We start from the raw sequence: 58,400 nt of genomic DNA on the forward strand, positions 1-58,400 counted from the left end.
GTTGGTTATTTGCCTACTTAAAGTTCATTATTTCAATCAAACAGATCAAAGTGTCATATTCAATCTAATTTTTTTAAGGATTAATAAAATCTATTTAGATTATATAATGTATTTAAGATTTTAATATCTAAATAGATATTTTTATTCGAGTAGAGACAGTTCAATTATGATTATTATCTCTATCCTTTTTTTTTTTTTTTTTTTTTTAGTGGCAAAGATCCAATATTGGAATCTGCCACTTCAAATCTATATAATATATAAAAGTAAGAGAGTCAATAAAAATTTTTACCACATGTTATCTTCGTGTTCATTTTGTTCCCTCCAAAAGCATTTAAAAAAAAACTAAAATTCAAAAGTAAAATTATCTTAAAAATTCTACAATTTTAAAATTATTCTCATATGTTTCCTTAGATTCATTTTATTTCCTTTCAAAGGCTTTATTAATAATTAAAATCCAGAAATAAAATTGTTTAAAAATTTTCACAATCTTAATAAAACTTGAAAGAAATAATTTGATCTTGATTTTTTAGAAATTTTCATAATGTATGGGCATTATCAAGATTTGACTATAAATCTTTGCAATAACATTTACAACAATTTTAGCATAATTTATATAAACAATATTTTCACAAATAATATATATATATATATATATAATATTTCTAAAATAAAAATTATACAATCTTCATAAAACTTGGAATAAAAAATTTGATCTTAATTTTTGAAACTTTCCATAATATATGGGTATGAAGATTTTATTTTTGGTGATGGAATGAAGCATGGCAAGAGGAATTTTTTTTTTTTCCTCTCCTTATTTGGTTTCTTTTTGAATTTTTTAAAGATAAGGTAAAAAAGCATAAATGTGTATATATATATATATATATATACGGAAATTCTATGGTGAGGATGGTCCGCATGAGGACCGCAGTATTAGTGACGGTTTTTCATAGTATTAATGACGGTTTCTTAGAAAATCATTACCAATACTATGAAAAACCATCACCAATACTGTGGTCAGCATGAGGACCGTCTGCACCATAGACGGACTGTATATATATATATATATATATATAACAAAAGATATTTTTATTATTAAATATATTTAACAAAAAACTCTATACAATAATACATATTTATATATAGATATGCAATAAATGAAATTTTATTGTAAAATATTAATATTAATGTATGGTAATTACTAATGAAATTAATCTCTTTGTCAAAAATTTAAAATGGATAATGCATTTTTTTTTTCAATATTTTCCAAAAATGCTCAAAATGTACTTATATATATGTATACATATGACAAAATTTAATCAATATGTAGCAACATAAAATCAATTTTATATAAAAGGTGAATTTCATATTTAAAAGTGTAATTGAATACTTTTGAATTTTGAGTTTAGGGTTTAGGATAATGTAAATTTTTTTTGGTAATTATACAATATAATGAAAATTATACAAAACTAATAACCATTAATTTGATTTGTGATTATGACTGAGTTATTTGTGTGATCTTATTCAATCTCAAATCTTAATTGTTATCCAGTGCTGATTTTATTTTATTAACCAAAATTATAATATTATTAAATAATTATTCTACTATTTAATTATTTTTATAATTATATTATTATATTCTTAAATATAAAAAATGGATAAACTCGAATTGGAATAAGAATTATGAAATATTAAATATTAAATATTAGAATATTTAATATTTAATATAAAACAAAATTGAAATTTTTTCAGGAATATGTTAAAGTATGATTTTTGTTAATCAATATACATATTCATACAAGGTTCGACTAAAATCTACAAGATAAAATATTTTATATAGGTTTAAATAATTGTAAATAGAAACAATGAGTTATAAAATTTAATGAAAATAATTATTTTGTTAGAACATTTTAGAATATATATAAAAAGAAAGATTCCTAAAATTAATATATATATATATATATTTTAGATAATTGAAAAGATTTAGGGGAATACTATTATTTCATTTAAATTAAATTTTTTATCTAATCAAATTAAATATTCTATATAAAGAAATAATGTATATTTGAAATTTATATTTTAATGGAGAGATAAATATATATTTTAAATTTATATTTCGAAATATAAACTTTAAGAATTAAAATTTAAAATAAAAAATTGAATTTAAAAAACAAAATTATCAAAAAAATATAAAATATATATCTATATAATATATAAAAAACGAAAAGTGAATGCTTTGTGTTAACATATTATCATTATAATTTTTCTCGCAAATAATTATTTATTTATTTATTTATATTGATGATACTACCTTTTATAGTTGCATTCAAATATATATATATATATATATAATTAATTTTTGTTTTGAAAAAAATTTAAAAAAATATATATTTTTATTAAATATTGATAACCATATATTTAATATAATAAAAAAATGATACATTACTATACTCATAGAATTGCAGACCCATTCTTTTATTATAAATATTATTATTATAATATTATAATATTTCTATAGTAGTATACACGTTTTCTTATTTTTATATATAATAGATTTGGGTTAGCAATGAAGGAAGCAAAATATGTATTTTTATTATTATAATATTTTTATGAATAAAATGTACTGGTATATATATTGTGTGCCTAATTAAACATATTTTAACTATTTTTACATATATAAATATGCCTATATGGAAATTAATAAAAATATTTTTTATTTGGACATCAAAAACATAATATTATAAATAATAATTGTTAAGCATAGCAAAATAAAATTTATTTTTATATATAATAAATTTGTTTTTAGGAATAAAAGAACAAAAATATATATTTGTTATTATAATATTATATATCATAAATATATGATGTATATAGCTTCCTTAATTAAACATATTTTAAATATTTTTTCATATACAAATATGGGTATATAGAAATTAATAAAGATATCGTTTTATTTGAACATAAAAAGTTAATATCATAAAAAATAATGGTTAAACATGGCAGAATAAGATTTATATTAAAAAAAAAATTTATTTGATCTTATCTTATTTACCAATTAATATATATTTTTATTATTATAGTATAATATTATATAAATGATGGAAAAAGTAAGAAATTTTTTACCTTTTATAGTTGTACTTAAAAATAGATAAAATCAGTTTTTGTTTTAAAAAATTAAAATAAACATACTTTTTTTTTATCAATATTAACAATAATCTATATATATATATATATATATATAAATTCTGACACGTGTCATCTTATGAATGCTTAAGTTTCCCTTCAAAAATAGAAAAAAAAAATTTATTAATTATTATTAGGTTGTCAAACAACCATAATGAGATTTTATTATATAAAAAATGCATATATTTGAGTTTATTTATTTTGATAAAATTGACTGTAAAATTAATAGAATAAATATTTGATTATGAATATTTTATATAGAAAATCAATGTATATTATATATATTTGATTTTATTTAGTTTTGGTAAAATTGGTTGTGAAAATTATAAAATGAATATTTGATTGCGGATATTTCATATAGAAAATCAATTAATATTGTATATTACAATAATGTAAATGTATATATATATAATACTAGTATTCATCCCGTGTGATACATAGCATGTATAACTATAATAGATGATGTAACTATAATAGATGATATTAAATATAATTTAAAATAATTAATTATATTTAAAATTTATTTAATAGTTTTATTGCTAATAAGTATATTTGGATTTTCTTTTTAATCTATACTATAAAAGTTTGTTAAAAATTATAAATTTGACTTCTATATATGATACTATTTAATTATGAAATTTAAATTCAAAAATTACCTATATAATTTTTTCCATCAATAGAATTTTTCTATTTAATTTTTCTATCTATGGAATTTAATTTAAATTCAAATGCATTTATATAATTTAATTTAAATTTAAATATATTTAATAATATTTTCCATCTATAGAATTTTAATTCTAATTCAAATGTATTTTTAATTATTTATCATTATTATTATTATTATTATTATTATTATCCTATAAATACATTTTTACCTTATAAGAAAAATTATTTATGTGATTCAACTAAAAAATATTTACCTATTTAATTTTTTCCATCTATAAAATTCAAATTCAAATTCAAATTATATGATTTAATTCAAATTCAAATGTATTTATATAATATTTTCCATCTATGGGATTAAAACTAAAATTCAAATATATTTCTTGATTGTTAATAATAATTAATTTTTTATGTTAAATCCTATATTTAATTTGATTAGATAAAATATTCAATTTAAATGAAATAATATCATCTTCTATATCTCTTTTATTATATAATATACATATATATATATATATATATATATATTTTTTTTTTTTAATTTAAGGATCTTTGCTTTTATATATATTTTAAAATATTTTTGATAAAATAATTTTTTTTATCAAATTTTATAACTCATTGATTCTATTTACAAGTATTTATATCCTGTATAAAATATTTTATCTTGTAAATATTTGTCAAACCTTGTACAAATATGTATATTTATAATTAATAAAAATCATACCTTAACACATTCATGAAAAATCTTCAATTTTCTTTCATATTAAATACTGGATATTAGATAATTTAGTATTGAATATTAAATATTAAAATTTAGATAATTTAGTATTGAATATTAAATATTAAAATTATAAATAATTATTAATTTTTCCATTTAAATTTAAATTTAATAATTATCATTCCAAATCGAATTTATCTATTTTTTATATTTAAGAATATATAATATAATTATAAAAGATAATTAAATAGTAGAATAATTATTTAATAATAATAATTTTAATAATATTATTATTCTTGTTAATAAAATAAAATCAGCATGAGATAACAATTAAGATTCATCACAAAATCAACCCAGTCATAATCACAAATCAAATTAATGATCATTAGTCTTGTACAATTTTATTATATTGTACGTATTTAGTTATACTTTTAAATATGAAATTCATATTTTATATAAAATTGAATTTATATTGATCCATATTAATTAAATCTTTTCATATGTGTACATATCTATATATATATATATATTTTTTTTTTGAGTATTTTTTGAAAAATATTGAAAAAAATGCATTATCCATTTTAAATTTCTGATAAAGAAATAAATTTTGTTAGTAATTACCATATATTAATCTTATTATTTTATAATAAAATTTCATTTATTGTATATCCATATTTAATTATATATATATATATATATATGAATGTATAGAGTTTTTGTGTGACATATCTTTAATAGTAAAAATATCTTTTATTAGTTATATTTTTTTTTACGTAATCTTTAAAAAATTCAAAAAGTAACCAAATAAGGAGAGAAAAAAATTTCTCTTGCAAGTTTTATTCCATCACCAAAAATAAATTCTTCAAACCCACATATTATGGAAATTTTCTAAAATTAAAATCAAATATTTTATTCCAAGTTTTACGAAGATTGTATAATTTTTATTTTCAAAAATAGTATTTATATTAATTATTTATAAAAATATTATTTATATAAATTATGCTAAAACCGTTGTACATGTTATTACAAAGGTTTATAGCCAAATCTTGCTAATGCCCATATATTATACAAATTTCCAAAAAAATCAATATCAAATTATTCATTTCTAGTTTATTAAGATTGTGGAATTTTTTAAGCAGTTTTATTTCTAGATTTTAATTATTTATAATGCCTTTGAATGGAAATAAAATAAATATAAAGACATATATGGCAATTATTTTAAGATTGTAGAATTTTTAAGCTAATTTTATTTTTGAATTTTAATTTTTTTAATATTTTTAAAGGGAACAGAATGAACATGAGGATGACACGTGGCGGAAATTTTTGTTGACTCTTTTACTTTTATATATTATATATATGTATATATTTAGGCCATAATTCCGTTATAATATATATTAGGCCATCTGATATTAGGTCTTATACATGTATAATTCTGTTATAATATATGTATATATATTAGGCCATATATATGTATAATTGCATTATAATATATATGTATACTAATTAGGCCATAAATATATAATTGATAAATAAGATAAAATCAAATATTTTATTTATTTTTAATTTATTTTAAAATTATTATCATATGTAATTTTATCAATTATTTGATAATGATGGATATTTATATCAAAAATTAGTTATATATATATATATATATATATTTGATTATAACCATAAAAAGGTAAGATAATGAATAATAAATAATAAGTAATAGTAAATAAAATAAAAAAGTATACTTTTGGAGGGAATTTAAAAAAAGAGTATGCTAATGTGTGGCACATACGCTTATTCTTTTATACATTATATAGATTTTATATAACAATCACTATGATAAGATTATTTGTAGTTGTTTGGATAAGCATTATATGGAAAATAATAAAGATATACATAATTTTGCCATTAAAAAATTACATAAATAATGTTTTATTTTTAGTGATAGAAAAATTTTGAAATATTCTTTTTAGAATATAATTATTAAAAAAAAGTCATCTCTTTTTTTATTATTTATGATTTCATCAAAATATTAATCAGTACCAAATAAAACAGCTGTTTAAAAAAATAATTTGTTTTTACCTTTATTAGTTATATTCAAAAATATATATTTTTATTATTATAATATTATATAATTGATTGAAAAAGTATAATTTTTTTTACCTTTTATAACTGTATCCAAATATATATAAATCATTTTTTATTTTGAAATAAATTTTAAATAAAAAATAAATATATATTTATAATATTATATATATAAAATTTTACCATAATGAATATTGCCATGGACATTAAACATAAGCCATCCATAATCAAATTATATGTAATATTAAAATAAAATACATACAACATACTATAAGTTATTTATAATTTAATATTGATCTATATCATAATGTACAAGTCGACAAATATAGTAATGAAACAGTATATATGGTATGTATAGATATATCTCTTTTTAAATCCAAAATATCTCTTTTTAAATCCAAATTATTCTTAATTAAGTTATAATAATAATAATAATAATAACAACAACAACAACAACAACAACAACAATAATAATAATAATAATAAATATAATTAAATTATATTATAAAGATTTAACATAGGAAAAACTAATTATTTGTAAAAAATCAAAAAATACATTTGAATTTAAATTTAAATTCCATAGACAAAAATATTATATAGATAAATTTGAATTTAAATTAAATTATATAAATATATTTAAATTTGAATTTTACAGGTGGAAAACTTTCGGTAGGTGAATATTTTTTAATTTAAATTCCATAATAATTTACCTTATAAGGTAAAAATGCAATTAAAGATAAATAATAATATAAATAAATTATTAAGTTACATTATGAGTATTTAATATATAGAAATTAATTATTTGCAATGAATCAAAATATATATTTGAATTTGAATTTGAATTCTATAGATAAAAAATATTATTTGAATACATTTGAATTTGAATTAAATTATATAAATGCATTTGGATTTGAATTTAAATTTCATAGCTGAAAAAAATTAGATAGAAAAATTTTATAGATGAAAAAAATTATATAAGTAAATATTTTTAAATTTGAATTTCATAATTAAATAATATTATATATAGAGATCAAATTTATAATTTTTAACAATTTTTATAATATAAATGAAAAAAATTCAAATATATTTATTAACAATAAAATTTTTAAATTTAATTAACTATTATAAATTAGTTTTAAAATTATCTATTATGATTTTGTATATCATGCAAAAACTATAAATATTAATATTAACCCAAAAAAAAAAAAATTTGACACTTGCACATTTCATATTTTATTGGGATTCACATCTTGCATATTCTGAAATAGATTTTCCAACACTTTGCACTTCAAACTTCCACATCCCTTGTACGGTTGGTTTATCTGTCAAGCAATAAAAATGAATATGTCCTGTGTGTCATGCAATGCATAGTTAGGGGTATAGATGTCATTTTGCATTGTCTTTCTTAATTAAAATTAAGGATTGATTTAAAAAAAAAGAAAAAAAATTGCAATGGGGGGCTTTGGCAACATTGGTCCATCTCTCTCTCTATTTTATCATATATATATATATATATATATTTTTTTTTTTTTTTTAATTAACAAAGGAAAATTCCGTTAAACAACAGCTCTGAGAATAGTAAAATTCACAAAAAATTGTTTATTTGATTTGGAAAATCTCTCTGATAACATCAGCATTTTCCCATGGGAAAAAGAAAGAAAAGGCTATCAGATGCTGATGGTTAATTTCAATTTTTTTGTTTTCACATTCCTTTGTCCCATTTCATACAAATTTTGAAAATTTAAAGCGACCCACCAAAGCGAGAACTGTGTTTTTTTTTTTTTTTCTTTGATTATGCGTAGTGGTTGCGAGCAGTATTAACGAACACATCCATCAAGAACTCAAAGCCCAAGAGATCAGGCAACTATTTTCTTGGGGGAAAAAAAAAAGAAAAAAAAAGAAACAAAAACTGGTTTTTTGAAGTGGAGAATTCAGTGAGCTAGTAGTCGGGAGAGCAATCTTAGTGATTGAAGAGAGCACTGAGCTTAGATGACTGGAGCAACTGTTGCAAATGGTGATGAAGATTCCAGCAAGAAGCTAATATGGATATCCTTATTTACTTTTAATCAATTTTATTCTAAGGCAATGTTTGTATGTCCTTAAAATCAGTCTTGAGATTTTTGTTGATGGGTATTTATTTATTTCCATTTTCACTGGCATTAGCTAGTATCCAAGATCAAAGCCAGAGCACCAAGAAAAAGAAGAAGGGTCAACCAGTCAAGGGCGCAAAAAAACCTTTAATACCCTTACTTTAAAATCATGTGCAACTCACATGATAAATATGTTAAAATTTTGACAGTAAATTGAAAAGGACTAATGATGCAATATTTAACTCGTTTAAGGTGTAAAGCGTTAGAAAAAAAAATGTAAAATGTAAATTATGGCATAATTCAGAGTGTTAAAATTTTGGTAGAAAATTAAAAAGGACTAATAATGCAATGTTTCAGCTAGTTTAAAGTGCAAAGCGTTAAAAGAAAAAAAAAAAAAAGAATGCAAAATGTAAATTATGGTATAATTTTAGAGTGCAACTGTGTCAAAATTTTTAGAAAAAACAAAATTAAAAAAAAATTATTTTTTGTTGTCAGATTAAACGATATCATGAACATATAATTGATTAGATGAATGTAAATCATTTATAAATAATGAAAGAAAAACCAATATATTTCAACCAACAACAATTAGGTAACCGCCATAGAATTTTGTGGGAGGAAAGTAATAATTGTTTAAGATATATGTCACTCTATTGGGCCAGAGAATTATTTGAATATCCAATCTGTTTCCAATTAATTTCCACTTGTTCCAAACACCCATTTTTCCAAAATTTCACAACAAAACTAGAGGGTGAAAAGCTTGTAATATCTTTAATTTTTAGTTAATTTCAAAAATTCATCCGTAGAAAATTAATTTTTAAAATTAGCAAGTCCCCATGTGTATATATATATAGTTTTTCTATAATTAGATTGGACATAACTAATATAGTACGATTAAAAAAAAAAGAAAAATAGCCAATCATTGAATTTTAACTTATCACTCGAACGATTCAAATTATTACTTATCACACGTGAGATAAAATTTTGCTTGACGAAAACAATTTTTTAACCTTCCCGTTATTCATTATATGTATAGATAATCTAGTCAGTTTCTCCAATAAAATTACAAGTATGTAATACTCCTTGGCATGGAAAAGTAAAAGGACTTAAAAGTCAAAGTGTGGTACACAAATTGAATATGCTGGAGTATGAAATATCACTAGAATTCTTTCTACAAAAGAACCAACTGGTCAATTTTGTAAACAAAAGAAAATTTTCACACGCAATTGTAGAAGTTGGAAATCTTTATTAAGCATCTAGATAGGTAGTAAGTTCAATGTGTGTGTGTGAGAGAGAGAGAGAGAGAGAGAGATATGGTGGAATTGGCTCTGAAACTGAAGGGAATTCCATACGAGTATTGGTAGAAGATTTGGTGAACAAAAGCCCTTTGCTCTTGAAGTACAATCCTGTTCACAAGAAAGTACCTATGCATAATGGAAAGCCAATTGCTGAATCGCTTGTAATCCTTGAATACATCGACGAAACTTGGACTCACAATGGTCCTAAATTCCTTCCTTAAGATCCATACAAGAGAGCTCAAGTTTGTTTTTGGGCTAACTTTATCTACAAACAGGTGAGCATAGAAATAAAGGGGAATTTGGCCCAATGCCCCCATAGGGATGAGCTTCACGATTTTTACTCTTTCATTTGCGATCTTTTTTTTTTCTACCCTTCAATATCTATTTTAACCTTAAAATAATAAAAAATGACTTAGATATCCTTTTATATTTTAAACAAAAACAAAAATCTACTTTTTAGAAAAAGAAAACAAACTTGTTTTTACACGAATACACAAAAATACAAAACACTCTTCATCTCAGCACCCAAAAAAAATACAAAGAAAAAACAAAAAAACAAAACTTTGATCTTGACCTCAGCACTCTCAGAGGTAATCGTTTTAATATTTTTGTTTATTTGTTGTCGTGGACCGGTGTGGGTTTGTTCTTGTGTGGATTTTTAGCCTTACCGTGACCAGTGTGGGTTTGTTTTTGTGTGGATTTACTTATGTGTTTATTTGTTGCCTTGTCGTGGACCCGTGTGTGTTTTTTTTTTTTTTTTTTGTGTGTGTTTATTTGTTGCCTTACCGTTAAATACTTACAAATTTAGTACAATGTGAGAAATTGAAACTTGTGATTTGTGTTTAGAATCGATTAAAAATGTGGAATTTTTGAAGATTTAGGTTTTTGTATGGAAGTGATTATAACCTAGGTTTTAGGATAGATTGATATTGAGTATTAGTAGGAAATAAAGAGAGGAAAAAAATGGGACTGGTTTGGCCTTGAACGGTGGCCGGAGGTGGGAGAAACAACCGGGTCAAGAATCGGATCGGGACTGGTTCAGGCGGGTTTGGGTCAACCCGGACAAAGGTAGAAGATGGATCGAACGACATGTCGTCTGGGATGAACGACACCAGGACGACACGTCGTTTTTAATTTGTTTGGGTTCCATTGACATCCCTGAGCATGGAAAATAAACAAAGGATGAAGGCAGGGAAATCAATGAATTTGATGAAGAATAATGTTAGTTTGTAATAAAAAAACATAATATATGTAGATATATATTTGTTACAACTTAGGGATATAAGGATTTTTACCCTGATCGAAGTTTAAATCCTAAAGCTAAAGGTGTTATCTCACTAGTGCATGATACTCAAACTCTGTCTAGAAAACTGCTTTTGTGGGGTGAAATAAGAATTTTTTTAAAAACGTACTTGACCCTTAGGAAACTAATTATATTTCTTTTTTGGATTTGTATACAGATAAATCCTTGACCCTAAACTAATTATACAGATAAAATAAATATAAAGTGACTGATTTGTATAGCATATATAGGTGTCAGTAGGTCTGAGCTTTTATAACCAAATCAGGTTAAACACATGCAGTATGGGGAAGAGGTGTAGCTACATTAGTTGACATACTCATATAGAAGTGGTGGACATGTTGTAGTCCAGCTTAACCTATATGTTCAGATTATAGTCTACGACTTTCTGTGCACATTTTTTAGACATATATTGTATGGTAAGAAATAATTAAATATAACATGAATATGATATGTATATATACAGTCTAAGGGCTGCTTTTGATTGGCTTATAACAATCTGTCTGTTGCGTAGCTTCTATGTAGTCTTCCACCTCTATGCTTCACTTTATTGTTTTTCTATTTTGGGTGAATTGGCTACTTTCTCTCCAGTCATTTCAAAATTTCATTTTATCTGCTTCTGCATGTAGCATCATAATTGGCCACAATTGTGGGTTGCTCTATTAAAACCCCACTTTAGACTATAGTTGCATTAGAAATCTTAGTTGCTTTTGAGACCTTCTTTTTTCTTTTAAGTTTTTTCTTCTTCCTTTTTGCTAGGGTAATTTATTACTAAAAATCAGTACTTGGAGATAAGAGAAAAATACTTTATGATTAATTAGAGTTGAAGTTGAGAATTCCAGAGTTAGTACTTTCTAAAGGTATAGATATATATATATATATATATATATATATATGTATATATATATATATATATATATGTATATATATATATAGAGAGAGAGAGAAGATTGGGTGCATAAAATTTTAGATACAATTTAGCTAGAAGCAAACACGCAAACACTTTATCCCCAAAATAGAAAAAAAACATTAAAGAAGAAGAAGAAGATAGAAAGATTTAGAAGTAAACACACCGCTATACAGTAAATGTTCAGTAAATGTTTTGTAGATGGCATACACAATATCCTTAGGAAGAGAGCGTATGAAATTGAGGATTGCGGATATTTATATATCTATACATAGTTGACAATGTGGTTAAAGGTAGATAAAAGTTTATTAATGTTGTCAATGTACATTTGTACGTTGTACTTTATAATGGCACCAAAGAGGAACTTGCGACGTCAACCGAAGAAGGGAGTTAAGAAGGTGGAAAGTAAGAGACGCAGAGGTAGCACCCGACTCTAAGCGTCTACGAACTACTAGGTAGAAATCCAAAGCTGAGACAGAAAGCGCCAAACTTCAAGGGCACGTTCCACTTTCCTCTCCCCCATCTGATATGGTAAGTTTTATATTCATTTATGTTGTTTTGTGCGGTAAATGATAAGACATCTGTCAGTATTTATTCATGAATGTGAAAACTCAAGAAAAACTTCACCCGATGGCCATCGATAATTGCCGATAGGCCATCGGGATTTTTTTTAGTTCATTGTAGGTTGATTACCGATGGTTACATCAGTAATTACAACTTGTGCAAAAATGTGAACCCATATGTCTTAAGATTTAGTTGGAAATTATTATTATCAAGTTGGGGTGGAAAAATAGGGTATGATTTAATTGTTAATGTAAGTTCCATTTATGTAATTCATTTTGCAGCCCATTGATGCTCCAAAGGAACAGATCTTTCAGGATGTCGATATATTTAAAGTTAGGGCACATTTATTCGGGAATCCAATAGAAGCGAACAAAGTAATTACAAGTGTCCTCACAAGTGAGCAGCTGGAAAAGTATAGACAAACATGTTTTGGACACTTACTTGACATGAAGAACCTCCGGTTCTCTGGTCAAGTAGTGCATCACCTGCTTTGCAGACGAGTTGTGTCCAACAATCCAGAAGTACTGGAGTTTAACTTCGGCGGATCAGGAGTGCGGTTTACGAAGTGGGAATTCGCACTCATTAGTGGCTTAAAGTTTTGTAGGTACCCTTCCATGTATGATATGCAAATTTCCAAAGGAAAGGAGCTACTCACGAGGTTGCTAGATGACAGGACTGACTTGAAACCACCCGAACTGGAATGAATATGCAAGGGTACACTTTTTGTGGATGATTGGGATGCTGTAAGAATTGCGTTACTATATTTCTTAGTTCATGGTGTACTCGGAATGGATCCAAGGGTTCAAATAAATAGAAAATTCATTGATTTGGTTGCTGATATCGAGATATTTAATTCCTACCCTTGGGGCATTCTAAGCTACAAGAAGACGATCAACTCATTCCACAACGCATTCCAGCATAGAGGACGTGCAGTAAAGAATAAATCACAGTATTATGACCTAAAAGGTTTTCCATTGGCATTTCAGGTACGGTAATATATTTAATACATGTAGCGTTTACTTAAAAATTATATTTAATAACCTATAATTTATATTTTCTAGTTATGGGGGTCTAAAGCAATCCCTGATTTTGGTAACCAATTTGCCGACTGGTGGGAAACCCGTTGTCCGAGGATCCTTGGATGGCATGCTACAAGTCAACCGAACCATTTTGCTGTCTATAATTGGTTCACCTCAAATAGCAATGTAAGACAAATTTTTTTTAGACTACATGGAACGACTACATTCAAGTTACATTACCATAGTCAGTTTCCAAATTTACTTTTTTTTCCTTTCTTCATTTCATGTAGTATGTTGTGCACTTGAGGTTAGATGCTACCGATGAGGAGAAGACTATGGATTACTGGCGAACAATAGCAGTTAACATACATGAAGTTCGCTACACGTCACCTCCACTTGTAGCACCAATAGCCATTGTTGGCGCTAAAGATGCGTACAAAGCTGAGAAGCATTCTAGTGGCCCTCCAGATGCTAATTTTAAGGTATGAAATTGTTACTTGCACGCAAATTTGTATTTCATATGTTGTATTAATATATGTTGACTTATGTTTTGGATATTGATATTGATTAGCTTGCTTGCTTGGAGTCAAAATTTGGTGAATTAAATAAAGAGATGGCGTCATTAAGGAAGATGCTTAGTTCTGTTATTGACCAACAAAAGCATCAGGTGTCATTTAGACAACTTAAGTATACTTTAGTGTTTCAGCATTATTAAATTATATATTGTAATTCAGCAATTATTTGTTGTTAGAGTTTGGGAACTGCAAAATAACCATTGTGTTTTGCAGGCCGAACATCATGTGCACAGCCATTCACCGTCATCTTCAGTTTGACCATCATCCCCTGTGGCACCGTCATTTGGAGAGCAAGCCAAAGAATTTGATGCACCCATAGACGGTTCCAATGGTAGGAAGGAGGATGATGATTGTACTACACCGTTTTAGCCTATCGTACCTGGAGGACCCTATGTGGAGGATTACTGGGCTTTGGTGCCATATCGGCCTTTGCATTTTAGGCGGGATATCGGTGCTTCAGCTGACAGTCCACATCATGACCAATCAGCTGAGATTGAGGTGGAAGATTGGACGCATAACGTTGGTGATACAAGCCGATTCGGTAGAGTTTACCACCAGTCACATCACGTCATCTCTCCTTACATCGACCCGTGTAAAAAGAAGGTCACATTTAATCTTAATCGACATATTGATGCATCGAAGGAGAGGGCGTTCGATGAGTGGTATAGGGTGGCACTGCAGGAAGCAACCGTGTGTACATCTTAAATGACGGTGGGAAAGAATTTTTTTGCTGAGCTACTTACCTCTGAAGGATGGTTAAATTCCGATGTAAGTTATATGCTTTATGTTCATGTAAAATCATTGTGTTCCTACGTTTGGAATGATGTTTTATTTATCACCTCGCACTTGTTATTTATTTCCTTTTATGTGGTTTTGCAGCATATTGACACTATTTTGTATTTCATATGAAAAAGGCGGTTTGAGAATGAGAAGATGTTCACCCACACCTGTGCCATATTAGAAATGTTATTTTAGATAAGATGATGGGATGTTACTGTGTTGCTTAATGTTATATTGATGATATTTTATACTGTATATATTTCATTATTTGGCAGTCATCCATTACAGGGCTTTATCCCATATGGAGGGCATCTCATAGCACATATTCATGTGATGCGACCCTTCGTAGCTATGTGCATGGGAAGTCACCCAAACCTGGCGTGCTGTGGCGGAGATGTGATTATGTAAGTCCCTACATATATTTAAAAAAATTCTCACTAAGTTTCCCATTTTATGGATAATGAGGTTATGTTCAAATTTGTAGGTGTACATCCCTGTCAACAATGGAGGCTCGCATTGGTTGGCAGCATATGTGGACTTGAAGGCCCGACATATTGATTTATACGATCCAAATATGGGAAATAAATATGTCCAGAATAAAGAGTTGAACAATGCGGAATGCCTTACGTATACGCTGCCTTACCTATTGAGGGATGGGGGATATTAGGAGAAGAATCCGGACGTGCCTCCCACTTTAGAGCCATTCACGATGACCATGATCAAAGATGCACCTCGCCAAGATAATGGGTATGAATGTGTTGTCATTTCAAACAACTTCTATTGTTGCTGTTTTATTGTGGTTATGTGTGGAAATACACGTGGTTGGTTTTCATTAATGCTAATTCATTAATGCTATTCTGCAGGGGTGATTGTGGCGTTTACACTTTGAAATTTATTGAATACAAGAGTAGTGAGGAGAATCCTTCATTTGGCCCGCAAGACATTATGTTTTTTAGAAAAAAATATGCTGCTGATTTGTACTTTAATAAACTTTCAATGTAGATCGTATGTTTAATGTTATGACACTCTATACTAATGTTATCTTAATATGCTGAACCTATCTTTAGTAATGATAACCATTGAAAAATAAAAAAAAGAGAAAAGAAGACCATCGATTGTGATAAAAATTAAAGCAAAGATGATTACCGATGGTGCATCGATAATTCCCGATTCACCATCGGTAATTACCGAAACGCTTTCGGTAATATGAATTAACATTTTTTTTCTCCAAATACTCAGCTAATGGGTGTTTCCGGAAACAACATGCAAATTATACATTCATCAATGCCCCCAAACATCAAAACCCCAAATGTTCCGAAAACGTTCTCCAATTGGCAAAAATATTTAATTACCGTACATTTCATCGGTAATTACCGAAACCCCAGTGGTAATCACATTTTACCAATGTTATGGCCCCCACAAGTCCCATAATGTGTGTTAAATCAAAATACATGAAAAATATGGATTCTTTAATTATCCTAATGAGAGAAATTCCCAAAATTGCTTAAAAAGTTCTCAAATTGGCCAAAAAAATACGATGACTGTAGACCTTCAGTAATTACCGATAAAACTTTCGGTAACCAACATATACTCTCTGGAAAAATTACCGTAAGTTTCATCGGTAATTACCGAAACCCCTATGGTAATCACATTTTACCAATTTTTTGGGTCCCACAAGTCCCTTTATGTGTGTTAAATGAAAAAACATGCAAAATATGGATTATCAAATGATCGTAATGAGAGAAAATCCCAAAATTGCTTAAAAAGTTCTCAAATTAGCCAAAAAAATACGATGACTGTAGACCTTCGGTAATTACCGATGAAACCTTCGGTAACAAACATACACTCTCTGGAAAAATTACTGTAGGTTTCATCGGTAATTACCGAAACCCCTATGGTAATCACATTTTAAGAATTTTTTAGGCCCCACAAGTCCCCTTACGTGTGTTAAATGAAAAAACATACAAAATATGGATTCTAAAATTATCCTAAGGAGGGAAAACTCCAAAATCACTGAAAAAGTTCTCAAATTGGCCAAAAGAATACGATGATTGTAGACCTTCGGTAATTACCGATGAAACCTTTGGCAACTAACATATACCCTCTGGAAAAATTACCGTAGGTTTCATCGATAATTACCGAAACCCTAGTGGTAATCACATTTTACCAATGTTATGGCCCCCACAAGTCCCATAATGTGTGTTAAACCCAAATACATGCAAAATATGGATTCTCAAATTATCCTAATGAGAGAAAATCCCAAAATTGCTTAAAAAGTTCTCAAACTGGCCAAAAAAATACGATGACTGTAGACCTTCGGTAATTACTGATGAAACCTTCGGTAACCAACATATACTCTCTGGAAAAAACCGTAGGTTTCGTCGGTAATTATCGAAACCCTTATGGTAATCACATTTTACAAATTTTTTGGGCCCCATAAGTCCCCTTACGTGTGTTAAATGAAAAACCATGCGAAATATGGATTCTAAAATTATCCTAAGGAGGGAAAACCACAAAATCTCTAAAAAAGTTCTCAAATTGGCCAAAAAAATACAATGAATGTAGACCTTCTGTAATTACCGATGAAACCTTCGGTAACCAACATATACTTTCTGGAAAAATTACTGTATGTTTCGTCGATAATTACAGAAACCCCTATGGTAATCACATTTTACCAATTTTTTAGGTCCCACAAGTCCCCTTACGTGTGTTAAATGAAAAAACATGCAAAATATGGATTATCAAATGATCGTAATGAGAGAAAATCCCAAAATTGCTTAAAAAGTTCTCAAATTGGCCAAAAAAATACGATGACTATAGACCTTCGGTAATTACCGATGAAAACTTCAGTAATGTTTCTAGAGGGTATATGTTGGTTACCAAAGTTTTCATCGGCAATTACCGAAGGTCTAGAGTCATCGTATTTGTTTGGCCAATTTGAGAACTTTTTAAGCAATTTTGGGATTTTCTCTCTTTACGATCATTTGTTAATCCATATTTTGCATGTTTTTTCATTTAACACACGTAAGGGGACTTGTGGGACCCAAAAAATTGATAAAATGTGATTACCATAGGGGTTTCGGTAATTACCGATGAAATATACGGTAATTTTTCCAGAGAGTATATGTTGGTTACCGAAGGTTTCATCGGTAATTACCGAAGGTCTACAGTCATCGTATTTGTTTGGCCAATTTGAGAACTTTTTAAGTAATTTTGGGATTCTCTCTCATTACGATCATTTGATAATCCATATTTTGCATGCTTTTTCATTTAACACACGTAAGGGGACTTGTGGGGCCAAAAAAATTTGTAAAATGTGATTACCATAGGGGTTTCGGTAATTACCGACGAAACATACATTAATTTTTCCAGAGAGTATATGTTGGTTACCGAAAAGTTCATCGGTAATTACTGAAGGTCTATAGTCATCGTATTTGTTTGGCCAATTTGAGAACAGTTAAGCAATTTTGGGATTTTCTCTCATTACGATCATTTGATAATCCATATTTTGCTTGTTTTTTCATTTAACACACGTAAAGGGACTTGTGGGGCCCAAAAAATTTGTGAAATGTGATTACCATAGGGGTTTCGGTAATTACCGAAGAAACATACGGTAATTTTTCCAGAGCGTATGTGTTAGTTACCGAAAGTTTCATCGGTAATTACCGAAGGTCTCCAGTCATCGTATTTTTTTGGCCAATTTGAGACCTTTTTTAAGAGATTTTTGGGTTTTCTCTCCTTACGATCATGTAACCATCCATATTTTCCATGTTCTTGCATTTAACACACATTAGGGGACTGGTGGGGGCCATAACATTGGTAAAATGTGAGTACCACTGGGGTTTCGGTAATTACCGATAAAACGTATGGTTATGTTTGAAGCAAAAACAAATTGAACGTTTTCATTTTTTAATGCCATTCGATCTCTTACTTTGTCAGAATTTATCATTAATAATGCTACATTTAGCATGTTATTGGTTGGAACACACATGATTAAAGTTGTCGGATGGAATTGTGGTGATTCTTTTACAGCGGTGTACAAATGTCAATTACCAACGATGCATCAGTCATTACCATTGGGCAGTAATATCATCCGTGTAATAGTAAAAAACATACAAACAACCGAACCAAAAACTGAACACGGAATGATATGTTATCAAAACAATACGATAGATGAATTTGACAACAAAAGAACACATAAAACTAACGCCTATTATGCCAAAATACATGTTACACGGTTGAGCAACTAATTGCATTCCTGACTACATTGCATACACACGCATACCGCATAACATGGCCCCATTGTCTGAATATGGCATCGTGCCATTGATGGGCCATCGGTTCAATGGTGCTGTTGGTTGGTAATGCTATCAAGAGGTACGGTGGCGGAGCATGATCGGCTACTGTGACCAATCTGTTTGCGCCTCCCGCATCTATATTGATGATGCTCCTTTCCTTGAGATTGAATCCTCTTCTTTCTTGGTCTTCCTGACTGTTTGCCAATTTGAGGTGGAAGTACAACCTGGTTTATGACATTATCTGGAGCATGCCACTGACATTTATCTCCAAGTGGATATATGGTTTCCGAATATGCATCACGGAGTGAGTCAACTGAGTAATGCACCGAGCAAAGGAAATATGGAGAAATATGTCGATGCTTACATGCTGCAATTGCATGGACACAATGAAATCCATCAATGTCAAATTCCTTGCATGAGCACATCTTATTTTCTAAGTTAACAACTCCAACGAACATGCCATGGCCAACAACTTGAAACTCATATAAGTTCATTGGCATAACACGTAAGGCTCTGCCATTATTTGAGCGCTCTTGCATGATTTTTTCCAACCAATTAGTAACAGGAGTTTGCATTGCAGCTGCATTAGTTCGACGTTCATACCACCACCTTTGCAAGACATCACGAATGTGATCTAGTAATGGCAAAACAAGTTTATCCCTAGCATCAATAAGCACAGAGTTCATGCTCTCTGCAATGTTAGTGGTCATTATGTTGTATATATTACCCGGAAAATGTGATCTAGCCCATTTTGAAGGACTTACATCCTTGAAATATTGTACAACTTCAATACTAACCCCTTCTAAAACCTGCATGGCCTTATCAAAATCCTCAACAATATATGCTCTAGCTGCATCATTAAAAGTTGATATAATCATATTGACATTACCTTTAAACTTCTTAGCACGTAAATTTGTACCAAGATGATATGTGCAGTGGCCATGGTGATTATTAGGAAAAACTGTACGTATTGCTTTTGCAATGCTCTTGTGTTTATCCGATATGAAAGCTATATTCGGATCATCCCCAAACGCTTCTTTAAAGCTCTCAAAAAACCACGTGTAAGTTGCATCCGTCTCCTTAGGGCCTATTCCATAAGCAAGTGGATAAATTTGATTGTTCCCATCCAAACATGATGCAATATATAAAAAACCTCTATATCTATTTTTCAGTGTAGTTCCATCGACGGCTAAGACTCTCTGCATATGCTGAAACCCTTTAATGTTTTGGTTGTCAGTTTCAATTTGAGTAAACGTGCCTGGATTTTTGCTCTTCAAAACATGACTCCATAAAGGAAGTTTTGCATATGAATCTTCTGGCGTGCCCCACAAACCTGATAATGTAACTTCCTTAGCGGCCCATGCTTTGTTGTAGCTTATGTTTACTCCGTAATTAAAGCGAATGTCATGCATGATATCTCAAGGTTTGTATTGCCTTGAAATCCATTCAAATTTTGGCTGGATGATGTCTCCGATAAGTGAACTTGTTACTTGACGATGATCCCTTTTCGTGATATTTAAAGAGTAAATATGCTCATCCTTGAAGGCCCTAATCATGAAGGCCTTTGTATTATCACCATGTAGTTTGGTAGTACGCATTTGCCACATGAAATTGTCGTTCGCACATACAACCTCATATCGGACTCTATCTGACTTCTTGACCTTGAATTCAAAATTTTTCCTTAGTGCATAAAGACTAATCTTCTTCTGTAGAGCATTCTTACTCGCAAAGAGTTGGTTGATTCGAATGATTTCATGGGCATTGAGAGATGAGAAGCAATGGTTAACCCTAAGTTCAACCATGGTTACGGTAGAATCATGTCGAATGTCCAAATGGTTTTCGGTACAAGGAGAGGCAAGCACATCATCATTCACATTATCAATTGGACTACTACCATAAGGAGACTCACCATGTCGACTATTACCAGCTAAAAGTCCCGAATGTTGGATCCAACAAATGTCTTGTAACCCATCTTCACTACGATCAGTGTTGACCTCAACCTTAAATTGTTCATCTTGATCATAATCATGTCCACGATATTCATTCATATCATTAATGTCGAAGCACTCATTATCGTGATCATGTTCCACAGATTGCACATTGTTTTCACAAATTTGATTTTTAGAGAATCCAGGTTGAGTTTCTGACACATGAAGTTCGGTCGTTGGGGACTGCATGTCAGCATTAGAGGTACAAGTAGCTGTCTCGGGAACTGCAGATAGTGCAGCAATAGCCATAAATCCTGAACTTGTAGGTATCCTATTCATAACACATCCAGCAGTATTAATACTCTATGGAACCCTAGATAACACATCAACAATAAATGGAGATCTGTCTTGAGGTTTGTGTGAACTATACTCTTCTATAAAACTTTGTACGTCTTCATCATTTTCCACAACGTATGGCTCACATGACAAACATACATGGTATATGAACTTGAAGATTAATTGATGTTGTGTAGAATCTAAGTTGTGAGCGTTGTAGATAACATCTTCAAGTTCTGCCAACATACAATTCCTTTTGATGCGTATAATCTTCATTCTTTGACGTTGGTATCTCCAGGTACCTTCAGAACATACACTCCATGTTCCATCATAGAACAGTAAAATCGAAATTTGTGACATTGAGCACAAAGGGTTTACCAATTCAAAACATACTATCTACTTGTCACAAGCTTATGGTAATTCGTGAGGTCGTATGACTAAAAATAATTGCAATCGTAGAATCTTTGCTGGAAGGTTTAACTATAATCCTGAAGCAAAAGTAATGAAAAAATATAATGCATTTTCAGTAAATGAGTACAGAAAATAAGCCAAACAATTATGTTCTTAACGCCTAGTGGAATAGCATTTTAAATGCAAATGAGTAGAATAGCATTTTAAATACAAATATAAATGCATTTTCAGTAAATGAGTAAAGATAAAATACAAATGCATTTTATGTAAATGAGTAAAGATAAAATACAAATGCATTTTATGTAAATGAGTACAAATGCTGTTTAAATGTTGCATATTAACACCTAGTAGAATAGCTACTCTTGACAGACATAGTGGATCAAGTAGATTAAGATGTCAAATTTGTGGCACATGTGCTATATCATAACATAACGTTAGCTTAAATGGATGCAATGTTGACAATGTGGTGTTCTGTGGATTATTTTGTTAAACATCATAAATATAGTTAGATTTAGCATGTCATTCGTTTACAATAACATTAGAGAAGTGGACAAATTCGATTGTCCAATCGGTTTGCTTTTAGAAAATGGAAAAATTAAATATTCTGATGGAACCGCTGTTAAATTTTCCAACAAGCAAGTGTTTCATAATTACTGATGGACAGTATGTAACAAACAAAGGTTGTAATTTTCAAATGGAAATTTCCGAACCATTTATGGATTGTTTTACATAAAATAGCACCAACATAGAACTTGCACTTATATATCATGTCAAAACGTGACAAACAATGAATCTAATATAAGGGAAAAATGTATACATATCTGTACACACATATATATATATATGTATATATATACACATACCAAAAAATCTTTAACTCTGATCCACAAAAACGTACAATTTAATTACACCCTTTTAAAGTGTATGGGCTCCGCAATGAAGATTTTCAGTCTTGTTGTTATCAAAAAAGGTTGGGGGTATGCAGGGAGAGTGAACTGAACTGAAGGTGGTATTGTGTTTTCTGTAATAGTTCGTCAATGCGAAGAAAGGCTAAAAGGTACGTAACCAACAAAAGAGAAAGACAGAGGAAGACACACAGGATTCATTTAATGTGGTAGCAGGGAGAGTAAGAGAGACGGATAGAAGTTAATGAGGGTAGATGAGAAATGAGAGATGGTAAAAAAATTTGTTTTAATATTTTCCACTTTATTCGACAGTTAATGAGAAATGAGGGTAGATGAGAAATGGGAAACTGTTACATTTATTTTACACTTTCATATCCATTTATTTAAATAGTTTCCACAAGTGCACAATTAATTTCCTCCTAACAACTCTTGTTTGGACATACTACCATGGAGCCGCATTTTAAAAGTGATTGGAAGAAGCTTGCAAGCTGGGAATCACATTTTACAATCTAAAACTAACTACATTTCAATGCATCCGTTTAAATTATCAGAAAGTAGAGAGCCAATATTTGAGAACTCAATTACCATCCGTTTAAATTATCATCCTTCTTATTTATTGCTTTTCCACATATCAAATAATATGGAGAATTTAATAATGAAATTGGATCCTTACACATCATATTGACACGAGACTCATGTAGAAAAACTAAAAACAAAATCTGAATTAGCAAGAGGAAATTGTACAAGTGTTTTATGAATAAAAACTAGAGAATATTACAGCTCCTACAAAAGCCTCTGTTTGTATCAATCCCGAATTGACCCAATGTTCCCCATCAATGTCAAAATCTCGAACACCAAATGGCACCACAATTGGTATAATGCCAAACTTTAGTGACAACATTAAAAGCATACGAGGCACCTCCACTAAAACGAAGATCGATTTGATACCTGGATGAAATCAAACGAAATATCTGCAATTAGTTACAATATTTAGCATACAAGTTTCAAAGAAAATAATTAAATACCTAGAGTATCCATAAAGAAGTATAAAGGTTCAAATCTAACAATTGAGGCAATAGCTCATACCTAGTAATATCCCTTGCTCTCTATGAATTGTATAGAACCAAAATCCAATCTCATAGGTTGATTTGCTAAATGATGCCCAAATCTCCAAAACAGCAAAAAAAGGAAGAATGTGAAAATGTTTTCCATCAAATTCTTTTGCTACTTCCTTGTCAACCTCTACCAACCTTCCAAAGAGCAACATCAAATTCATCCACCAGTAATCTAACAAGTACAAAACATGTAGCAGAGAACAAACTACACATCATAGATGCAACAAATCAAACAAAACATCAACATGATCAACATTCAACAATGCTTTGGAATGCCAATAACCAAAAATAAATAAATAACAAACAGTAGAAGAATAAGAAAAAGCATACCATTACACAACACAACTGCGGTAATAAAAAGATAAGCAATGGCACCAGGCAACTAAGTACAGCAAAGACATACATTAAATAAGTATCACATGCAAGTACGTAAAGCAATAAATTAAATAACTATCAAATGCAAAACCGTGACTAATGAACAGTCAAAGTTTTACCCTTGTTTTGTAAGAGCTCATTTGTTCTATCTATGGAGAAACCATAAACATTACTTAAATTTAATAGCATCTAGCTACCATTTTTAGAGCTGTCAAGGAAAAGATTCATACAAATCTAAAAGACCCAAGTATCCATGCAAAACAACGTACACCTAAATGCAGATAAAAAAATTGCCAGTACAGTATGCATCATATTTGCAATACCAAATGCAAATTATTAAACACGTAGGAACCTTAAAGGCAACAGATTTTGCATCATAATTAGATGCATAACCATAAGCAACTAACCATCATTACTTAATCAATTTTTCATACCAACCACAAATTTCCAATAAATGGACAAAATTATTCTAAATTTCATAAAATGTTTTAGAGCCTTTAGCATATATGTTGAAACATTCCTTACATAATTGCCAATGAAGAGTTCACGTTAATATTCAATTTCATTTATGCCTTGTCATTTTCCAAATAGGCCTTTCAACAAAATAACTAACAAATATTGGGTTCTTATTCAACACATATTCCGCTTGTTAGCCTAAAGCCACTTAAAAAAATGATTACATAACCTCCTGCACCTTGATGTCAATGGAATAGAATAAGCCGTAAGTCTCAATAGCTCTAAAAGTATCCATGACCCTTCAAATAGAAGTTTGAAACATCCATCTTTCAGACTAACTATTCAAAGGGCAACCTTTTCTTTTATGGAGTTGGGGAACTGTATTACAAACCCCCAACTTTAACCAGTTCAGCCATCAAGCTCAATAGGAAAAAAGGAACTCTTGTCCTAATAAAGTTAAAATTACTTTTACATATATATATATATATAATGAACAACAGACAACAAACAACAAAAACCAAATGCAACCCCTAAATCATCATAGGAGATGCTTTTGATGAGGGAGAAATAAGAGATACGAGAATCTAAACCTTTTGCTCGTTGTCTTCTCTCCTGAGATAGAAGAAGAACTCCGTGTAAAGTGAATAGCAGACCCAATTCCAAAAAATCCAACGGTTTCATTCACATACAATCACGATTTTCTGTTTCCTTCGACATAAAAACAGAGGGAAAACCTCGCAAGACTCTAACTGACAGGCAAACCAATCCAAAGCTTTTGCACTGGAAGGCACAACGACTTTTAGAAATCCTCACAGAATCACATATGAAATGAAAACCAAACAAAAAGACATAGTATCAAAACCGCAAAGTGAAACGACATAAGATGTGAAATGAAAATCACATATGGAATTTTCCAGTACCTGAGACTGAAAGAACCCATTGGAGGTAGAAGGAGGATTCAGCTTCAACTTCCCCACAGCATCTTTGATACTCTCTAATCCTTTCTCAAGCATCAATGTCGGGGGTAGAGTATGTGTAATGCAAGTCTTCACCACAAAATCCCCGTCCTCCATTCCCGAATCCTTGCCGATTTCCATTATTAGACCGTCAAATCGCACACCGAACACTACCTAAAATAAAAATTACAAAAGCATAAGGAAAAAAATTACAGAAATAGCAAAAACAAAAAAACATAACCCTAATTTCGATTCCAACTTATCCCAAAAGCAATCAGAAAAAAAAAAAAAAAACACCCCACAAATGTTTTAAATAAACCCTTGAAACCACTCAAATCGAAAAGTCAAAGGAAAAATTGAAGCAAACAGACCAGGCATTTTATTAAAGAGGCCAAGTGAAACAGCAAGCTTACGCATCTGCTTTCGCCATGCAGTATGTAACACCCCGTCCCAAATCACATCGGAATCTGTGCACGTTGACCGAGGTTGATCGTTGACCTAGGGGGGTCAAAAGTTGACTTTTTGTCCCAGTTGGAATTTCTAGTTGACCAGGGTACCGTGGCAAAGTGCATGATGCTCCGAGTTCGTAGACTAGTAGCACGTCGAAAACGGTGCTACCGTTTGAAAGTTATGGGCAAAACAAGTCGAGGTACAAACTGTCTAAAAGGTGCCGGGAGTTGACCTTTTCTTGCGGTGTAATTTTGTTTTGACTTTTTATGGTTGTAAAGTACTCGTCGATACGAGTTCATAGACTAGCGGCACGCTTAAATCGGACATTTGGTTAAAAAGTTATGGACATTTGAAGTTTGCCGGATACCGTAATATTTTATTATATCTGGCTTAAGTGCACAGTAATGCCACGTATCATCACCTGATTGGTCCATGTGGATGAACAGTGTCACCACGGTGGCTTTTATGTGGTAAATATGCCGGGGAAGAGAGAGAAAGAGAGAGAGGAGAGAGAGAGAGAGAGAGAGAGAAACCGACCGGCCGCCGGAATCGTCCAATTTTCTGGCCGATTTTTGCTACACGCGCCGGCCAGATGGGAGCAGCTTCCCATTTTCAGTCAAACCCCAAAATCTCACGGCTGTTGGTCGCCGGAGGCGGTGAAGCTCGGTGGCGATTTTTCCCTCCACCGCCGGCCACTGCCGTTTGCCCTGTTTCCGGCCATTTTCAGGCCACACGCGCCAGCCACCCCTCATCACCTCCTCAAGTTCGGCCTACCCACCAAATTTCACGGCCACCGGACCTCTGACGCGCCGGGATCGGAGCGTTTTCCGGCGAGGGGCCGAAAATCTTCAAACCCCGATTTCTCCGCCGTCCGGCCTCTGTTTGCCTCACTGCCGGTTTCGTTGGAATCCTTTCCCCTCGATCTACAAAACTGCCAAAAATCTCAGCCAACGACCACCGCACGCGTCGCCACCGGCGACGGTTGCTGGTGACCATGGCGGCTCTCCGGAAGTTACTGTTCCGGCGAGTACCCAGTTGCACCGCCGGTCCTTGTCCACTGTTTCTGACCTTCTGAATCCAAATCCGGCATCCTTTTCTGCCAATTCGCTACGGTTTGGGAGAATTGAGGAGTCAAATCCCAAAAGCTTTCCGGCGAGATTCCGGCCACCTCGGGTCCGATCACCAGAAAGTAAGACCGAATCCGTGATCCCCATCACTCAAGCTTCAATTCGGTATATAACTCGTAACTTTTAGTTGCTGTTTGTGTTCGCTCCCTGGGTACCCATTTGGGAGTTACCCGATTAAAATATTAATATATTTGGTTGGTATACTGTAGATGTTTTAGGTGCACGTACGAGTAGTGGAGTTGATCCTACGGAGGATTTTAGCTGATTTACGCGCTTAAGGTGAGTGACCCACCTTTAAAAATATTTTGGGCAATTAATTATGTTTAATTGGTATTTAAATTATGCTCATGTGGTACAATTTAATTATGGTTTTATTGTGATTTAATTTATTTATTATGCATGAGCAAAGTATATTTCGGTGATAATCGTACGTGGTTTTAAGTATTATTTTTGGGCATAATTGGTTTAAATATTTTATGAAAATATTTGTTTAAAATGGTAGTTTAATTTTATAATTATGCACACGGTATTTTATTTGTTGAACCTCGTATTTCGAGAAAAATTATGGTTTTATTTGTTATCGATGTTTCGTACCGATTTGTTAAATGAAAATATGTGGGATGGTAAGTGTGAAAATTTAATATATTTCCCACGGTAATTTTGGAAAGAACTGTATGGTTGATTAAATAATTATTTTAGACGCATTCATGCAGTATTGGTGTTCTGGTATATGTGGTTTAGCGCGCAAGTATTATGTCTCCCATGAGTTGCCATTGGACCGTGGGCAGGCAAGTTTGATATTGGCCACAACCGCCCCCCTCCTTGGCCGGGATGGCAGTTTCAGCAGCGGTACTGTTGGGACGCCGAAGTGCCGTTTGCAAGTTTCTTTCTTTAATCTCCCTGCCAGTCGGTGCTCAGGACGCTGGGTATCGGAGGGCATCACCGGTATATGGTGTGGTGCGTCAAGTGTAAATTTTCAGATAAAGTTCCAAACCCCAAAAATGTTCAAAGTTATTTATTATGATTTATTGCACTTTAATTACATATTGGGGTATTTATTTATTTATTGTTTATCAAATGGTTTGATCCCTTGGTTTTCGGGAAGTAAGAATATCGGGTTTTGTGAAATTGTTTTAAAAAGGGAACATTTCCAACGGAGTGATTAGAGAGAGTTTTGAGGGAAAATTATTATTTCCAACTGTTATTATTATTTATTTATTAATTGTTGGTATTAATTCAATTTCCTTATTTGTTATATTATTATTACTATTATTATTATTATTATTATTATTATTATTATAAGTGTTCGGTAGCTAGGGTCACTCATTGAGATGATTAGCATCTCACGCTTTTAAGTTCCATTCCCTTAGGTGCAAGGGGTGATAGACGTTCTTCCGGGGCGAACCAGTTCTCCGCTGCTATCGTGTTTCGAGAAGTACTCTTGTACTCATTCCTTTCAGTTGTATTATTTCTTTCATCTTTGTTGTATTTCTGTTGAATAGAACTCATAAAGCTCTGTATACTATTTGGACACTTATGTTTTATTTATGCACTGGTTTACCGTTATTGTTGTGAAGTGCTGTAAATTTGTGGAAACAATCTGTAGTTTTGCGTGAGGAATAAGGGGGTGATTATAGAAGTGTGTTTTCAGTGCAGGTAATTTTTGGTAAGTCCTACCCTTAGGGGAGGTGCTGCTGGATTTTTCGTTGGAAGGTTCGGTGGTATTTCCCTGGGATCAGGGCTTGTCTAGGGTTCCGGGGAAGGAATTCTGGGCTGGTCCTGACAGTTGGTATTAGAGCATAGGTTCTTGTAATCCTAAGGGACTGTGCATTGCTGTACAGCCCATCTGTAAATTCTTCCTTTTGTAATCGTGCTTAAGTGTCCCTGTTTCTAAACTCTTGTTTGTTTCCTCAGAATTTGCTACGATGAGTAGGCGGGACACACATAGAACTCGGGAACACTCGGTTGAGAGTTCAGGGAGTAGATCGAGCCTTAGAAATCTGGTCTCTCAACTAACTAGAGCCTTAGGAGGTTCAATCTTTAGTAATCGATCCGTGGATCAGGCTCGACGTTTAAGAGCCGTGAATTTCGATGGAAGCCAAGGCCCAGCTGCAGCCATGAATTGGCTATCCAACATGGAGAAAATCTTGGAAGAGGGGATGCAGTGCCCCGACGAGGATATGATGAGGATTTCTGGTTTCATGTTAGAAGGAGACGCCCGAAAATGGTGGCAAATAGAAAAGACTCGCAGAAGGCATACGTGGGATCAGTTTAAGGTTGCCTTCTCTACTGAGTATTGTCCTCCTGCCTACCATGAGGCAAGAAGGAGAGAGTTCGAGGAACTGCGACAGGGGAACATGACAGTGTCCGAGTACGAGAGAAAATTCCGAAAACTATCAAAATTCTGCGTGCACATGATTCCCGACGATCATGCAAAGAAGGTGAGGTTCATAGACGGCTTGAACGAGAATATAGCCTTCACCCTTTCTGGATCAGTACATCCCATTTATCAGTCCGCCAGGGATGCAGCGCTCGAGCTAGAGAGACAGGCGGACATGCGCAGACCCTCGAGGCACAGATCATTCAAAGGTTCATATAGTGAGGTACCTCGACAGGGGGCAGCTAAGAAAAGCCATAGTTCAGGCTTAGATAATGATGGGTTAAGCCCACGAGGCAGATTTCAGAGGAGAGGCAGTTATCGTATGCCACAGTCAACTCGCCATTCGATCAGTGGGGATACAAGCTCGTATCAGCAGTCACACTTTGGTTCTCCGAGGATTTGTCCAATTTGTAGGAGGAAGCATTCTGGGCCGTGTTAGATGGATGGATTATGCTTTCAGTGTGGGCAGCCAGGCCATATCAAGAGGGAGTGCCCTTATGGTAATGGCAGTGTGCTAGGAGCAGGTCGACGAGCACAGCATACTGGTGTATTTCCAGGTCAGAGTTCCCAGGGGAGTCAGGCAGTAGGAGCTTCTTCGGGATCAGCCCAACCGTCTGCAGGATCGAGTCGAGGCAGAGGAAGGAAACCCCAGCAGGCAGGTCAAGGTCGGGTGTTTGCCATGACGTAGCAGGAAGCCAGGACTACGCCTGACGTTGTTACAGGTACTTTGAATATTTTTGGTAATGACGCACGTGTGCTTATAGACCCGGGAGCAACACATTCGTTTATCTCGAGAGAATTTGTCGTTCGGGTCGGTATGACCCCTACTCCTTTAGAATGTCTGCTAGAAATAGCCACTCCTGCAGGAGAATCCTTGTGGCCTAGCCAGTTAATCAAGGAATGTTTCTTCTGCATCGAAGATCAAGTGATGGAAGCAGACTTGATCCTGTTGGATCTATTCGGACCTGATGTAATCTTGGGCATGGATTGGTTGGCAAGGAACCATGCATCTGTAGATTGTTTTAGCAAAGAAGTTACATTCAGGAAGCCAGGGTTGCCAGAAGTGGTATTCCATGGGGGAGTTGGAAGGCCTTTGCCGAGGTTGATATCTACCCTTACCGCCAAGAAGCTACTGAATAAAGGGTGCCAAGGGTATTTGGCTCATGTGATAGATACCCAAGTAAGTGGGGTCAGGTTGGAAGACATGCCCGTTGTGTGGGATTTTTCGGATGTGTTTCCTGAGGAGTTACCAGGATTGCCTCCGGAAAGAGAAGTTGACTTTCCCATTGAATTAATTCCGGGTACTGTGCCTATTTCTCTACCACCGTATCGGATGGCGCCAGCGGAGCTAAGGGAGCTAAAGGTCCAATTGCAAGATTTGGTAGATAAGGGGTTTATTAGACCAAGCATATCACCGTGGGGAGCTCCAGTTTTGTTTGTGAAGAAGAAGGATGTTAGTCTAAGACTGTGCATCGACTACCGACAACTTAATAAGGTCACCATCCCTAATCGCTATCCGTTGCCAAGGATAGATGATCTCTTTGACCAACTCCAGGGTGCCAAAGTGTTCTCCAAGATCGACTTGAGGTCTGGATACCATCAGTTAAGGATCCGAGAGTCGGACATTCCTAAGACTGCCTTTAGGACGAGGAGCCAAGAAGAGCACATGAGGCATTTAAGAGAGTGCTCCAAACTCTAAGGCAGCATCAGCTATATGCTTAGTTCAACAAATGTGAATTCTGGTTGAATCGAGTGGGTTTTCTCGGACATATCGTGTCAGCCGAAGGCATTTATGTGGACCCCGATAAGGTGAAGGCAGTGTTGAGTTGGGAGCGCCCTACCACTGTGAGGGAAGTACGAAGTTTTCTTGGATTAGCGGGATACTACCATCGTTTTATAGAAGGGTTTTCAAAAATTGCTAGACCGCTTCATAATTTAACCCGAAAGAATGTTGAATTTAGTTGGACGGACAGGTGTGAACAGAGTTTTCAGGAGTTGAAGTAAAGGTTAACATCCATGCCTATCTTAACTTTATCTAATGGGAATGAAGGTTTTAAAGTCTATTTTGATGCATCTTATCAAGGGTTGGGTTCCGTGCTAATGCAAAATCAAAGGGTGGTAGCGTACGCATCACGACAATTGAAGCAGCACGAATAGAATTACCCTACGAATGACTTAGAATTGGCAGCAGTAGTCTTTGCTCTAAAGAAGTGGAGACACTACTTGTATGGGGCCATATGCCAAATTTATTCCGACCAAAAAAGCCTCAAGTACATTTTCATACAGAAGGAGTTAAATATGAGGCAAAGGAGATGGATGGAGTTGTTGAAGGATTATGACTGTGTGATTGATTATCACCCAGGCAAGGCGAATGTAGTGGCAGATGCTTTGAGTAGGAAGGCTATCGGATCTCTTGCTCACATCCAAGCCATCCAACTACCTTTCATGGTGGAGTTGAAGAAGATGGGGGTGTTAATGCATATGCCTCCTTCAGGAGTTCTTATGGCTAGTTTTCAGGTGCGACCGGTGTTGGTGGATCGTATATTGGAGACTCAAATGGAAGATCCTAAATTGAGAACGATTAATGGCAAGGTACAAGAAGGTCTTGATCCGGAGTTTTCCATAAGGAGGGATGGAGCCCTCGTGTATAAAGGACGACTTTGCGTTCCTGATATTCCAGAACTCAAGAAGGAGATTTTAGAAGAGGCGCATAGCTCGATGTATGCGATGCATCCTGGAAGTACCAAAATGTACCGAACGCTTGTTAAGTATTATTGGTGGATTGGCATGAAGAGAGAAGTGGCAGATTTTGTATCAAGGTGTTTAATTTGTCAACAAGTAAAGGCAGAAAGACAGAAACCTTCGGGACTACTCCAATCCTTACCGATTCCCGTGTGGAAGTGGGAAGAACTCAACATGGACTTCGTGTTCAAGCTTCCTTCCGCACCTAGAAGGTACGACGGCATTTGGGTAATCATCAATCGTCTTACCAAGTCAGCACACTTCTTACCAGTACGAGAACGTTTTTCACCCGAGAAGTTAGCTCAGTTGTTCGTGCAACGTATTGTAAGTCTTCATGGAGTACCGTTAGCAATCGTATCCGATCGAGACCCGCGATTTACTTCACGACTATGGCGAAAGTTGGCTGATGCACTAGGAGCAAGACTTAACTACAACACCTCTTTTCACCCGCAATCTGATGGACAAGCTGAGCGCACAATTCAGACATTAGAAGACATGCTAAGGTCTTGTGTTATGCAATTTCACGGTAGCTGGGATGAACAATTGCCATTGATAGAATTTGTCTACAACAACAGTTATCAGGTGAGTATTGGGATGTCCCCATATGAAGCTTTATATGGGAGGCAGTGTCGGACACCTCTGTGTTGGAATGAGGTAGGAGAAGAGAGACTCCTTGCAACGAATAATGCAGTTGGATCTGAGTATTTAAGGATGACCTTGGACAAGGTGAAGATCATTAAGGATCGGTTGAAGGTTGCCCAAGATCGACAGAAGAGTTACGTCGATGTGCGTAGGAAGGATTTGGAATTCGAAGTAGGAGATTGGGTATTCCTAAAGCTATCTCCATGGAAAGGAGTCGTACGCTTTGGTCGACGAGATAAGTTGGGTCCTCGTTATATTGGGCCTTACGAGATTACGGAAAGGATTGGCCCTGTGGCTTATAGGTTGGCGTTACCGGAAGAGCTCGCCCGAGTGCACAACGTGTTTCATGTGTCGATGCTACGAAAGTATATTGTAGACCCCTCACACGTACTCGAGACTCCTGACATAGAATTAAGAGAAGATCTTTCGTATGTGGAGCAACCAGTGCAGATTTTGGATTGCGAGGAGCCGGTGCTACGTAACAAGACCATTCCTCTAGTTAAAGTTTTATGGCAGAACCATTTAGTCGAGGAAGGAACGTGGGAGCCCGAAGCGCAGATGCATGATCAGTACCCTTATCTGTTCTAGTGACGTGCGGAATTTTGAGGATGAAATTTTAATAAGGGGGGGAGGTTGTAACACCCCGTCCCAAATCACACCGGAATCCGTGCACGTTGACCGAGGTTGACCGTTGATCGAGGGGGTCAAAAGTTGACTTTTTATCCCAGTTGGAATTTCTAGTTTACCAGGGTACCGTGGCGAAGTGCATGATGCCCTGAGTTCGTAGACAAGTAGCACGTCGAAAACGGTGCTACGGTTTGAAAGTTATGGGCAAAACAAGTCGAGGTACAAACTGTCCAAAAGGTGCCGACAGTTGACTTTTTCTTGTGGTGTAATTTTGTTTTGACTCTTGTATGGTTGTAAATTACTCATTGATACGAGTTCATAGACTAGCGGCACGCTTAAATCGGACATTTGGTTAAAAAGTTATGGACGTTTGAAGTTTGCCGGATACTGTAATATTTTATTATATCTGGCTTAAGTGCACAGTAACACCACGTGTCATCACCTGATTGGTCCATGTGGATGAACAGTGTCACCACGGTGGCTTTTATTTGGCAAAAACACCGGGAAAGAGAGAGAAAGAGAGATAGGAGAGAGAGAGAGAGAGAGAGAGAAACCGACCGGCCGCCGGAATCGTCCAATTTTCCGGCCGATTTTTGCTACACGCACCGGCCAGACGGGAGCAGCTTCCCATTTCCAGCCAAACCTCAAAATCTCACGGCTGTTGGTCGCTGGACGTGCCTGGATCAAGGCGGCGAAACTCGGCGGTGATTTTTCCCTCCACCGCCGGCCACCGCTGTTTGCCCTGTTTCCGACCATTTTCAGGCCACATGCGCCAGCCACCCCTCACCACCTCTTCAAGTCCGGCCTACCCACCAAATTTCACGGCCACCGGACCTCCGATGCGCCGGGATCGGAGCGTTTTTCGACGAGGGGAGAAAATCTTCAAACCCTGATTTCTCCGCCGTCCGGCCTCCGTTTGCCTCACCGCCAGTCCCGTTGGAATCCTCTCCCCTCGATCTACAAAACCACCAAAAATCTCAGCCAACGACCACCGCACGCGCCGCCGCCGGTGACGGTTGCTGGTGACCGCGGCGGCTCGCCGAAAGTTACTGTTACGGCGAGTACCCAGTTGCACCGCCGGTCCTTGTCCACTGTTTCCGACCATCTGAATCCAAATCTGGCATCCTTTTCTGCCAATTTGCGACGGTTTGGGAGAATTGAGGAGTCGAATCCCGAAAGCTTTCCGGCGAGATTCCGGGTACCTCGGGTTCGATCATCGGAAAGTAAGACCGAATCCGTGATCCTCATCACTCAAGCTTCGATTTGGTATATAACTCGTAACTTTTAGTTGTTGTTTGTGTTTGCTCCCCGGGTACCCATTTGGGAGTTGCCTGATTAAAATATTAATATATTTGGTTGGTATACTGTGGATGTTTTAGGTGCACGTACAAGTAGTGGAGTTGATCCTGTGGAGGATCTTAGCTGATTTACGCGCTTAAGGTGAGTGACCCACCTTTAAAAATATTTTGGGCAATTAATTATGTTTAATTCGTGTTTAATTGGTATTTAAATTATGCTCATGTGGTACAATTTAATTATGGTTTTATTGTGATTTAATTTATTTATTATGCATGAGCAAAGTATATTTCAGTAATAATCCTACGTGGTTTTAAGTATTATTTTTGGGCATAATTGGTTTAAGTATTTTATGAAAATATTTGTTTAAAATGGTGGTTTAATTTTATAATTATGCACACGGTATTTTATTTGTTGAACCTCGTATTTCGAGAAAAATTATGGTTTTATTTGTTATCGATGTTTCGTACCGGTTTGTTAAATGAAAATATGTGGTATGGTAAGTGTGAAAATTTAATATATTTCCCACGGTAATTTTGGAAAGAACGGTACGGTTGATTAAATAATTATTTTAGACGCATTTATACAGTATTGGTGTTCTGGTATATGTATATGTGGTTTAGCGCGCAAGTATTATGTCTCCTGTGAGTTGCCATTGGACCGTGGGCAGGAAAGTTTGATATTGGCCACAGCCGCCCCCCTCCTTGGCCGGGATGAGGGTTTCAGGACGCCGAAGTGCAGTTTGCAAGTTTCTCTCTTTAATCTCCCCGCCAGTCGGTGCTCAGGACGCTAGGTATCGGAGGGCATCACCGGTATATGGTGTGGTGCGTCAAGTGTAAATTTTCAGAAAAAGTTCCAAACCCCAAAAGTGTTCAAAGTTATTTATTATGATTTATTGCACTTTAATTACATATTGGGGTATTTATTTATTTATTGTTTATCAAATGGTTTGATCCCTTGGTTTTCGGGAAGTACGAATATCGGGTTTTGTGAAATTGTTTTAAAAAGGGAACATTTCCAACGGAGTGATTAGTGAGAGTTTTGAGGGAAACTTATTATTTCCAACTGTTATTATTATTTATTTATTAATTGTTGGTATTAATTCAATTCCCTTATTTGTTATATTATTATTATTATTAAAAGTGTTCGGTAGCTAGGGTCACTCATTGAGATGATTAGCATCTCACGTTTTTAAGTTCCGTTCCCTTAGGTGCAAGGGGTGATAGATGTTCTTCCGGGGTGAACCAGTTCTCCGCCGCTATCGTGTTTCGAGAAGTACTCTTGTACTCATTCCTTTCAGTTGTATTATTTCTTTCATCTTTGTTGTATTTCTGTTGAATAGCACTCATAAAGCTTTGTATACTATTTGGACACTTATGTTTTATTTATGCACTGGTTTACCGTTATTGTTATGAAGTGCTGTAAATTTGTGGAAACAATCTGTAGTTTTACGGGAGGAATAAGGGGGTAATTATAGAAGTGTGTTTTTAGTGCAGGTAATTTTTGGTAAGTCCTACCCTTAGGGGAGGTGCTGCCGGATTTTCCGTTGGAAGATTCGGTGGTATTTCCCTGGGATCAGGGCTTGTCTAGGGTTTCGGGGAAGGAATTCTGGGCGGGTCCTGACACAGTACCACCCTTGAGCTTCGTATACAAATCCACATCCTCTTTCTTCACAATACCCTAATTTCGAATTCCAAACCATCAATTTCTTTCTTTGTATAGAATTTTGGTGATCGGAGAGACAAAACGGGGCTGTTTGGCAAAACGGCAACTAGGTGAAGGAAGCTTGATGGATGAATGAGAAGAGATGAGCCAGCTTTTTAGGAAGCGTGATGAAGGCGAAGAGAACAGTCAGGTGAAGAAAAGAAAGAAATAACATAAAATAAAATAAAAAGTAAAAATATTTACTTTGGATATAAGGGTATTTTGGGATTATTAAAAATTTAGAGGGTATAAAAAAAAGATAGCAAATGAAGGGGTAAAAATCGTGAAGCTCATCCCTATGGGGGCATTGGGCCAAATTTCCTTAGAAACAAATCCATGCCCAAGTATTTTTATACTTCTTTTTTTTTTCTTTACGAAGTTATTTCTTCTCTTGTTTCTATCTCTCTAAATTTATTTGTGTTATTTTATTTAAGTATATAACATATTTTTATATAGTTTTGAAAGATACTTGTAGAGATGCACATGCATTTGAGTTTTGAGCTAATTTCCTATTAAAAAAATCTACATGGGGTATTTTGAAATAGTATAACCTTAAGACTAGTTAGAAATAGTATAACCACAAATTTTTTTTCTTATGATTATTGATTGTCTTTATTTAAATATCTGTTGATTTTTTAACTAACAACATATTTATTGGAAAAGTAAACTATATATAGCTAAATTATCATTTCAATTGTCCATCTTATTGATGATGATCACAGACTATACAATAATAATTTTTTTATAAAATTTTGAACAAAATGCTTACCAACATGCTTGCTCACAACATTACCAAACCGAACTAATAGAACCTTTTGTAATTTCATGCATTTGGTTATCTATATCTACGAACTATAGTCTATATGATTCCAAATAAAAAGACCATAAGTATGCTCTAAATCTGCGGGTTAATACATAGAAAAATAATCTGATGTTCGTCAAGATATAAGAGAATATTATTGAACCCTTTTGTCATGTGGTACTGCAGCTGTTTGATGCATTGTACTCAACACTTAAAACAAATGGATAAGCACAAGGGAAATTCAACAAGGAAGTGCAAAACAAAACGCATGCACTTGAAGAGGGAATGAACAAATTTATTTTAGAATGCACTTCTTATTCTTTTGTATCTTCTGGTCCTTCAGTCGACCAACAAAAAATGGGACCATTGGACATTGCTATTTGTTGTCTATTGGGGATTCTCAAGCCTGAGGAAGAAGTACTTGGCATAAGGTGTATCGAACTGGAAAAGACTCCACTTCTATATTCATGGGTAACAGCTCTAATTAATCTACCTTTGGTGAAAGAGACATTCCCTCCACATGAAAAATGGCTGCCATTTATGCAATTGATAAGGCAAAAACACCTTAAATTTATATATCCATATTTGCTGTCTACCATATGTTATTTCATATTTTTTTGTTTCGTTTTTCAAGGCTTAGCAAGATTGATTACCATGTTTGCGAAAAAAGGTTTATATAAGTTGGACCTCTACTAAATAATTCCTTTGCGGTGGAGAGGTTCATACTGATTGTAAGGAGGCTGTGGGTTTGATTCATGATCTTGGGCCTTTTCTAGGTGCTGAATGTTTTTTGTTGGAAGAGATTAAGCATTTGTTGCTTGCTTAACTATGCTTTTGAGGTAAATATGCTCCAAAGTAACAAATAAAACGGCTCATGCTTTAGCTCGTTAATCCTTGAGTCCTCGTTTTCGTCTATGTGTGAAACTTGGTTTGAGGATGGCCCGGTCTTGTTGGATCTTATTCTCGAACCAGGATGTTTGTAATTTTGTTGTTGTTTGATTAAGTTTTGTTGAAGTGTGGCAATTTTGCCACTTGATGGTGCATGTCACCGGCTAGCATGCACACCTTGGTATCAAATCATTTCCTTTTATGAGTTTATATTTTTTTTTTGTATGTTTTAATTTATGCAAGGTATATTTTGATAATTTTTTGTGCCTAAGTTATGTATGCAAAAAATTATAGGCAAGATTATGCACAAAAGAGTAGGAATGTTATGCTTGAAATGCCTATGGTGCTGGATTCATAATTTCCAGCAACATAGCTCCACTATTTATCTTATATCTCCGGTTGCAAATGGAGTTTTGGACTGACATTTTCAGGGATGTCTACAGACATATATAGAAGACTCTGGTTCAAATTTCAGGTCAAAATGACATGGGAAAGGCCATTTTCTATTCCAAACAGATTACTGTATCTGATGGGCCCAGTATGCAGAGTATGGGCCAGTTTTGGAGCTTTTTGGCCCATGATCCGGTCCCAGAACTTTCCTAGCTCTTGGAAAAATATTTATTGATGACCAAGGATGCTTCAAACCAAGTTTCATAAGCAGATACAAAGGGGAACTAAGTAGGTGAAGCTAGTTTGGTTGTTTACCCAAACTAGTTAAACAATAGGAACTTAGTTCAAAACCATGTGCCACTTTTTACTATATTTGGAATAGACATGTTGCAGCTGGTTTTTGACTCTTTTGTGTATGAAAAGTTAGGTGTTGACCATTTTACTTTTTTAAATTTCAAATACTTTACTCATTTTGTAAGCTCACATGCTTGGCATGTGTGAACTAGTTGTAATTTCAAGCTTATATTGTAAAATGAATGAAATGGCTACACATCTAAGCCTTATTTTCAAAAGCCAACGTGTTCCTCTTCTTCTTATCTCTTCTTCAACACCTTAGAACACTTTAGGAACCCTAAAAACCAGAAAACATCATAACCAAAACCTAAAAACACAACTCACACACAACCATTCCCAAGAGCATCACCAAAAGCTTGCTTGTTGCTAACACTTCAAGCTAGCTTGCTCTTGGTCATAACCTTCTCACCCCAACAAAGTGGTATTAGAGCAAGGCACATTTTTGTGAGATTTGTGAGGTTTTTGGGCTGGTTCATTCCTTGAGAGTGAAGAGATACTTGAAAGCACAAATATATTTTCATATTCCTTCATACTAGAAAGCAACATTCACATGGCTTCTTCAAGTTTTTCAACTCCTTCTCCTCCTATCTTCAATGGGGAGAACTACAACATTTGGAGTATCAAGATGCAAGCCTACTTGAAGGCTTATGGTCTTTGGGAGGTCACCATAAATCCCCAAGAACCCGAGCCTTTGAGACAAGGGGCAACGATCAACCAAATCAAGCACCATGAGGAGGAATTGGCTAAAGGTTTCAAGGCTCTCACCGCCATTCATTCTTGTATTAGTGATACCATTTTCACAAGGATAATGGCATGTGAGAGTGCCAAAGAAGCTTGGGACAAACTTCAAGATGAGTTCCAAGGGAGTGCAAGGACAAGGCAAATGCAAATCCTTAACCTAAGGAGGGAGTTTGAGACTATCAAGATGAAAGACAAAGAAACGGTTAAGGAGTTCACCACAAGGCTTCTTAATGTGGTGAATCAAATTAGGGTGCTAGGTGAAAGATTAAGTGACCAAATGATTGTGGAGAAGGTGTTGGTCTCCTTGCCCGAGAGGTTTGAAGCTAAGATATCTTCATTGGAGGAGTCAAGGAACCTAAATGAAATTTCCTTGACCGAGTTTGTGAATGCCTTGCAAGCTACGGAGCAAAGGAGGAGGATTAGACATGAAGAATCAATGGAGGCTGCATTTGTGTCTAAACAACATCAAAAGACACAAAATCAAAAGAAGAACAAGCTTAAGGTCATAAAGGAGAAAGCTAAAACTAGCAAACCCGAAAGGAAGTCCTATGAACCTTGTCACCATTGCAAGAAGAAAGGTCATCATCCAAGAGGGTGTTGGTGGAGGCCGGATGCATTTTGCCATAAATGCCAACAAAAAGGTCATGTGGAGAGAGTATGCAAGGCAAACAAGAAAGATAAGCAATAAGCAAATGTTGCTAAAGATAATGCAAGTGATAGTGAATCCGAAGAGTTGTTTGTTGCTACTTGTTTTAGTAGCATCAAGAATGATGAAGGATGGATCATTGATAGTGGAGCAACACACCATATGTCTCACAAGCATGAGTGGTTCACAAACTTGGATAGGAGCAGCCACAACAAAGTCAAAATTGGAAATGGAGCCTTGATGGAAGTGAAAGGCAAAGGAGATGTGGTGATACACACCACCAAAGGTATCAAAACTATCCATGATGTTCTCTATGTACCTTATTTATGTGAGAACTTACTTAGTGTAGGTCAAATGCTTGAGAACAAATATGCATTACACTTCTCAAACATGACATGCACTATAGTTGATCCACATGGAAATGAATTAATGTGTGTTGGAATGAAGAACAAGAATTTTAGGTTGAATATGGATGAAAATGGTGCATCGGTTGCATTGAACACCAAAGTTGAGAACACCTCTCAACTTTGGCATAAAAGACTAGGCCATGCTAGCTTTAAGTCATTGGTAGGCACACATGAACTTGTTAGAGACATGCCATTGGTGGAGAAGCAAGAACATGTGTGTGAAGTGTGTCAAAAAGGAAAGCATACTAGGCTAGCATTTCAATCTTGTTCTTGGAGATCAAAGGAGAAGTTAGGACTTATACATTCGGATATTTGTGGTCCTATGAGTGTTCCATCCTTAAATGGTAGCAAGTATTTCATAACTTTCATTGATGATTACTCAAGAATGTGTTGGGTGTATTTCCTTGAAAGAAAATCACAAGCTTTGGAGAAGTTTGTAGAATTTATGAAGTTAGTGCAAAATCAATCCGGTTGCACTATAAAGGTGTTAAGGACGGACAATGGTGGGGAATACACAAGTGAGGCTTTCAAACAACTTTGTAAGGATCATGGTATAGTTCATCAATTCACTACACCATACACACCACAACAAAATGGTGTATGTGAAAGGAAGAACCGTACCATCATGGAGATGGCTAGATGTTTGTTGTTTGAAAGTGGCTTGCCAAAGAAGTTTTGGGCCGAAGGAGTTAATACATCCATCTACATCCAAAATAGGCTTTACTCCAAGTCTTTGAGGAGTAAAACCCCATTTGAGCTTTGGTTTGGATATAAGCCTTCTCTTGATCATCTAAGGGTATTTGGAAGCATTTGTTACATCCTAGTACCACAAGAGAAGAGAGGAAAGCTTGATGAAAGGTCATAAGTTGGTGTTTTGGTTGGCTATAGTTATGTGACCAAGGGATATAGAGTGTATAACTTGGAAACCAAGAAACTTGTGATAAGTAGAGATGTGAAAGTTGATGAGGAAGCTAAATGGGTTTGTAGTAAGGAGGAGTTGGCTAGTATGGATGAAGACAATCGGCTTGAAGCTCATGATAATGATGAGGAACAAGGAAATGATGAAGGTGCTACCCATGATGATGAATATGATGAGAATGAGCTAGAAATCTCCATAGGGGCTGATTTGGAGATTGGTGATGGTGTGAGAGGCACAAGACCTCTTAATGAGATTTATGAAAGGTGTAATGTGGCATTGAGTGATCCAATCAATGTCCATGAGGCTATGGCAAGAAAAGAGTGGAGACAAGCCATGCAAGATGAAATCGATGTGATAAACAAGAATGACACTTGGAGCTTGGTAACAAAACCGAAGGGAAAGAGTGCTATTGGGGTGAAGTGGATCTTTAGGACCAAGTACAATCCGGATGGGTCCATAAATAAGCACAAGGCAAGGCTTGTTGTCAAAGGATATGTACAACAAGCCGGTGTGGATTATGGAGAGACTTTTGCACCGGTTGCAAGGATGGAAACCATAAGACTTCTTCTTGCAATTTCGGCACAAAAGTCTTGGAAAGTATATCACCTTGATGTGAAGTCAGCCTTCTTGAATGGAATATTGAAGGAGGAGGTCTATGTTGTGCAACCCGAAGGTTTTGTGAAGAAAGGAAGTGAAGAGAAGGTATACAAGCTACACAAGGCCTTGTATGGCCTTAAATAAGCTCCTAGGGCATGGTATGCCAAGATAGATGTTTTTTTGACAAAGCATGGATTTAGGAGGAGTCCTAATGAGCCTACATTGTATATTAGGACTCATGGTTGCATGGTGTTGGTGTCTCTTTATGTTGATGACCTCCTAGTGACCGGTGGTAATGAGAAAGAAGTGAGCAACTTCAAAGGTGAGCTAGAATTGAACTTTGAGATGTCTAGCCTTGGAGAGATGAAATACTTTCTTGGAATTGAAGTTGTCCAATCATCCAAGGGCATCTCCATATCTCAAGAAAGCTATGTGAAGGAGTTGCTCAAGAAGTTTGACATGGAGGATTGTAATAGCGTTGCCACACCTATGAATGAAGGCACCAAGTTGGTGAAGGATGATGATTCTCCAAAGGTAAATCCTTCCATCTATAGAAGTTTAATTGGTAGCCTTTTATATGTATGCTCTACTAGACCGGATATCATGTTTAGTGTGGCTGTTTTGTCAAGATTTATGCATAGTCCATCACAAAATCATCTTAGTTGTGCAAAAAGAATCCTAAGGTATTTGAAAGGTACTAGTGATTTTGGTATATGGTATAAGGATGGCATGAATGAAGCTTTGCTTGGTTATAGTGATAGTGATTGGGCTGGTTCTTTGGATGATAGCAAGAGCACATCGGGCTACATTTACACTCTTGGAAATGGTCCTTTCTCATGGAATTCCAAGAAGCAACAAACCGTTGCACAAAGCACCGCAGAAGCCGAATATATTGCTTGCTCAAGTTGTGCTAATCAAGGTGTTTGGTTTAGGAAATTATTGGAGGACTTGAGCTTGAAGCAAGAGGAAGCTACGGTAATATTGTGTGACAATACTTCAGCAATAGCAATTGCACAAAATCCAGTCCAACATGGGAGGACCAAGCATATACCGGTCAAGTATCATTCCTTAAGGGAATTTGAAGCAAGTGGTGAAGTGAAGTTGGAGTATGTGACTTCCGAGGAGAACTTGGCGGATATCTTTACCAAGCCATTGGGAAAGAAGAGATTTGAGATATTGAGAGGACTTCTCAATGTCTCATACAAAATTGCCAAGGAGGAGTGTTAAAGTGTGGCAATTTTGCCACTTGATGGTGCATGTCACCGGCTAGCATGCACACCTTGGTATCAAATCATTTCCTTTTATAAGTTTATATTTTTTTTTGTATGTTTTAATTTATGCAAGGTATATTTTGATAATGTTTTGTGCCTAAGTTATGTATGCAAAAAATTATAGGCAAGATTATGCACAAAAGAGTAGGAATGTTATGCTTGAAATGCCTATGGTGCTGGATTCATAATTTCCAGCAACATAGCTCCACTATTTATCTTATATCTCCGGTTGCAAATGGAGTTTTGGACTGAAATTTTGAAGAATGTCTACAGACATATATAGAAGACTCTGGTTCAAAGTTCAGGTCAAAATGACATGGGAAAGGCCAATTTCTATTCCAAACAGATTGCTGTATCTGATGGGCCCAGTATGTAGAGTATGGGCCAGTTTTGGAGCTGTTTGGCCCATGATCCGGTTCCAGAACTTTCCTAGCTCTTGGAACAATATTTATTGATGACCAAGGATGCTTCAAACCAAGTTTCATAAGCAGATACAAAGGGGAACTAAGTAGGTGAAGCTAGTTTGGTTGTTTACCCAAACTAGTTAAACAATAGGAACTTAGTTCAAAACCATGTGCCACTTTTTACTATATTTGGAATAGACATGTTACAGCTGGTTTTTGACTCTTTTGTGTATGAAAAGTTAGGTGTTGACCATTTTACGTTTTTAAATTTCAAATACTTTACTCATTTTGTAAGCTCACATGCTTGGCATGTGTGAACTAGTTGTAATTTCAAGCTTATATTGTAAAATGAATGAAATGGCTACACATCTAAGCCTTATTTTCAAAAGCCAACGTGTTCCTCTTCTTCTTATCTCTTCTTCAACACCTTAGAACACTTTAGGAACCCTAAAAACCAGAAAACATCATAACCAAAACCTAAAAACACAACTCACACACAACCATTCCCAAGAGCATCACCAAAAGCTTGCTTGTTGCTAACACTTCAAGCTAGCTTGCTCTTGGTCATAACCTTCTCACCCCAACAAGTTTGATGTTTCTTCACCACAGCCACACCTCCAACCAAAAAAATTAAAAAATAAAAATTAAAGTAGAGCTTATTCTTTCAATTAGGGTGGAGGACGGGTTTGCGGGGTGTCCACCATGTTAATTGTTATAAATTATTTGATCAAATTGGAAATTAAATCAACCTCCAACAAATTGAAAAATTAAAAATCTACATAGTTATTTTTAAAGATTAACAATCTAAATTGTAAAATGTTAAAAATAAATGATACCAAAATGCAATTAACCTTAAAATATATATCAAATATTCACATCCATTTACAACAATGCCTACTATAATTAATCATGTAATTAACAAAACCCAAAACTAAAAAAAAACATTTATTTTTATTTAATGTACTTTCAAATATGAAATCATCAACAAAAATCCCAGAAAACAAAATATATACTAAAAGATCATCATAATAGAATGTTGTAATTTGCAGTAGACAAGTGTAACTAGCAAAGAAAGACTTGACATTAACTAAGTTCAGAGGCGGAGTCACATTGTGGCATGAGGGTGCCATGGCCACTGCCCCTGGGAAAATCATTTATTTTTTATGTATTTTTTTAAAATTGTTTTCATTTAGTTACACTATGTAACTTTTTATGGCCCCTAAAATAATTAATTTCTTCTTTTATCCCTGTTTTATGATCATTTGAAACTTTTTTAATATAATATCTTTTATTCGAGAAAGTTTATATTATTTTTCCTTATTGATATTTCAATTACATTCTTAATTTTAAAAGATTACTTGAAATAGTTTGTAATTTTTTAATCTTTTATCCTAATTTGATCAACTATACTTCATACATATACATATATATATAGATATATATATATATATATATTTTACTATTGGCCCTCTACCATTAACATCTCAGCTTGCCCCTGGCTAAGTTTTATCAAATACTGTTAATACTTTTTTTAAAAAAAATTATTTTTTATTATAAATATATAATTTTTAAAAACTTTTTAAGGTAAATTTTGATAATATTTTTTTGACTGATAATGAATTATGCAAAAGGCAGTTCTAAAAAAAAAAAAAATTAGAGAATACACATTAAAAAAATATATGGGTTGTTTTTATATGATAAACAATGGTACAATTGGGGAATTGATAACTACAAACATGAATTAGAAACGAAAAACAAAAATATATGTATAATATACGTATTATGAAAATGAACAATATAAAATTATTACATAAATAACAATTGATAAATAATATGAGGAAAAAAAAAAACTAATACCTAATAACTAATAACTAATAAGATTATATTCTTCTAGGAGCTAAGAATTTGTAGGTTATATGTACTATGTTATTAAGAGAATGAAAACTCATGAATTGAGAGGTTTTTAATATATCTTTTTTTTTTAACTATTAAAGATTTAATAAAAATATATAAAATAAGAAATTTAATTTTTTGGCAAAATGGAACCAATAGTTGATTGTGTTGACTGTGTGAAAGGGAAGCTAACTTCCGAAGTTAGAAAAGATAAGATAGCAAGGTGTGGAGATGTTTAAAGTTAATCCACACTGATATATGTGGAATTTTTATACCAACTGCTTTTGGTAGTTATAGGTATTTTATGACCTTTATTGATGATTTCTCTCATTATCGACACGTTGAGCTTCTCTGTAAGAAGTCGAATTCTTTGGTTGCCTTTAAGGAGTTTAAGGTAAAGATAGAGCTTCAAAAAAATAAGAAGTTGAAGGTTGTGAGGTCTAACGAAAATAGTGAATTTTATGGCAGATATGATGAGACTGGATGGAATCCAAGACCATTCACAATTTATTTACATGAGTGTGGCATTGATGCACAATATATAGTTTCTGGTACTCCTCAGAAGAATGGCATAGCTGAGAGAAGAAATCACACTTAGTTGGATATGGTGCGATCTATGTTAGCAAATTCTAGTTTGACAAATTACTTGTAGGGAAAGGCTTTGAGGACAGCAACTTATAATTTGAATCAAGTTCCAAGTAAATCTGTTCCTAAAACTCCTTTTGAGTGTGGTTAGGAAGAGAGCCTAATTTGCACCATTTTCATATATGGGGTTGCAGAGCTGAAGTACAACTTTATAATCCCCACATTAACAAATTGGATCCTAAAATCATTAGTGGTTATTTTGTTGGCTATTGTATAGGATCAAAAGATTCAAGATTCTTTTGTCCATCTCACACCATCAGAATTGTGGAGTCAAAAAGGGCTGTTTATTTTAAAGATGATTTTGCATTTAATGACAGTAATGGTCTAAGGGAGCTTCAATTCAGAGAAGATAATATATACATTTCCAGTGTTATTGTTCCTAATAGAGATGTTATTGAGCCAATTGTTAATGAACCAGTAGTTGATTGTTGAAGAATAGGATGTTCCAGCTATTACAGATGTTAATATGCCTTTGAGAATGTTACAAAGGACTAGGAGATCAGCTATTCCTTATAACTATGAGGTTTACTTGTAAGAGCATGAGTTTAACATAAGTGATTATTCATATCCAGTCACTTATGAGGAGGCCATAAATAGTTTACTCTTGAATTTTTGGTTAGGTGCAATGGAAGATGAAATGAAATCCATGGCATCAAATGGTTTTGGGATTTGGTTAAGTTACCAGTGGGTAGCAAGTCTATTGGGTGCAAATGGGTCTTTAAGACTAAACGAGACTTTAATGGTCAAATAGAAAGGTATAAGGCTAGACTTATAGCTAAAGAGTTTATCTATAATGAAAGAATTTATTACATAGAGACATTCTCTCCTATATTCACAAAAGATTTTTTTAAAATCATTATGGCGATTGTGGCACATTGTGACTTGTAGTTGTATCAGATGGATATCAGAACTGCTTTTCTGAATGGTGATTTTTATGAGGATGTGTATATAGTTCAACCAGTTAGCTTCCAGCAAATGGGGAATGGTAATTTGGTTTGTAAGCTCAAGAAGTTTATTTATAATTTTAAGCAAGCCTCGAAAAAATAGTATTTCAAGTTTGATGAGGTTGTCACTAAAAATGACTTTAATGAGAATGTTGTTGATAGGTGTATATATATGACAGCCAGTAGGAGCAGTTTTATATTTTTGGTGTTATATGTTGATGACATACTCTTGGCTACCAATAACACTGACCTATTGGCTGAGACAAAGTAGATGTTATGCAACCATTTTGACATGAAAGATCTTGGTGATGTTTTTTTATTTTATTTTATTTTGGACATTAAGATTGTTTGAGATAGGACTAATTATATGTTGTAGTTGTCTTAGAGAGCCTATATTGATAGGATCCTTAAGAGGTTTGATATATACAATTGTTCTTCTAGAAGTGTACCACCCATAAAGGGTGAGAAACTTTCTAAAGACTAATATCCCAAGAATGATAGAGAGAGAATGGTGATGAAAAATATTTATTATTCTTTAGCAGTGGGTAGTTTGATGTATGCTCAAGTTTGTACACGATTTAACATAGCTTTTGCTGTGGGTGTTCTTGGTAGATTTATAAGCAATCCTGGTCCTATTCATAACCAAACAGTCAAGAAGATCTTTAGGTATCTTCAAGGTACTAAAGATCATATGTTGACATATATATATGCACCAACTCTTTTAATGCGGTTAGTTATAGTGATGTAGATTATAAAGGCTGTGTGGATGATAAGAAATCTACCATTGGATATATATTTGTCATGGTAGGAGGTGCTATATCTTGGTAGAGTGCTAAGTAATCTATGGCACAATCCTCAACTATGGAGGTAGATATGTGGCGTGTTATGAGGCAACTTATCATGCAATTTGGCTTTGGAATTTTATTTATGATTTGTGAGTAGTTGACTTTATTAAGAAGCCCATTATGATGTATTGTGACAATACTGCAGCGGTGTCTTTTTTCAATAATTTAAAAGGTACTTCTAGTGCAAGGTACATTGATGTAAAATATTTTATGGTAAAGGAGAAAGTTAAAGAGGGCCTCATTACTGTTGTTCACGTACCAACTTACAGCACGGTGGTAGATCCACTGATCAAGGCCTTATCAGTAGATATATTTGAGAAGCATGTGTTTCATGTGGGATTGTTAGGCAGTTGATGTGGATCAGTGAGAGTTTATTATATATTCTACAATAATATCCATATTGAGTATAATTTATTTCTGTGTATATGTGGACCGTTATTTATTTATGAGATAATTTATTACACATACTTTTGTTCTTTATATTTACAAGCTTGTTGAGACTTTTAGTTCATGTATATGTGTACATTGATCCATAGGTATCATGGTGAGTCCCTACTACCTAGTTCGGGTACATTGTTGTATCTTATCAATACACAATGTGCTCGGATGAAATGGTATTGTGTGTTGGGAGATTGCACGTGGTTAGGTAAATCTCTATGACCTAGGCTGAGTTTATGGCATGCAAAGTGCTCAGTTGAAATGATATTATATTTTAGGAGATTTGCTGAGAAAATCTTTACTATCTAGTATAGTATATTAGCATGCCCTGCTAGCATGCTATATATTTAGATGAAATTTTGTATTTTATTTTGGGAGATTCTGTAGTAAGTAAGTTTTGGATAATATATATAATGATGATTATACAGCCCAAGTGGGAGAATGTTAAATAAATAAATATTTGTGGATTTAGCATAATCAATTACTCATTTATAGGGCCAATTTATGCTATTAATGGGACTAGCTTGTTTATTATTTTGTAGTAGGGTCACACATTCTCTATAATACTTCAGTTGGCTCATTGGTCTGGAGGACCAACTCTCTTTAGAAACCCATTTTGACTTATTCATCTTTTTATTATTATTATTAAATTATTATTATTTTGGTGTGCATTAAAATTAATGAATAAGTCTGACTTGCACAGACTACAAAAGGTCTAGGACAAGTAAATAAATACACTTCGTATTTTTTATTAGGTTTTTTAGAAATCAGTTTGAGAGTGGTTAAGAATAGTGTGTCCATAGACACTACTATTACGTTATTTTCTATTATGCAGGATTATAGATTAAATTTTATCAATGACTGCGTTTAGAGGTTAGTACTTTATGTTTTAATGGAATTTATTATGTATGTTTTCGATCTGCATATTTAATATAATTCCAACATAACATGCACATTAAGAGATTTCTTATCAGTTTTGGCTTGGTTATTAATGTCTTCCACTTGCAGAGATTTCTATAAATGAATCTTCATTGGTTTAATTTAACATGTTTATTTTTTGCCCCAAATATTAATGTGTACAATCAAATAAATAAATAAATAAATTATATGTAAGGATGCCATAATTTTGTCTAAATATGCTTCTAATTTTCGAGGAATTAGATAAGAAATCAGTTTTAGAAAGATGTACAAATGTTCACCTTCGACAACAAAGCCAAAGACACAAAATTAAGCATTAATTTTTAATTTCAAAAGCAACCTCAGACCAATAAAATGCAAAATTTGCTCAAAGAAAGCAGTTCAACAATTTGCCGATTAATTGTACCAGCAAAGAACACATTCCATGGTATGTATATTATCACATTCATTTGTCCGTTGCAATACATTGTTTTTAGCTTTTGGTGAATTGTGATTTTTAGAACTGCAAACAATGTTTATTTGTTTTGCATACTTCACTGGCATGGACATCTCTGCTAAATAATACATGTTTCTTTTAAATCTCTCTGCTATGTGACATACATGCTCATTGGCACAAATAAATAAAATGGAAGCCATGGCTTTTACCAAGGCTATTCCCCTGAACTTTGCTGCCATATCTGATTGCTTTGATGATTTCGAAACTGGATGTGAAGCTGCTCGTTTGCCTTGCTTGCACCTTTTCATGGAGATTGTATTGTCAAGTGGCTCCAAAATAGCAAATTTTGTCCCTTATGTTGATTTCAGGTGACATCTTGATTAGATTAGATACTTATATAATAATATATGTTTATGTATTGGTACATATAAGAAGATATATAAGTTTTTGTTGTGTTTTAACTTAAATATATATATATATATATATATTGAAAAAATTAATCTGATGTTGTGTTTATATAATGACATCCAGATTAAAGGTATATCTGTTTTCTGTTTTCACTAAATTCACTTCTTTCAAACCTTCTTCAACCTTGACCTTCCCCAACTCTTCAAAGGAAACTCTATTGGCTGGCTTAAACTTAGGCTCCCAATCTTCATCATCCAATTCTGTCGCATCTTGGTAATCATAATCATAATAATCATCATCATCATCATCATTATCATTATCATTATCATTATCATCATCAGCTGGTAGGATTTTGTCTGTAATAGGCGCAATGCCCATCCGAAAATTGACTGTGGGATCCACAAAGCTCAGCACCATGCAAATCTGGACCAGAACTCTTATATCAGAAAGTAAAGTGGTTTATGCCAACATTTTACTCTAAAGCTAGATCTATGCCAACATTGACACTATCTTCTTCCTGATCAATGGTCATATATAGAAGAAGAAGAGAAGAAGATGGACAACACCCAACAGAAATGCAGAGAACACAGAGAGGAGAGAGACAATACGATTCTAGCTACTTGAAGAACAAGAAATAGAAAACTAGTAGATTAAAAGGAAAGCACAGATTTTAGATTTAGATTCAGAATGGGAAGAATATATATATATATATATATAACCGTTTAGAGAAGAGTATCCTAGTATGCATATACATATATATATATATATATGTGTGTATATATATATATATATAGAAAGAGAGAGTGAGAGGTTTAATCGTTTATGTATTTGAGTTTGGTTTGGTTAGGCCATAAATGGACCAAAATCAGATTTTCATTTTTTCATTGGATAAAAAAAGAAAAAAAAAAAAAAAAGTCCTCTCTACGTAATAATTTTTTACTACATATATCTACTTCACAAGTATATCTAAGCTCAATCAAGATGGCATCTGAAACCTACACAAAGGACAGTATTTGCTTTTTTGGAGCCACCCGACAATACAATCACCATGAAAAGCATGCGTGGAAGGCATAAGAGTAGCTTCACACCCAGTTTCCTAATCATCTAAGCAAACCGAACAACATCCACATTCTTCAATCAAACAACCTTCAACCTTGAACCTCTCCAACTCTTCAATGAAAACTCTACTAGCTGGCTCAAACTCAGGCTCCTCATCATCCGATTCCTCCATGTCTTCTTTGTCATCATCGTGATAATCATAATCAGAGTCACTATCATTATCATTGTCATTATCATTAGCTGGTGGGATCTCATCCATGCAAGCTCATTGCCCAACCCAAAATTAAATACCAACCCACAAACCTCAGCATTATGATAGCCTGGACTGGAACTCTTACACCGTAAAGCATGTTGTTTATGGCATCGTACTTAAAGACACGTCAATGTCGCTATCATCTTCTTCATCATCAATAAGCCATATCGGTTAAGAAAAAGAGAGAAAGAGGAAGAGTAAAATGCTACGTTTCTAGTTACTTGAAGAACAAGAGATGGAAAATTAATAATAAAAACCACAGATATTAGATTTTTAGATTTAGAGCGATAGGAATATCCTAGTGTGTATATATAGAGAGAGAATGAAAAGAGAGTGAGAGGTCCAGGACTATATTATTAGAGTTGTACTTCGAATAATGTATAAGACTTTTTGTTATTTGAAAGTACAAGTTTTCAAATCCGGGAATTAGAGTTCTATTTTGGTTAATTCAATTACTAGTAGTTTAATGTAAAAAAAAAAAACTTGTTAGTAGTTTGGTTAGAGCTGAATTAGAGTTGTATTTGTATCCATTTAATTGCCTTTCTTGCTTCACAAGTAAAAGTAATTAAGTGATCTTTTTTTCAAAAAACAAAACAAAATAAAAATATAAAGATTGGTAAGTTGGATTGAATGCTTACTTGAGTTACTTACTGCTATCCGTATTATCTAGTTACTCAAGCAAATTAGAATTTTTATTCATCCGCTTACTTGAGTTGCTTAGTCCTCAAGCAAAGTTTTTACCATCAATCCTACTTCCTCTAGAATTCACAATCCTACTTCCTCTAGAATTCACAATCCTACTTCCTCTAGAATACACTCTTCTCTATATACATCTAGAATTCACAATCCTACTTCCTGTAGAATTCACTATCCTACTTCCTCTAGAATTCACACTCGACCCAAATTGCCTCACCGCTTTTTCAAAGCTATATATAGACAGAGAGCACACCACACAAAGGTATATTACGCAAATAGTTAGAAAAAGAAAGAAAAAAAGAAAAAGGAGAGAGAAAGAGAGGATTCAGAATGGCTTTGGACTACTACAGCGTTCTGAACGTGAAGAGGAAAGCCAGCGACGATGAAGTGAAGAGGGCGTACAAAAGGCAGGCGTTGATATGGCATCCAGACAAGAACCCGGCCAGCAAACAATCTGAGGCCGAGAAAAAGTTCAAGCAGATCTCCGAGGCCTACGAAGTGCTCGGTGACCCTCGCAAGCGTCTGATCTATGATGTGGAAGCAATCAAGTCCGTCCAATTTCCTCCTCCACGTCCATCGTCTTCCTGTGCGCCAGCTGCTGCTCCAAGATGCCATCAGAAACATCACAATCGGCAGCAGCATCCGGATATTGTGAAGTTACGTGTTTTTGGTGAGGAAGGTTTCTGGGTACGCGTACACCCCACCAGTTGTAATTGAGGTTTTCTCTTTCTTGATTTTGACCATTTAGACTTGTGAGGGATACCTACCTACGTGTTGCCGGTACTCTTTTTTCCTTATTTGAGGTTTTCCCATTTAGGGTTTTTTCTTAATAAGGTTTTAATGAGGCCGGTGGTATTCCCTTGAGGTCTTTTGGTCGGTTAGTCCTTCTTGGACTCGATTTCAGTTGTACTTGACTGACTTTATATTGTATTTGATTTAATGGAGGGGTGCCAACCTAGTTGGGATGTCTCCTTTCAATAAAATTCATCTTCTTATTCTCATTCTTGTTGTTATTATTATTTTTTTATTCTTATTATTATTAGTTTTATGCTTGTTTGATATGTAGAGTTTATCTTTTATTTTCTTAATCATTATCCTTGAACTGTTATAACTTAATGGTATATTATATGAGAATAATATAATATATTGGAATAATTAATGAATTTAGAAGAAAGTGGGATCATGACAATTATCTACAAGATTTAGTCTTAATCATAACATTAGTTAATAATTACTGGATGAAACATAAAAAAAGAAAAAAATCACAAATAACCAAAATAACCATAGATGTCAAAATAGCATAAATTTTTAAAAATTAACATCAAAAGAAACAATTTAAAATAATATTACATCACCAATCACAACAGACCATGAATTTAAAAGTAAAAATATGAAGCATTAATAGTTTTACTTAAAATACTTAAAATTAAGCATTAATATTCTTTTGTTTACTCAAAATCTTATAGCACAAACAGATCTCTGACTATCCGTGTATCTGAAACATTACATCAAAAACATATATCACGTATATGCATCTAAATACAGAATGCAACTGTATATATATAAGATAATGTCCATATATATATATATATATATATATAAAACCATCCAGAAGAATGATACAAGAGGAAGAAGGCTAAAAAATATTCGAAACTTTATATAAAAAAACTAAAAGATTGATAAATATACTACAGCAGAGGAAGAAATTATCTTGCAGTATTAGTGGCACACCGAGCTAACCTTCACTCTGTTAAGGATTGGAGCCTTCGCATCAATATAGTGCCCATCAACAATGTAGTGTATCATCTTTGGTGGTTGGACTAGGAGCAAAACTGTCAAGATAACAAAGATACATAAGGACCCCAATAAAGCAATCACTGTAAAGCAAAAGTCATCTAACAAGGTGCAATGAAGTTAGAGACTGACAAGATTAAACAAATACAGAAAATCTTTTGTCGTGCCAAAAAATTATATCACATGTCCCAGCAATCCTTAAAATATCCAAAAGGGCAAGTGGTATCTGAAAGAAGTATTAGAAAGCAAAGTACACTACAAAAAGTGAAATTAGTACCAAGTATGATCTAAACTTAGACAAGGACTTACATTGTAGCATGTTCTTAAACCAAAATAAGTACATATTATATTTTTGGAAAAAAACAAAATGAAATTTTACCATTAACAGATAACAGAAGAATACTATACCTTGAGAAAGGAATGGAAAAAGTATTTACTGTAAAACGCCTGAGAGAATATAGCCAGCAAATGTTATATCTGGAGTAGAAGATATTAAACAATTATAAATAAATAAAACCATTCACTTCAAAGCATGGACCCAGAATTTATTATTATTATTATTATTATTTTTCCCAAAAAGAAGGGAAATGTATATAATTTTGGCATTCCATGTCTTAGGTAGGTATCTAAGTAATTACTCTATCCATTTTATTAGCATTTGTTTTTTTAACACAATTAAGCTCCTATAATAATGGCAATAGCATGATCATACAAGATTTAGTAATTTTTTTAACTACTAATTATTAATAAAATATAATTTTGTGTTCATTATTTTATTTTAAATATTTTGACATAATTTTTTATAAAATTTATTTAAAATAAATTACATAATTGAGCTTAATGGAGCTAACAAACCTTTCTTGCTTTCTTTCTTTCTTTCTTTCTTTTTTTTTTTTTTTTTTTTTTTTTGGGTTAGAAAACAAATGGATAGTTAATAGGTTACACAATAATAAACTTACTGTATCGTGTTTAAACAAAAGAATTATAACCCAAATACAACATGACATATTCCTAGGTCTTGTTGCCAAGTGTATACACATATATATATATATATATATATATTATCCTAAAATATAGAGAAATAAATTAGTGGGGTTAGAGTTGTACATAATTCGCTAAACCATTATGTATGAGCTTAGTAAGCACAAGACCTTGTTGTCGACTGGCTTGCTGGCCAGCATATGTTTCTGGCACCAACTAGAAACGTGTGAGAGAGTTGTAAAGTATATTAGGCCCTAAGTTAAAACTCTTGGTAGCTCTGTACACTGTGTGAGAATGAGTACTTTTTCTCTGTTTTTGGTTAATGGAAGAAACAGAGCAAATATTGTGCGCTTGTATTTATCTCTGTTGGTTCTGTTCGTTTTAATGAAACTTACAAACCCATTTGGAATAAGTATTTTTGAAAATTAAAATAAAATGATGATTGCATTCAGTTTTCTATGCATTCTTACTGACTGATGAAATGACTTGTGTAAATAGTCCATATCAGTTAAGTTGAAAATGGGTCTTAAGTCCTTGTCCAGTGGAATATGCCCATTTATTATGACCAACTGCACAAAAGCACTCTTTTTCTCTCTTTTTGGAAGCATTTCTTCATCATTAGAATTATGCAATATGCTTACATTACTATACTTTTCATTTTGAATTGTTCTACACTTGGATAAAAATCTAATTCTATAAGTGTTTCCTTTTTTTTTTCTTTTTTTTTTAACAGTTTTCTGTTTTCACCTTTGAAAATTTCCTTACCATTGTGTCTTTGGGAGTGGTTTAATGTAATAGCTTTTGGTTGGGAAACTCCTAATTAGACTTTCAGCCGACACCTCTCATCTATTCTGCATAATGAACTATGTTCGATATAATATACAAACATCTTAGACCCTTTTATTTTTTTTTCTCTCTTTCTTATGCTATCAATTAACATCATCACAGCTCCTAATGTTGATAGAGTTGTTGATGATACTGCACAATGATATAGTCATCATTGCAGCCATTGAGGGTAGTGTTGCAAACAAAATTGCCAGTGCAGACTTTACAATAAATGGCCTCGTGTACAAATTAGTGGATTTTGTAGGAAAGAACAAACTATATGCTATATAAATTTGTACTTAATTCATTTCCTTTCTATCTGTGTCCGTTACATATTATCATTTCGAATCTTAATTTGATTTCTTCATAAAATCTACTTTTGTTGACAGGTGGCCTTAAACGGTTTAGTGACGTTGTTTGGATAGTAGAGTCACAAAGTAGATAATAATATAAAATTCACATATAACGGCAATTATGGTGAACATGATAATATTTTTATGATTGATTTTTGCATTCCCTTTTCCTTACCATTTTGGTTTTGCTTGTTTCAAAATAACTTTCAGCTTTAGGTGAATTGTGAATGTTAGAGCTATGAAAGACATAATATGTTTGTTTTTTTACACTTCACTAACATTGACATTTCTGCTAAATAATACAGACTTCGCTGGAAATCCTTCTGTTACAGTGACATACATGTTCATTGACACAAACAAATTGCGTATTTGCATGCAATGGTTTATAGATTTACTGCAGACTAGATTAGAGCCAGCTTGAGGATTATACCAGTCTTATACTAGCGTCATTCATGATAATTAGCTCTGGAGAAACCTCTCCTAATTAACAGGCTATTAAATGTTTTATTAGGCTCGTTTAATCTTGGTTATAGTTTCAAATAATAAAGAATGAATTGCTATTGCCATCTGAAATTCTGTTTCCATCCCTTTCGTTTTTGCCAATCCCCATGAGCTATCTGTTAAACATTCCTACTTGGAAGTCTATAAAACAGTCCATATTGTGTATGCTATGCAGTTTTTTATTGATAAATTACATAAAGGCAGAGTAATATTTTATATGTGTCTACAAATTGTTTTTCTATTTTTTAATTTTTCTTTTTTTTTTTGTTTTAAGAGGGTGTAGACTTCTATTTGATTGTCAAACTCATCATTCAAATATGCAACCTAAAACTTTTTAATAACAAAGAAAAGCTAATCGAAATTGGGAGATTGTCCAAAAATCTTTTTCTAAGTCCAAAATTGTGAGAATCTAATGAAAATTAATTATCTATATTAATGAAAGAATTATCTTTTATTATCTACATTTCGAATCTAACTGAAGCAGTGGATTTGGTTAATAACATGGTGAAACAACTAGCCAGTAACAGCCACATCAATTGAAGGCTTGGTTTCGAACATAGCAGCTCTGAATGATCAAAATTCTATTAGAAATTTTATGGATCTAAATATACATAATAAATTCTATAAATCATAAATTACTAACCTCCAAACGCAGCCATTGATAAATTAGATCTTTAATCCTGCAAAATAGAAACAACGTAAAGTAGTGCCTATGGACACAATACTCTCAAACCATTCTCAGATTTCTGAAAACCCTAATCTCCAAATACTGTATGGTATTGTTGATGTCTGCTTGCCCTAGACCCTTTAAATAGTTTCTGCAAGTCAGACTTATCCATTAATTTTGACACACATAAAATAATAATAATTTGATAATATAATTATACTAGGAAAAATATGGATAAGTCAATGGGCTTATAAAGAGAGTTGGTCATCCAGTCTAATGGGCCAATTGGAGTCTTATAGAGAGTGTGTAACCAAGGGCCCTACTACAAAATAATAAAATAAGCCAGTCCCATTTATGGCATAAATAGGCCCTGTAAGTGAGTAATTGATTATGCCAAGTCCACAAAT

General features: G+C 33.6%; 1 protein-coding gene and 1 pseudogene across 1 annotated transcript; both read left to right on the forward strand.

Annotated features, from left to right (window-relative positions):
- The first annotated feature begins 10,040 nt into the window (after positions 1-10,040).
- Positions 10,041-47,307, forward strand: LOC125422676 (glutathione S-transferase U9-like; annotated as a pseudogene).
- A 5,690-nt stretch (positions 47,308-52,997) lies between these two features.
- Positions 52,998-53,873, forward strand: LOC112488881 (uncharacterized). The gene has a single exon (XM_025073991.3). The coding sequence runs from the start codon at positions 53,203-53,205 to the stop codon at positions 53,587-53,589; it is 387 nt and encodes a 128-aa protein (XP_024929759.2). The 5' UTR covers positions 52,998-53,202; the 3' UTR covers positions 53,590-53,873.
- Positions 53,874-58,400: the final 4,527 nt, after the last annotated feature.

The sequence above is a fragment of the Ziziphus jujuba genome, chromosome 2, assembly GCF_031755915.1.
Source record: "Ziziphus jujuba cultivar Dongzao chromosome 2, ASM3175591v1".
Classification (NCBI taxonomy): Eukaryota; Viridiplantae; Streptophyta; class Magnoliopsida; order Rosales; family Rhamnaceae; genus Ziziphus; species Ziziphus jujuba.

Bases quoted from the DNA above. Each gene is read 5' to 3' on its own strand.
- LOC112488881 (XM_025073991.3), top strand. From the start codon at position 53,203: ATGGCTTTGGACTACTACAGCGTTCTGAACGTGAAGAGGAAAGCCAGC.